We start from the raw sequence: 72,089 nt of genomic DNA, 5'->3' as shown, positions 1-72,089 counted from the left end.
TCCTTGCTCGTTCTGATTCATGTTCAGATTTCTGCGCATTTTCCTCAAAATCGGCAAGATTTGGCCAAAGTTCTGTAAATGATCGAGTTTCACTAATGCTTTTGTAAGGACTTTGGCGAGGATGGTGGCGCTGTCAATATCTGGATAATGTGACTGCACAGTGTGACATGGTCACTGGCACTGTATGTGAGGGGAGATATATGTCACGAAGACTGATTTCTTCTGTGCTCTAGAAACCCATAAGTTTCTCACCAGCATGCTATGTGCTGAAGGGGTTTTTTAGGTGAGTAGATCAGAGATTGACAGGACACCTACTCAACATATCTCCACCTCAAGGCAGTGGCTGGGGAGTTAAGGCCCTGTCACACATAAAGATGCACCAGCAATCCCGACAATGATGCGACCTTGTCAGGATCCCTGGTGCATCGCTACACTATCGCTGGAGAGCTGCCAAACAAGCAGCTTCATCAGCAATCAGCATCAGCGAGGACGCTGGTCTCTAAGGTAGATATCAGGTAACTAAGCGGCGAGCGTCACTTAGTTACTCGATGTGTACCTTAGAAACCTGCATGCTCCCGCTGGGAGCTGCCAGCACGCAGGTTTCTAAGGTACACATCGGGTAACTAAGTGACGCGCGCCGCTTAGCAACCCGATATTTATCTTAGAGACCAGCTCCCAGCGCCTGCTTAGGATGCTGGGAGCCTCGCTGATCGTTGGCTCCCACTGCTACACGCAGCGATGCGCGCTTTCCAGCGGGAGAGCAACGATGAAAAAATGGCCCAGGACAATGCTGCACGATCAGCGTTACCCGGCGGGGGGGGCGGTCGCTGATCCCCGTCACACACAGCAATCTCGCTGGCGAGATCGCTGTGGCGTCACAAAATCTGTGATCTCGCTAGTGAGATCACTGTGTGTGATGGGGCCTTTAACTGGTGAGCCATTTTTTTTGACAGTTGTGTGTTTGGAGAAGAAAGTCTCCAGATGTGGCTCGAGGAAGAACTGAGGACTTTGGGTGTTACCTGCGGGTGAATCCTGCTGGAAAAAGGACTCTATTTATCTTTGTTTTGTTCAACCCTGCTATGGTTTATGCTGTAGTTTAAGAAACCAGCAGTTGATTTACCACAAAGAGTTGTTCATGTGTTTATCTCTGCAAGCAACAGAGTGAGTCAACCCCTCACAACAGATATTTTGTAATGGTTTGTAATCTTTAGTGCTTTGATTTTGTATCATGTGATAAGATAACTAGCCGATTGCTGCTGGCGCCATTACTGCAACTTCAATAATATTGGAGTGGAGTGGTGGATGAAACTCCTGAGGCAATATTTTTCTCAAGTTAAGTGACCACTAATTTTACGGCAACTAGGCACATGCGTTAAGGATGTAAATGCCCAACTTTGACCACAGCCAAGATGGAAGATACTAAGCATTAGAGAGGAGTGTATCGATTCAAAATGAGTTCACTTTGAATTTCACAAAATCATTCAGATTCACCAGAATTCTATTTTTTTTTAAATCAGGTTCTAGCAAAATAGCTGTTGGCTGCCATTTTGAAGAACACTTTTTAGGGAAGGGAATGCATTATAAAAATAATAAATTATACTTACCTCACCCCTCAATTTCCTGCTGCCACATCTCCCCCTGCTGCCTCTACTAGCTCTCTATGCTCATGCATTGCTAACTCTTAAGGGCCCATCACACTAAGCGATATCGCTAGCAATATCGCTATAATGTCACTGGTTTTGTGACGCAGAAGCGATATTGCTAGCGATATCACTATGTGTGATACTTACCTCCGACCGACTCCCCCGCTGGTTATCGCTGATTGCGCGAGAATGGCCTGGGCCGTTTCTCATCGTCAGCTTCCTGCTGTGGCGACGAGCGAACGCGGGTGGAAGGACGTCTTCATCGCCTCGTCTGACAGGTAAGTAGCGACCGCCAACCGCTGCTATGTCGCTGGTGAGATCTGCCTGTTTGGCAGCTTACTAGCGACCACTTAGCGATGCACCAGCGATCCTGACCGGGTCATATCGCTGTCGGGATTGCTGGTGCATCGCTAAGTGTGACAGTACCTTTAGGCCTTCCATATGTGTACTCTAACTCTTAAACTTCCCTTCATGAGTACTACACTGACTAAGCTGAATGCATATACATATGGGACATGCCCGAAGACTCGAAATCAGCACCAGAAGATCGGTCGGAGCTGTGCCATTTTTTTAACCCCTTCAAAGCCCTCACTTTATTATGCTTTAGGTATCTGGAGAGACCTCGGTACAAAATAGGTATTCAGGGCACTTTAGTGAAGCATCAAATGTAATCAATGCAAATTGAATTTTCCAGAATTAACATTTTGGGAGATTCACTTTACTCTTCCGAGCATGTGCCCACAGTAAGGGCCCATTACAGAGAAATGTAATCAGCATGCCTGGTATAGCTTTTTTTGAGTGACTCAATATATGTGAAGGCACAGTCTGATGTCCTTCCTTGTATAATTAAATAAATGTTATGTAGACACATATCAATCTTACGCAAACTAAAATAATACACATATTGGCCTACATTTGATAAATGGGTTAAAATGATAATGATAAAATATACACCAGACAAAGCTCGCTGCATATACTTTCAGCTACAATAAATGTACAAACTAGTGTGCACTGAACCTAACATGATAGAAAGCCTTTATTTACTGTTAAAATTAAAACAGTGGTTGCTTGGCCAAAGTTGGCACAAAGTTTTATTTATTTATGTGTTAAACTGATTTGTATTCTGGTGTTGCCACATCTTACTGCCCAATACAGCACAAACATGAAATGGTCAATGATTATGAAACATTTTTTTGAAGTGTCCTAAAGACATTTTTATATCTTGTCAACATGTGTTCAATGGGTATCAGTTATCTGATTACTTAGAAAAGCAAGTGATAAGATTATATCTTTTGCGAAGCCTACTATGAAGCACATACACTGTTTCAGCCAATGACAGACCTATATACTAGACGCTACCACAATGTACTTTATATTCATTAATATCTTATGATATATATATATATATATATATATATATATATACACACACACTACCGTTCCAAATTTTGGTGTCACCCAGACAATTTTGTGTTTTCCATGAAAACTAATACTTTTACTAATCAAATGAGTTGCCAAATGAATTTAAAATCTAGTCCAGACATTGACAAGGTTCAAAAAAAAGATTTTTATTTGAAATAATAATTTTTTTCTTCAAACTTACCTTTCATCAAAGAATGCTCCCTTTGCAGCAATTACAGCATTGCAAGCCTTTGGCATTCTAGCAGTTAATTTGCTGAGGTACAGTCACGGTACGGTCACGCTGCTCCCACAACAGCTCAATGAGGTTGAGATCTGGTGACTGCGCTGGCCACTCCATTACAGACAGAGTACCAGCTACCTGCTTCTTCCCTAAATAGTTCTTGCACAATTTGGAGGTGTGCTTTGGGTCATTGTCCTGTTGTAGGATGAAACTGGCTCCAATCAAGTGCTGTCCACAGGGTATGGCATGGCATTGCAAAATGGAGTGACAGCCTTCCTTATTCAAAATCCCTTTTACCTTGTACAAATCTCCCACTTTACCAGCACCAAAGCAACCCCAGACCATCACATTACCTCCACCAAGCTTGACAGATGGCGTCAGGCACTCTTCCAGCATCTGTTCAGTTTTTCTGTGTCTCACAAATGTTCTTCTGTGTGATCCAAACACCTCAAACTTCGATTCGTCTGTCCATAACACTTTTTACCAATCTTCCTCTGTCCAATGTCTGTGTTCTTTTGCCAAAAAATCTTTTCTTTTATTAGCCAGTCTCAGATTTGGTTTTTTCTTTGCCCCTCTGCCCTGAAGGCCAGCATCCCGAAGTCGCCTCTTCACTATAGATGTTGACACTGGCATTTTGCATGTACTATTTAATGAAGCTGCCAGTTGAGGGCCTGTGAGGGATTGATTTTTCAAACTACAGACTCTAATGTACTTGTCTTGTTGCTCAGTTGTGCAGGGGGGCCTCCCACTTCTCTTTCTACTCTGGTTAGAGCCTGTTTGTGCTCTCCTCTGAAGGGAGTAGTACACACCGTTGTAGGAAATCTCCAGTTTCTTGGCAAGTTCTCGCATGGAATAGCCTTCATTTCTAAGAACAAGAATAGACAGTCGAGTTTCACATAAAAGTTCTTTTTTTCTGGCCATTTTGAGAGTTTAATGGAACCAACAAATGTAATGCTCCAGATTCTCTACTAGCTCAAAGAAAGGTCAGGTTTATAGCTTCTCTAATCAATCAAACTGTTTTCAGCTGTGCTAACATACTTGCACAACGGTTTTCAAGAGTATTCTAACCATCCGTTAGACTTCTTATACAGTTAGCAAACACAAAGTACCATAAGAACACTGGAGTGATGGTTGTTGGAAATGGGCCTCTATACACCTATGAACATATTGCATTACAAACCAGACGTTTGCAGCTAGAATAGTCATTTACCACATTAACAATGAATAGAGTGTATTTATGAATCATTTAATGTTAGCTTCATTGGAAAAAACTGTGCTTTTCTTTCAAAAATAAGAACATTTCTAAGTGACCCTAAACTTTTACACGGTAGTGTGTACAGTATGTATAGTGTGTACAGTATGTATATCTTGTGACAGAGTCACTGGCTTTATAGAGGAAGGGAGGTACGTGTCACTGAGCATGCAGCGGTCAGTGATGTGAAACCAAGTGTTTTGTGTTTCCAGTAGACTAGGTGCTGAGAGGTCATGTTACAGAGTTCAATGGGCTGGTTTGATGTGAGCACCCGCAGTGTGGGTGGGAGGGTGCTCCCCGTACCCCTTTTCCCTGCAGGACCTGCAGGTGTTTGAGGACCTCCAGTGATGTCATGATCACGTGACTAGTAGTGATGAGCGAGCACTAAAATGCTTTGGTGCTAGTTGCTCGGGTCGACCAAATTGAAATGCTCGGGTGCTCGACCCGAGCAACGAGCCCAATGTAAGTCTATGGGAAACCCGAGCATTTTTGCCATGACCCCCCCGGGGTCTTTTTAGGGCCTAAAAACATTGGAAATCGATGGGAATAGTGCTCAAGTGATATGGGAACATCATGGGGAAGACCCCTAGAAGCATTTCTGACTCCCAGGTCACTGCTGTGAACAATGTTGTCAGAGTCTTACTCCACTTTTCCAGGCGCACAATAGAACATACTAAAACGAAACCAAAATTGATTTTCCTGGGAAATATGTTAAGGAACATCCTTTCCAGGGTAATGATTTGTATGTAAGGCAAAATAAATAACCCCCAAAAAATGTTCTTCCACCTCTTAGGCTATGTTCATATGTAGCGTTTTTTATGTGTTTTTCAACTTTAGCATTGCTTTCAACTAAGACAAATGCATTCACTGGGAAATGTTATTTTAACTTTTTACAACCTTAGCTGGACATGTGGTGTGTGACATATCATCAGACACACCCTGTTTCATTTATAATGGAGGGACTGTTAAAGTTGGTCCTCACTATTCTTAGAGAGCCATCAGCCGGCCATGCTTTGTTGTTTCCATAATTAAACAGTGCATCTCCTATACTGTTATTGCCTAGTTATTGAATGCAAGGCCTGCCCCAAATTTGGACGCACCCCAATAACCTATTGAACAGATGTCCTGTATAGCCACATGAAACCAAAGTTCCCATAATTATGATTTTTTTTTACGCCCATAAAGTTTGCAAATGAAGTGAATGCAAAGCCTGCTCCAAATTTGGAAGCATCCCAATTACACAAAAAACAGACATCCGTTATGCCCACATGAAACCTAAGTTCCCATTATTATAAATTTGGTATTCCCATACTGTTTGCCAGTGCATTTAATGCAAGGCCTGGCCTGCCCCAAAAACGGAAATATGGCAAAAATTTCTAATATGTTGCAATTTTCAAACTTTTAATTTTTATGCCGTTAAATAAGAGAGATATAATAATATTTCCCATATGTCTACTTTACATCAGCACAATTTTGGAAACAATTTTTTTTTTTTAGGAAGTTATAAGGGTTAAAATTTGACCAGCGATTTCTCATCTTTTTCAACAAAATTTACAAAACCATTTTTTTAGGGACCACATCACATTTGAAGTCACTTTGAGGAGTCAATACGATAAAAAATGCCCAAATGTGACACCATTCTAAAAACTGCAACCCCCAAGGTGCTCAAAACCACATTCAAAAAGTGCATTAACCCTTCAGGTGCTTCACAAGTATTGAAGCATTGTGGAAGAAAAAAAATGAACAATAACCTTTTTCACAAAAATTTTAATTCGGACAAATTTTTTTTAAAGTTTTTCAAGGGTGTCAGGAGAAAGTGAACCACAATATTTGTTGTGCAGTTTCTCCCAAGTACACTGATACCCCATGTGTGGAGGCAGACCACTCTTTATGCACATAGCAGGGCTCGGAAGAGAAGGAGCGCCGCTTGAGGTTTTGAACATAAAATTGGACGGTATCAAGAGCAGACGCCATGTCACGTTTGGAGAGCCCCTAATGTACCTAAACAGTGGAAACCCCCCATAAGTGACCCCGTTTTGGAATCTAGACCCCCAAGTAAATTATCTTGCTGTGTAGTGAGCACTTTGAACCCCCAAGTGTTTCACAGAAGTTTATAACGTAGAGCCGTGAAAATAAAAAAATCATATTTTTTCCGTGAAAATGATCTTTTTGCCCCAAAATTTTTATCTTCCCAAGGGTAACAGGAGAAATTGGACCCCAAAAGTTGTGCAATTTCTTCTGAGTATGCTGATACCCTATATGTGGGGGGTGACTACTGTTTGGGCGTATGTCAGAGCTTGGAAGGGAAGGAGCGCCGTTTGACTTTTTAATGCAAAATTGGCTGGAAATGAGATCAGATGCCATGTCATGTTTGGAGAGCCCCTAAAGTGGCTAAACAGTGGAAACCCCCAAATTCTAGCTCCAACCCTAACCCCAACACTAACCATAACCCTAACCACAAACCTAACCCTAACACACCCCTAACCATAATCCCAACCCTAACCCTATCCCTAACCTCAGCCCCAACACTAACCCTATCCCTTAACCCAGCCCCGAAACTAACCCTAACCCCTGTTACACCCGGTCCCCATCCTGGCGCTGCGCCCAGGTCTGCCGCTGTTACACCTGGCCCCGTCCTGGTGCTGTGTCCAGGCCTGCCGCTGCTCTCCATTCTAGGTACTCACCTCGAGCCTCTCATGCTGCTGCTCAGCATTCTGTTTTCCCTCCTGCCTCCTCCTCCTGGCGTCCTGTGAGGAGATCTGTAGCTAAGGCTATTAGGGCACGCCTGCCCGCTCTCTTGCCTTCTTAAAGGGGCGGCGTGCATTATTCAAAAAATGCAATCAACCAATGGCAGCGCACTGACTGCTATCTCTGGCCTCTCCTCCATAGGGAGAGCGCCGGAGCAACGAGTATCTATCATTGCTACATCCGGTTCTCATGCTAACCTGTCTGCGCTGCATCTGCAGTCTCTGTGCATTGACTAATGCTCTCTGTTTCCACAGCATATCAGTATCCTGTGTTACCTGGTTATATCAGCAACCATCTGGGCCTAAGCAATCCCATTCCGCCTACAGCCATCCACGTCCAAGGACTGTGTGAAGGTCACTGGAACTGACTCCTTACCAACTAACCGGATCCAGGACCCAGCGCATTATGGACTCTGCTGTAACCTTTGTTATCCCTTTTGGTCCCGCTGGGACAGCTGCCTTGTGTTCGGGGTCTAACTGGAGGTAGCACCTGTGTCCTCCAGGTATTCCATTCTGGCCCTGCCTGAGGGGCTTTACTATGGGTGCCCGGGGCTCACTAGTCACGCCTCCTTCGCAGCCCCCCGGACCATGGTCCCGAGGTTCCACTTAAAAAATAAAAACGAATGTGAACTTCATCATCTCTGCCTCTGCTTCCATTCGTTACAGATTGCTCCGGCCATGGAATCCGCTGGACCCCAGAGGCCTCCGATGTTGGAGTTGGGCCAAGAGGTGACCTGTTTAAGACATCAACAGGATAAGATCACGACGCATCTACGTAACCTGTCCACCCGCATGGATTCTCTGCAGAACCCGGCTGCTCCTGATTCACCTAGCAACACCCAGGTACCTGCTGTCATGAAAAGCAAGGGCCCCCGCCTGGCGGCTCCTACCCGCTTCCTTGGTGATCCCACTCAGTGTCGGGGTTTTCTCAATCAGTGTACCCTACACTTTGAAATCTTGGGGGACATATGTTTGCTTCTGACCGTGCCAAAGTGGGCTTCATTATGTCACATCTAGCAGGAGAGGCTCTCACCTGGCTGAATCCGTTATGGGAGAGAGGAGACCCGCTGGTTAATGATCTTCAATCTTTCCTAGAAACTTTTCTCAGGACTTTTGATGAACCTTGCCTGGTCACGTCAACCGCTTCTGCCCTGCTTCGCTTACGCCAAGGAACCCTCACGGTGGCTCAGTTTGCTGTTCAGTTCCCCACCCTCTCGTCTGAGTTATCCTGGAACAATAAGGCCTTGCTGGCTACCTTCTGGGAGGGCCTATCTGGAAAAATTAAGGATGAGCTGGTGGGACGGGACAGGCCTACCATCTTGGATGACCTGATTTCCTTGGCGACCCGGATTGACCTGCGTTTTCAGGAGCGTTCCATGGAGATTAAGCATGACAGGAGGTCCTACCACCTGGACTCTAATTCTTCCAAGACGTCTACCTCATTCTCTTCTCCCGAAGCTATGGAAGTAGATCGAGTAAGTCTGGCCAGCCGCCGCCATGGGGCGCGTCTCAAAAACGGAAGCTGTCTGTACTGTGGTAGTTCCGAACACCTGATCCGCTCCTGCCCAAAGAAGTCGGAAAACTCCTGTGCCTAGGCTTGGTAGGAGAGGCCACCCTAGGTAGAGAATGTTCCTCTCCTTCGTTGCAGATCTCAGTCTCCGTGACCTGCGGAGCAATAACATTTTCTGGACTCTGTCTGTTGGACTCCGGAGCCGCCGGAAGCTTTATCCAGCAAATGTTGTGGATCGCTACCACTTACCAGTTCAGGCTCTTCCCAATCCGTTGCGGGTAACCGCTGTCGATGGCCAGCCTCTGACCGAACTTGTCCAGTTCCAGACTGAGCCAGTGGAACTCCGGGTTGGTCATATGCATTCTGAAAGAATTCGTTTTTATGTGTACCCTGGTTTGTCTCACCCATTGCTTCTAGGTTTGCATTTGTTTCAGAAACATGAACCAGTCCTTAATTGGAGAACAGGTGAAATTCTACGTTGGGGAGATTCCTGCTTAGACCGTTGTTTAACCCGGATTGAACCAGCTTCACCTCCGGTCCAACCTGCTACCCTGCCTGGATTACCATCCGCTTACTGGTCCTTCTCGGATGTCTTTGGGAAAAAGGAGGCTGAAAAACTTCCTCCCCACAGGTCATATGACTGTCCAATAGACCTTCTTCCTGGAACATCTCCTCCCCGTGGGAGAGTTTACCCTCTTTCCCAGGCAGAGACTCAGGCTATGTCACACTAGATCCAGGAGAACTTTGCCAGAGAGTTTATCCAAAAATCATCGTCACCGGCAGGAACAGGCTTCTTCTTCGTGAAGAAAAAGGACGGATCCCTGCGGCCCTGTATCGACTATCGAGGACTGAACCAGATCACGGTAAAAAACAGGTACCCTTTGCCTCTAATTTCAGAATTGTTTGACCATCTCCGAGGGGCCAGGATCTTCACCAAGCTGGATCTCAGAGGGGCTTAAAATTTGATCCGAATCAGAGATGGAGACGAATGGAAAACAGCCTTCCATACCCGTGATGGCCACTACGAGTACCTGGTAATGCGTTTGGTCTAAGCAATGCTCCTGCTGTTTTCCAAGAGTTCGTCAATGACATTTTCAGGGATCTGCTTTACACCTGTGTTGTTGTCTACCTAGACAACATTTTGATTTTTTCTACTGACTTGGTCTCGCATCGCAGACATGTGCACCTGGTCTTACAGAGGCTCAGGGGGAACAGACTGCATGCCAATTTTGAAAAATGCCTCTTTGAACAATCCTCTTTGCTTTTCCTCGGTTACATTGTTTCCTCCACAGGATTAAAAATGGATCCAGAGAAGTTATCGACTGTACTCAAGTGGCCTCGTCCGTCTGGGTTGAAGGCCATACAGCGATTCCTGGGCTTCGCCAACTACTACAGGCAATTCATTACTAACTTCTCCACCCGAGTGGCGCCCATCTCAGCTCCAACCCAGAAAGGTACAAATCTGAAGGATTGGCCTCCTGAGGCTAAGGAGGCCTTTGTTTCTCTCAAAAAGGCCTTTGCTGTCGCACCCGTTCTTAATCGTCCTAACTCCAATGAACAATTTTTTCTTGAGGTCGATGCCTCTTCAGTAGGTGCGGGAGCTGTACTAACCCAGAAATCGTCCTTTGGGCGAATGCATTCCTGTGTTTTTTTTCCAAGGTTTTTTCTTCCGCAGAGAGGAATTATTCTGTTGGAGATCGGGAATTGTTGGCTATCAAATTGGCTCTGCAGGAGTGGAGGCATCATCTAGAAGGAGCTCTTCATCAGGTAGTCGTATACACCGATCACAAAAACCTTGCTTACCTCCAAACTGCACAAAGGCTGAATCCTCGTCAAGCCCGCTGGGCTTTGTTTTATGCTCGTTTTAACTTTGGTCTTCATTTTCACCCAGCTGACAAAAATGTCAAAGCAGACAAACTTTCCAGAGCCTTTCTACCTCCTGATCAAGAAGAAGAACCACAGCACATCACTGAATCCTCAAGGTTAGTCACGGTCGCTTCTACTGATCTTGCCCGGCTGCCTCCCGGGAAGACTTTTGTGTCAGCTTCTGAGCGTACTCGTGTCCTTCGGTGGGGTCACTCGTCCAAGTTGGCTGGTCTCGCCGGCCAGAGAAAGACTCTGCAACTCATCTCCCGGTACTACTGGTGGCCTGCCATGGCTAAGGACATTCTGGAGTACGTCACAGCCTGTCCTTCCTGTGCTCGTAAAAAGACGGCCAAGCATCTACCCGCAGGTAGGCTTCAGCCTCTTCCAATTCCGTCTGCCCCCTGGCAACATATCGCGATGGACTTCATCACAGATCTCCCGATCTCATCTGGCTGTTCTGTGGTGTGGGTAGTGGTGGATTGCTTCTCTAAAATGGCTCACTTCATTCCACTACCCGGTCTTCCAACTGCTCCTGAGTTGGTGGATCTGTTCATCTGGAACATCTTCCGTCTCCATGGTTTCCCTCTCCACATCGTGTCTGACAGAAGAGTCCAGTTCACCTCAAGATTCTGGAGAGCAGTTTGTAAACTGGCAAGAATTGAACTGGATTTTTCCTCAGCGTATCATCCCCAGTCCAAAGGACAAGTGGAGAGGACAAATCCTGGCTGGATTCCTGCGTCACTTTGTCAATGCCCATCATGACGACTGGGTACACTTACTGTCCTGGGCCGAATTTTCTTACAACAATCAAGTAAGTGAATCTTCTGGAAAGAATCCCTTTCAGATTGTCTTCAGATTGCTACCCGGAATACCTCTTCCCATCTCCGGATCATCAGGTGTTCCAGCTGCCGATACCTTCTCCGAAGATTTTTCTAAGGTCTGGAGGGATACCAAAACTGCTCTGGAGAAAGCCTCCCAGCGTATGAAAAGGCATGCGGACAAGAGACGTTTGGATGCACCTATCTTTCGTCCCGGAGACAAGGTATGGCTCTCTTCTAAGTACATCCGGTTAAAGATGCCATCCTACAAATTGAGTCCCCGGTTCATCGGACCATTTGAGATCTTGAGACAGATCAAGCCAGTCTCATACAAGCTGAAGTTGCCCACTTCCCTACATGTGCCTAACTCCTTTCATGTTTCTCTCCTCAAACCAGTAGTTTTGAGTCCCTTCTTTAAGGATCTGGGTACCACTCCTGACCCTGTCTCGGAGGATGATGTTTTTGAGGTAAAACATATCCTGGCCGTAAAAAAGTAAGGGGTAAGACCTACTACCTGGTGGACTGGAAGGGTTTTGGTCCTGAGGAGAGATCTTGGGAACCTAGGGAGAACATCCAGGCTCCTCTTCTCCTTAAATGGTTCTACGCAGGCTTGAAGAAGAGGGGGTGTAAAGAGGGGGATACTGTTACACCCGGTCCCCGCCCTGACGCTGCGCCCAGGTCTGCCGCTGTTACACCTGGCCCCCGTCCTGGCGCTGCGTCCAGGCCTCCCGCTGCTCTCCGTTCTAGGCACTCACCTCGAGCCTCTCATGCTGCTGCTCAGCATTCTGTTTTCCCTCCTGCCTCCTCCTCCTGGCGTCCTGTGAGGAGATCTGTAGCTAAGGCTATTAGGGCATGCCTGCCTGCTCTCTTGCCTTCTTAAAGGGGCAGCGTGCATTATTCAAAAAATGCAATCAACCAATGGCAGCACACTGGCTGCTATTTCTGGCCTCTCCTCCATAGGGAGAGCGCCGGAGCTATGAGTATCTATCATTGCTACATCCGGTTCTCATGCTAATCTGTCTGCGCTGCATCTGCAGTCTCTGTGCATTGTCTAATGCTCTCTGTTTCCACAGCATATCAGTATCCTGTGTTACCTGATTATATCAGCAGCCATCTGGGCCTAAGCCATCCCATTCCGCCTACAGCCATCCGAGTCCAAGGACTGTGTGAAGGTCACTGGAACCGACTCCTTACCAACTAACCGGATCCAGGACCCAGCACATTATGGACCCTGCTGTATCCTTTGTTATCCCTTTTGGTCCCACTGGGACAGCTGCCACATGTTCGGGGTCTAACTGGAGGTAGCACCTGTGTCCTCTGGGTATTCCATTCTGGCCCTGCCTGAGGGGCTTTAGTACGGGTGCCCGGGGCTCACTAGTCACGCCCCCTTCGGAGCCCCCCGGACCGTGGTCCCAAGGTTCCACTTAAAAAATAAAAACGAATGTGAACTTCACCATCTCTGCCTCCGCTTCCATTCGTTACAATCCCAACCCTAACCCAAATGGGAAAATGGAAATAAATAAAAATTTATTATTTTTCCCTAACTAGGGGCGTGATAAAGGGGACTTTGATTTACTGTTTATAGCGGGTTTTTATGTTTGGCAGCTTTCACACTTTCTTTCTAAGAAGTTTTTGCATCTCCGTATTTTGAGAGTTATAATTTTTCCATATTTCAGCTAACAGAGTCACGTGACGGCTTGTTTTCTGCAGGACAAAATGACGCTTTCAATGATACTATTTTTATTACCATAAGTTTTCTTGATCGCGCTTTATTCTACTTTTTCCAAGCAGTATGATGATACCGCTTGGAAAAAGTATAATTTGCTAGTTTTTTGTGTTTTTTTACGGCGTTCACTGAAGGGGTTAACTAGTGTGACACTTTTATAGATGGGATTTTTATGGACATGGCGATACCAAACATGTAAATTTTTCGTTCATTTAATTTTTTTAGATAAAAATATGTATTTATTAGTGGATTTTTTATTATTTTTATTATTTTTTAATTTTTTTTACATATTTTTTTTTCTCCTTTTTAACCTGGTCCCTTTATAGGACTTTCAATTTTTTTTACTTTGGTTGCAGGTATAATACATTGCAATGATCCAGCATTGCAGTGCATTATACCTATGGTGAAAGCTTCTGAGACCATGCTGTCATCATGGCAGAGATCGGGCCCCTCAATGACGTTGCGAGGGCGCTGATCAGAAGGCAGAGGAAGCTCTCGTCCCTCTGCCTCCCCCTAAATGCTGCGATCAAAACTAATTTGGGGGTTAATAGCCAGGGGCGGTGCACACGCCGCTTCTGGCTGCCAGTGCAGAAGCTCAGCCATTAGCAGCACTGAGCTTCTGCACTGATTTGTTACCTTCATGGAATTCTGACCCTGGACTGCACCTTTGCCTTACCCCCTTGTACAGTGGGTACGGAAAGTATTCAGACCCCTTTAAATTTTTCACTCTTTGTTTCATTGCATCCATTTGTTAAATCATTAATGTACACTCTGCACCCCATCTTGACTGAAAAAAAGTAGAGATTTTTGCAAAATTATTAAAAAAGAAAAACTGAAATATCACATTGTCATAAGTATTCAGACCCTTTGCTCAGACACTCACATTTAAGTCACATGCTGTCCATTTTCTTGTGATCCTCCTTGAGATTGTTCTACTCCTTCATTGGAGTCCAGCTGTATTCAATTAAACTGATAGGACTTGATTTGTAAAGACACACACAACTGTCTATATAAGACATCACAGCTCACAGTGCATGTCAGACCAAATGAGAATCATTAGGTCAAAGGAACTGGCCAAGGAGCTTAGGCTTCTTTCACACTTCAGTTTTTTGCATGAGAGAGAGAGAGAATATTTTTTTTTGTTGTTGTCCGGCACCCAGAAAGAATTTCGGGTTAAATCAGTGTCTGGAGGATCCGCCAGAGAAAAAAACGTTACAAGCTCCATTTTGAAATCTTTGAGGAAGGTGACGGACAGCAACTTTTGGCGGATCCTCAAAAAAAACGGATGCAACGGACGGCAATCCGTCACAATCCGCCATTAATGGAAGTCAATGGGGAAAAAAAACGGATCCTCAAAAGAAAATTGAGGATCCGTTTTTTTCAAAACCTGGCGGATTGTGACTGATTGTAAAAAACTGAAGTGTGAAAGAGGCCTTAGAGACAGAATTGTGGCAAAGCACACCTCTGGCCAAGGTTACAAAAGAATTTCTGTAGTACTCAAGATTTCTAAGAGCACAGTGGCCTCCTTAAATGGAAAAAGTCTGGGACCACCAGAAGTCTTCCTAGATCTGGCCATCCAGCCAAACTGAGCAATCATGGGAGAAGAGCCTTGGTGAGAGAGATAAAGAAAAACCCCAAGAACACTGTGGCCATGCGAACCTTTTATAGCCAGGACCTTCCGGAAGCTTCCAGATCCCTGAGATGGACCAATCAGATCTGGAGAAGGACCTGGGCATGTGACTCCCAATCTCCAATGGGAGATCGTCTCGTGAGCATGCCCAGTAGAGCAACGGAGGACTTAGCCTCTAGAGTGGCTTGCTGCAGAACAGCCTGCATTGCTATAGCTGACCCAAAGGTGGCAGCAACAGCCAGACCCACAGAGCAGGTCTGAGCAGAGCGTCTGAAACGGCGGGGCTGCTGAGCAATCTCCTCTGCGGTCGATAGATAATGGGAGACCGCAGAATGTGAGGCTCTGGATTCCTGCTGTGCCGCTGCAGGAACCCGACGCCTAACTTTACCCCCCCCCCCAGGGCCCCCTCCCCCTGAGCCCTTCAATCCACCAAAAAAAGTTTTTTGCCACGTACCACCCTGTGTCCCACAGTGGAATAGACCTCAGGCTCGTCCGAAGACAATATTAAATAAAGAGTGTCCTTATAAATACTAAACAAGGAGCTGGCACTTAAATACATAAATCAAAAACCCTTATTCGGAATAACACCAAAAAAGGTACCCGAAAATTAAGAGATCCAGCAATATTATAGAAAAATATTTTTATTATTACAATATTTTAATACATAATAAACAGCAATGCCCAATGGAAGACACAACAAAAAAACACTGATATCACCACTCTGATCTATAGCAAAAAATACCAATTTATACAAAATGGAAGTTTTATAGTTTATATTAATATATATTATAAAGAACAGTGTCTATACAAAACCTTTATTAATATGTCACATGTTCCCCTAATATAAGATGAAAAATATATCACTACCAAGGTAATACCTATTGTAGTAAAAAACAATCACTATGTCCATGGCGATGTTAAGCAAACAATTCGCAGCTATAAAATTGGAAAACGCTAATATAATTAGCCTAAGTGGTTCCAAAAGAACTTTATTAGTATGTCACATATTCCCCCGTGTAAACTGACAAATATATTACTGCCGAGATAATCCCTATTATAATAAAGGAGCAATAACTATGCCCATGGCGATATATAGCAAAAAAATCACGGCCATAAATTAAAGGGCGCTTATAATAATAGTCTGGATAATTCCAATAAAAGTATTGGACATGAGAGAAATATAAGATTACCTTTAAGTAGGTGGAACATTGGTGGCGCAGTGTGGCGTGTGACGTGTCCTCCCTCACCCCTACGCGCGTTTCGCACGGGCTTCTTCCGGGGGCGTGTCCAGGCAGTGGGCAGTGAATGTTAAATACCCCATAGCACCAATCAGGAACATGTACGTCACCGGGATGTGTGACTCATCGTATGTTAATCCTTAGATCAGGCAGCGCATGCGCAGATCTGGGCAACTGGATGAAAAAATACTTCTAGTGACGCGCTCACATTGAATCGCAAGCCGAAGCAAAACGATACAATAAAAGAGCGCTCACCGAAGTAAACAGAGCTACCAGTCTCCACACAGGCGCATAATCTAGAAATAACAGGTGGCCAATATTGTGCAAATGGATCGATAATAGCAAACTATTGTAAGAGGAAATTTACCTAAAGTAATAATAATTTTAAATTCTAAAGTGACCATATAAATACAATAATAAGTGTTTATAAACCACATATATTATATATAAAGAAAAATATATATATACACAGCCCATGTTAAATAAACGAATAATAAATAATAAATAAAATAACCACCATAATGAATATATCTCATATCTACAATATACATATAAAGTGCAAATGTGCTATACTAATTACTGATAAATATACGTAAACATATATGAGCCATTCCCCATTTATTTAAAGACAAAGCCAATTCTTCTAAATAATTGTCCAAAGATCTTTTGACCAATTTTCTAAGGATGCTTGAAGGCAAATTTCTAAGGATTCAACAGAACATCTTGTTGGCAGTCACAGGGATCCTGAAAATCCAAAAAAAGGTGCTATACCTAAATAAAATATAATAATAACAAAATAGTAATTAAAATACAACATTAAAAATAAATATATATAAACCCACCCACCCATAAAAAGGATGCTTAATAGGATCAATATTAAACTACAAAAAGGAGGCAAAGCCCAAACTTTCGTTTAAGCCTTGCGGGCTCATGGTACCCAAGCGATAAATCCATTGACTTTCTTTTTGGGCAAGGGCTCTACCAAGATCCCCGCCCCGATACCCAAAAAAATCAAGTCAATCCCCTTTATCTTCAAACCTTTGGCATTGCAATCATGATGTTGCTTAAAGTGTCTTGGTAGGGTTTTGAGCATGGTGTCATCTTTACTAGTTTTGGCCTTTTCGATGTCCCTCACATGTTCCCTAGTTCTAACTTTAAGTTCACGTGTGGTAAGACCTATATAGATCTTACCACACGGACATTGGGCGTGATAGACTACGCCTTGTGAAGAACAGTTAATATGTTTCCTAATTTTAAATATTCGTGAGCCATCTTGATTAGCAAAAGTGTAAGTTTTCACATGATTCAAACAACCCTTGCAAATGCCACATGGAAAAAAATCCCAATTTTCCGGTATTTTTATTAATTCTCTTTTTACTCTCTTCTGAAACGTAATGGCTGTGAACCAAGGAATCTTTCAAATTTGTAGCCCGTCTAGCCACAAACGAAGGGGCTGATGGTAAAATTTCCTTCAAAATGGGATCAACCCCAAGGACATGCCAATGCTTTTTTAGTATCCCAGTAAGACTCCGCCATTGTCGGTTGTAGGTGGAAATAAACCGTACCTTGTCAAGATCACCATCTTCCTTCTTATTTTTAGTTTGCCCAAATAGAAGTTGATTTCTGTCAGTTTTTAAAGCTCTAAAAAATCCACGTTTGATGGATCTCCCACTATATCCTCTTTCAAAAAATCTTCTAGTGAGGTCTTCGGATTGTTTTTCAAAGGCTTTAGAATCAGAGCATATTCTTTTAGCTCGTAGGAATTGTCCTATGGGTATTCCTTGGATCATAGACTTAGGATGTGACGATTGTGCCAATAGTAATGAATTGGTAGCTGTAGGTTTACGGTAGATATCTGTCTCTAGGTTACCATCCAGAGAAGCTGTAATAAAAATATCCAAAAATTCCAAACTTCTACCTGATTTATAGGTAAGTCTTATATTGATATCATTTTGATTAAGTCTATCAAAAAGGGCACTCAGACCATCACTAGTACCCTCCCAAATAAACAATATATCATCAGTGTACCTCATCCAGTTATGGACAAAGTCCATATCCTGGATGAGGTCATCATGCTCCGTTCCCATGCCCCCAAAAACAAATTAGCATAAGCCGGGGCACAAAAAGCCCCCATCGCTGTACCCTGCGTCTGCAAAAAAATCTCGCCATTGAATGTAAAAACATTATGATTCAATAAAAATTCCAAAAATCCTAAAACCAGGTCAGCGATGGGGGGATCAATATTACTAGAGCCCAAAAACCATTTAGTGGCCGCCAACCCGTCCTTATGTTTTATGGATGTGTATAGAGACTCCACATCCGCCGTGACAAGCATCATGTTAGGTTCCAACTGAATTTGATCAATCCGCTGCAAGGCGGATGTGGTGTCTCTCACAAATGACGGTAAGTCAGCAACCAAAGGTTTGAGAAAAAAATCCACAATATTTGAAATAATCTCACAAAGACCTGAATTACCTGCCACAATAGGGCGTCCAGGTGGAGCCAAAGGATTTTTATGGAGTTTCGGGATTAGATTGAAAGTTGCCAATCTGGGCTGTAGATTTCTGATATTGTCCAATAGTTTCTTAGAGATTAAACCCTGCAAAAAGGCACTGTCCAAGATACTGACCAATTTAGCCTGAAAGGAAGACATGGGATTAAATGTCAATTTTCGATAACAATTTGTATCGCTAAGGAGAATATTGGCCTGATTTTCATACATTTTAGTCGGCCAAATCACAAGATTACCTCCTTTATCCGCTTGTTTAAATACAACATCATCCCATGTCTTAAGCTCTTCCAAGGCTAGTCGTTCATTTCTGGTAAAGTTGGATCTTCCTCCTTTATCCTTAGCCAAACTTTACCCCCCCTCCTAGGGCCCCCTCCCCCTGAGCCTTCCAATCCACCAAAAAAAGTTTTTTGCCACGTACCACCCTGTGTCCCACAGTGGAATAGACCTCAGGCTCGTCCGAAGACAAGTCTGATGTCCCGGAAAACTGGGACATGTGTACAGGTTTGAGAAGGGACACGTGGAAGGCGTCAGAGATGGCCAAGTGTGGTGGAAGAGTCAGATGATAGACCACCGAGCTGATCCGCTCGAGGATTTTGAAGGGGCCAATGTTGTGAGTTCATTTTCCCCTTCATTACTGAGGCCCGAGGAACTCCCTCTTCTGATAAAGAAAGGTAGTGAGCCTGATTATCAAACACATGAGGCTGATGATGATGACTGGCTGAGTGGAGTTACTGACTGGATATAAGGCTGCCGATGCCCTTCTGCCCTGCGGGTGATTTCTCTGTGGGATCCTTGGAGACCAGTCTGAATTCCTGCTCCTCTAAAGCTAAGTTTGCTGCTCGGCCTTTTGCATTTGTGCTTTGACTTTGTTTTGCTTTGTTTTTCTGGATTTCTGCCATTCCCTGCTGGAGTGTGCTGAATTCCTTTAGCTCTGTCTTCTGAAAATACCTGAGTGCTGATTTAGTTTTTGAAGCCTAGCCGCTTCAGGGCCTTTTTCATATCAGCTTGTTGGCTTATGTCTTTGATAGGGTTTTGGCAGATTGCAGACAGCAGCCTTCCTGTCCTTTCCTATCTAGGTAGTTTTGGGCCCCGTCTTTGCTCAGTCTATCTTTCTGTCTGTGTTAGTGTTTTCATCTTGCTTCACCGTCATTATATGTTGGGGGCTGCCTATTGCTTTGGGGTCTGCTCTGGGGCAGTTTAGTTTTCCCCTTTCTTTCTTTAGGCCTAGATAATTCTCCGGCTGTGATCGGGGGGTCTAGGGCATCGTAGGAACCCCCCACGGCTACTGCTAGTTGATAGGTTCAGGGGTCTGCAATCTGATAGTTGCCAACTTCTCTGGTTTTCTGGACTTAGCTTGTATTTCTGCTTTTGCCTCCTACAGTGACTCATTCATAACAGGCCAATGTGTCGCGGCGCGAACTTGGTGGACTCGACCCGCAGCCTGATATCTCGGGCAGAGAGCCACACTAAATCGCCAGGGGCAAAAGTTGGAGCGGGGCGCTGATTCGTGTCGGTGGGCATCTTCATTCTCTCTTTAGAGGCAAGAATGACATGCGGGACGCGATCCAAACTGTCGCGAACCCCCATTGCCCGGTCTGCTACTGGCAAGGGATACAGTAACCCAGCCGACCTCTGCTTAGAGGACCTGTTCCGAGCACAAGAGGCGCATGTCTGAATGTATTCTTTAGTGTCCCGAGCCCTGTGCGGCCACCAATAAGACCTTGCCAGGAGTTCTGTGGTCTGCTTGTAGCCAAAGTGACCACCCACCCTGGACGCATGTGCCCATGCGAGAACCTTGGGCCGCAGGTGAGGCGGGACAAAGGTCTTGCCCGGCGGCACTGACTCGAGGGCGACTGGAGTCCCGGTCTTCAGATTCCCAGTAGGGGGCATGGAAAGATCCACAGGTACCTCCGCAGAGGCTACTGGGACGCTGCGCCCCCATGCACCGTCCCACACAGTCCTTGCTCCATCCCAGTATTCTCCCCGAGGACCAGACTATATGAGGGGAATGGCAACGGAGCCAGGGAACCCTGAGGAGCACCTGATCGATGCCCTCTGGCATAATGAGCAGGGACAACGTCTCCTGGTGAGATGGTGGAATTAAGAGCCTAAGGGGTGATGTTTGGTGGGTAATCTGGGATGATAAGGTTGACCCATTGACCACTCTGATGGGCATAGGGTGAGGAAGTGGCACCAACGGGATAGCGTGCTGTTGGGCAAAGGACGAGGACATAAAGTTCCCTTCTTCCCCGGAGTCCACCATGACCTGTACCTCCCAGGAGTAAGCACAGCTATCTAACGTCCCTTGGAACGCCGGTTTGGGGGAGAAGGTCTGCATAGCGAATAGACCCCCACCAATTACCACTGGACGCGATCATTTTTTTTGGCCGCTGCGGACACCTATTAGCCAGGTGACCAGACTGTCCTCACTGGTAACAGCGTGTGGAGCTTTGTGCCAGATGCGTCTTGAGACCGGCGCGGGACTCCTCCATGAGCTCTGGAGGTAAACTCTCCGGCTCGGGTGGTTCAAGAGGTTCAAAGAGGTTGATAGTCAAGCTAACCTTCCGTCTGGATTGATCACGCTCCAGCCCGCGCTCTGAAAAACGGAGATCGATGCTGGTGGAAATGGCAATCAGCTCTTCCAGACTTACGTGAACCTCCCTGGTAGATAGAGCATCCTTAACATGCTCCGCCAAACCTCTCCAGAACACAGGGATGAGGGTTTTATCAGGCCTTTCCAGCTCGGAAGCCAGTGTCCGGAAATGGACGGCGTACTGGCTGACCGAGAGGGATCCCTGTGTTAACGCTAGTAGCTGGAGAGAGGTGTCGTGAGTGACCCATGGCCCCAAAAAGACCTGCTTTAGGGATGTTAGGAACTGAGCAGCGGTTCGAACCACAGGGTCACCACGCTCCCACAGTGGCGTGGCCCACTCCAACGCCCTGCCCGACAGAAGGGAAACAATAAACCCCACCTTAGCCCACTCTGTAGGGAATCGCGCAGCCAGAAACTCAAGCTGGATAGAGCACTGGCTCACGAAACCCCTGCAGGAGGCGCTGTAACCAGAAAATTTATCGGGCAATGGGAGGCGGGATAATGTTGGCACAGGCGTGGACGTGGACACACGCGAGACAGCCTCTGCGACTGCGTGTGCGGCAGCCTCAGTGACCTTCACAGCTGAGGCGGAACTCTCGAGAGTCGCCAACCTGCCCTCCAGCTGCCGAATGTACTGCAATAGCTGCTGCTGCTGGTCCGCAATTACTAGCCAGAACCTGGCACTAGTATAATGTTAGGGACGGCGGAACGCACTAAATATTAAATAATGGAAAGTGCGTTCGCCGCCCGGGGTCCACCGTGCAGAGGTGTTAAACTGCTGCTATATAATGGCGAACACTAAATATGGCGGTATATCGCACGCGGGTTGCATGTCACCCGGAGTGCGCTGGGTGATCTCTGTTCCTTCACAGAGACGCCAAAGTGTTAAACACAAAGGCTGAGCTTGTTGATGTCACAGGGCTCAGAGAAATGCACGCACGGTATATGGTCACAGGACTTGGTCCAAGACACAGAGTCCACGACCGTCTAGACCTACCGTGCGTGCGGTGTCACAACTGCGGACGCTAAGAGGAGCTGCAGACTGCAGCGCGGCGACAGACACTGCCGCTATTTGACAATGTCCAGTAGCAGGCGCACTGTCAGATGCTAGCACTGTGGAGGTTGCTTATTGTGGCCTGTAGCTTGCCACTGGCTGACGCTGACTCTAAACCTAGTTCCCTATACACACTCGTAATATCAGAGGGAAGGGATCTTAATGAGTCATTTGCAGGTTCATGCATCCATCATCATTCACACAGTAGCAACTAGAGTCTATACTAGCGCATGGCCGAGCGGCCTTGCAAACCTTTTATAGCCGGGACCTTCCGGAAGCTTCCAGATATGGAGAAGGACCTGGGCATGTGACTCCCGATCTCCAATGGGAGATCGTCTCGTGAGCATGCCCAGTAGAGCGACGGAGGGACTTAGCCTCTGGAGTGGCTTGCTGCAGAGCAGCCTGCATTGCTATAGCTGACCCAAAGGTGGCAGCAACAGCCAGACCCACAGAGCAGGTTTGGGCAAAGCGTCTAGAACGACGGGGCTGCTGAGCAACCTCCTCTGCGGTCGATTGATAATGGGAGACCGCAGAATGTGAGGCTCTGGATTCCTGTTGTGCTGCTGCAGAGACCCAACACTAACCAAGCCAACCAGTTCTTCTTCATTGTATTTATGAGGCCCAAAACACATTTCTTTCAAAGTAATTTTTGGTTTTATTGCGTATCCTAAATCAATATTGATTTTAAGGATTTCTACTTCCAACAAGTGGCACCAGAGTCCCTGCTCTCTTCCTCTGTGCATAGGTCATTGGCCGTTGAAACATGGAATGTTCTCAGATCAGAAAACCAAGCCTTTTAAACTGTCTCATATAGGAGTGAGCTCAGGTCAGGAGACCTGGGGGTGAGGGAGGTTATTCTAATCCAAGCATGATCTGTTTTTCATAAATGTGTGAAACTGGCTTTAACAAACTACAAAAGCTGCAAAAACAGAAAAAAAGACAAAAACAGGTTCAATACCTGTGCACCAATAAATATTATTAACTATACCAGTTAAATCCACTAAATCCACAGAATTAATTAAACTATATTGAGCCCTTACATTTTTCCTACTTTCATCAATAATATATAGTATTTACATTCATATTTGAGTTTGAAAGCGAAGCACGTACAACTCATATCTTATCACCACAATTCAACCGTTACCAGTTATCAGGCTAATTAACGGACCAAACAGTGACTTTACTTATCATGTGAGACTGATAATGTCATTTTTCTGATGAGAAAATCGGATAGTGTATATATACTTGGTAAATATGTCACTGCTATCTTCCACACATCATTCAAGTGAGTGCTGCAATTAATTGGCATTAATATTTTATGTCTTCATGTTCACACATGTTCATGTTCAAATCAATATTGATTTTAAGGATTGCTACTTCCAACAGGTGGCACCAGAGTCCCTGCTCTCTTCTAGACATGATGAATATCGCCGGATCCCTCCTTATTAGGCTCAATAATAGAGCTTACAGAATAACTGCAGCGGGAACCCGAATACCTGCATCGCTCCCGATAATCAGGTGTCCAGCGCCGCTGCTACTTGTGTCGTGGCTGTGTGACAGTCAGAACACATGCATGGAGAGCTTATTTGCTGTGACTGTCACACAGCCGCGACACATGCAGCTGCAGCGCCGGACACATGATTATCGGGAGTGATCCAGGTGTCCGGGTTCCCGCTGCAGCTATTCGGTAAGTTCTATTAGCGTGCTGAATAAGGAAGGATCGGACGATATTCGCTCACGTCTACTTTCTTTCTCTGTGAATAGTTTATTGGCATATTCGGACTTGAAACATGGAATGTGCTCAGATCAGAATACCAAGCCTGTTAGACTGTCTCAAATAGCAATGATCTCAGGTCAGGAGACCTGGCAGTGAGGCTGGTTATTCTAATCCAAGCATGATCTGTTTTTCATAAATGTTTGAAACTGGCTTTAATAAATAGAAAAAAAACAACAATCCAGCTGCTTAAAAAATTCAAAATCCTTTATTGAAAAATATTCAGTATAAACATGATTGCTCTGGGACAGATCCAATGGCAAGAAGTGATGGCAAAGCGACGCGTTTCGATCACATACGTGATCTTTGTCCAAGCTTGAATATTTTTCAATAAAGGATTTTGAATTTTTTAAGGAGCTGGAACATTGTTGCTTTTTTCTATTGGATTTTCATGTCTGACCAGGACGGAGTTCCTTGCACCTGACATCAATTCATGGTGAGCTGGCTTTTCTCTTCTACTGGCTTTAACAAACTACAAAAGCTGCAAAAACAGAATAAAAAGACGAAAACAGGTTCAATATGTGTGCACCAATAAATATAATTATCTATACCAGTTAAATCCAAGGAATTACTGTAATTAAGCTATATTAAGCCCTTCCATTTTTCCTACTTCCATCAATAATATATGGTATTTACATTCATATTTGAGTTTGAAAGTGAAGCACGTACAACTCATATCTTATCACCACAATTCAACCGTTACCAGTTATCAGGCTAATTAACGGACTAAACAGTGACTTTACTTATCATGTGAGACTGATAATATCACCGATGAGAAAATCAGATAGTGTATATATACTTGGTAAATATGTCACTGCTATCTTCCACACATCATTCAAGTGAGTGCTGCAATGAATTGGCGTCTTCATGTTCACACTATGGGGGTGGGGGTGCGTGCTGGGGTGCTGAATGCCGGGGACTAGTTGGACAGGGTATTAATACAGAGGGTAATGCAGCAATCTAAATCTTTGCCTTGGTACCTGTCTGTAATTCTGCAATAAAATGTTTAATAAGCAATTGTACCATATAGAATGATTTACAATTTTGATATTATTTTTTTGCTTAATGGAAACAGTAATGTAGCAAATATTCTGGTATTATTTGACACTTCTTGCTTTGCCATTTTTTCAGAAAGCATAGACTAAAAATCAAGTATCATCATATTTTTTCATAACTCATAGGAATAGTATAGTGATAGTATAGGAGGTATTAAAAGTAATTATTATTACTACGTGATATTCAGATGTACATAGAGGATGGCCCAAAATTCGTTTTGGGGTTAAGGTTTCTGCTTCAGTGTTTTCAATGCTTTCCTAGATAGGAGTACCATTAATACAACATAATACAATAACATCATTATTGTGGTTTTGCAGCTCAGCTTCACCAGTTCTAGTCGTCTAGTAAGTTGTGCTGAGCGTTGGGGGTTACTTTTTTTTTAATTTATTGTTGCATTCCAGGAGACATTATATTAAAACTTTTTATAATCATAGCTGTATGAGGGCTTCTTTTTCTGTGGGATGAATTGTATTTGTCAGTGCCATCATTACTTGGTACCTATAATTTATTACATAATTTTAATTAAATCTTTATAGGGAGAAATATAAAAAATACAGCAATTGTTATTGACATTTTAAGTTTTACACTCTTCACAAGCTGCAGAAATGAAGAGTTAACTTTATTCGGTGTTACACTGCGATTATGGCTATAACAAATTTAGAGTTTTTATGTGCGTTTTTTTACGTTTGAACAAAAAATACATCGTTTGAAAAAACAATGAGTTGATTTTATGTCACCATTTTCTGAGAGCCATAAGTATTATATTTATCTATCAATGGAACTGTATCAGGTCTCATGTTTTGTGTGACAAGATGTAATTTTCAGTGGCACCACTTTTGTGGTAAATTATAATATTTTTCATCACATTTCATTAGACTTTTTGAGAAGTGGAATTAAAAAAAACAGCAATTCTGCAGCCCAACATGAGGACAATGGCACCAACATGTTTAACTTCCATGGTTGGTCTGGACATCTCTGTGAGATGATTGCAGTTTGTATTACTTTTGAAACAGTATCGTGACTGATATGTAACAATTTGCTGATCTTCTTGTAGCCTTCACATTTATTGTGTAAAGAAATTATTTTCTTTCTCATAGTTTGGGACATTTCTCTTCCATGTGGTGCCATATCTGACAGCATGAAGTGGGAAAGAGTTTTCTTTGCTGTGTATCACGGTTTTATAGCAAAGTGTCTGCTGCACACTTGTTTAATGAATAATTAGACTTACCTGCCGTGGAAATTTTGCTAAAATTTTGTAGTCAACTTTAGCTTTGCTCCCAAGGCTTTCATTGGGGTATTCTCATTTTTGCAATATGTTAGAAACCAAGAGAACACAAAATTGGAAAAACCCTTAAAAATTAACCTTTATTTGAATATCTTAAAAAGATTATTAGTATAAAAAACTACAATGCTGGGTGATTTCTGGTCTCCATCAGTGCCCAAAAATTGACACACAAAAGAGAATTTTTTATATATCAAGGGAAGGGGGGACTTCGCCTGAATAAACCCTAATGTGCCCCTTCCTAGCCGCGGAGGTTGGCACCCTAGTTGTTGACGATGTGGCGCCCCTGCTAAACGTCGGTAGCCCTAGATACCCTAAGTCACCCTAGCAAAACAAAAAAAGGGATACAGAGAAACCACACACATACAAATATACCCGGAAAAACAACCCCTAATGGGTAGACATAAATATGTCTTAGTAGGTGGAAAGTGCTGAAGTGCTGTAAACTTATCTCGTAGCCAAAAAGGCTCAAAAATAGAAAAAATATAGCAGCTAAATACCTTATCTCGTAATGAAAAATACAGATGCTGCAACAAAGATTACAATCCATGCAGTTCATAAATCTTATCTCGTAGTCAAAAATACATGCACTGCAAAAAGACAAATCATATATCAATAATGATGCCTAAAAAACATCTACAGTAATAGGTTAAATAAATCCCAGCATTAGCAGCAACATTTCCACCAGATAATTGCAAACCAACAGTGCACAGAAAAAATTAATCCATATACAAAGGACCTAATAATCCATCAGAGGCTCATTGCAAACACTGTCAATAATATTCCATGGCAAATCACAACACCGATAGGATGTACCTCAAAGACAATGGCCATAAAAAACAATGTGAGGCACATTTACAATGCAACGTTGGTCTGTCAATCAAAAGATTAGAAAAATGAATACTTATCAGCCATTGTTGTGCCGAGAACGCCCGACGCGTTTCCCCCCCTAATCATCAAGGGTTCATCAGGGGCAAGAATCATTGGGGTCTCATACCCCTACAGCCTAAAAGACAATGCAGAGTGCGGCGTGAACTGTGCCTGAGACGCCGTCATTTGAAGACTCCCGCGGCCTGTGTACAGTGTCATTTCCGGTCACATGATGCAAAGTGACTGGAGCGCAGAATGCGCTCCACATGGCGGAAATACATCAAAAGGGAGGCGTTTACTACACCAAATTACGCCGATCGCATGATGTAAGCTGAATGGAACGCAAAGTGCGTACCACCCGCGGAAGTTGGATTTTTTGGGGGATTTGATGTCTTTTGTTGTGGTATCTTTTGGGATTGGTTATACTTTAAATTGGGATATGATGATGTATGGGTTTACTTGGTATCTATTTTTTCCTCCCATTCATTCTTTTTGTTATTGACATCTTCACAAATACTCTTACATGAATGCCGCTCCAGCCTGAGCCGCTTCTGCCTTTGGAGCGTATTGTTGTTCCACTTAGGGCTTACATGTAATCTGGAGTAATGTGGCGCGGTGACTGCCTCTTTTGTTGACGGACTTCCGCCGGGTGGTACGCACTGTTAGGAGTGGCGGAAGGCACTAAAAAAATAAATAATTAAAGTGCCTTCGCCACTCGGGGTCCGCCGTGCGGCAGGTGATATGACCGGTGCTAGAGAGGCAGAGCACTGTAGTACTAATGTGCATGGGGTTAACTGCACCCAGAGTGCACTGAAGCAGACTCTGTTAAGAACACAGAGCTGCAAACTTAAAGCACATATACCGCTGAGTCTGTATAGCGTCACAGACTGCAGCGATGTGGACACAGAAATAGCCTTAAACCCCAGGACTATCCCCTCTAGACCTACCGTAAAAAATGAGGTATGAGGTGTCACAACTGCGAACACCCAGGAGGCTGCAAAGACGCTGGCGCGATGCAGGATGCTTAGCTGCTACAAAAGGTATGGCTGGTGCGCGCTGGCGCTAGCGCTGCTACTGGACGCTGTCCAATCACTCACACAAACGTAATATCAGAGGGAAGGGGTTTCATAATAAGTCATCCACCAGTCCAAGCATCCAATACCAAACATACAGCAGCAGTATGAAATACTAGCGCATGGCAGAACAGTCATGCACGCTTTTTATACCAAACGGGACCTTCCGGAGATCTCCCAAACTCCAGGAGGAGCCAATAGGATTACACACAGGACCTGAGCATGTGACTCCCAAACTCCAATGGGAGCTCGTCCCATGAGCATGCACAGTGGAGGGAACGGAGGACTTAGCCTCTGGAGAGAGTTGCCGCAAGGCACTCTCCTCTGCAATCTCCTTTACTGCAGATGAACTGCAGGAGACTGCAGCATGTAAGGATCTAGATTTCACCGTAGGGAAGGGAGAAATCAGACTCCTAACATGTGATCGGCGTATTTTGGCGTAGTAAACGCCTCCCTTTTGATGCATTTAAGCCGTGTGGAGCGCATTCTGTAGTAATTACAATAATAATAATAATCTTTATTTTTTTATATAGCGCTAACATATTCCGCAGCGCTTTACAGTTATTACAGCTATAAGTAAACTGCAAAATCCTGATATCCTAAGCACATATATTTCACTATGTAGTAAATTAAAAGGAAAAATTATCAATTGACAGCTGAGTATCTACCAGTGTTTCTTCATAATGGGCCAGATTCCAACAGGCTTATATGAGGCTGTCATGTTCGTGCCAGGAGATCCGTGCTATCACACGATACTCAGACTGTGAAATAACGATACATGAACCTGGTCTTAATTTCTAAAAATTTAGATTCCTGTCTTGCTTCGTATTATAATGGGTCATTCTTTAATTGGAAAGTGCCTCCTAGTGGCTACATACAATATTATAGCTCTAAAAACAATGTTCTTTTATTTTAAAAACAAAAAACTAACACATTCAGAATAGGATAGTAGTGACAAAAACAGGCCACAAAAACGTTCTCACCTAGAGCATAGCAATAAAAAAATCAGCTAAACTTCTCTTTTATATTAGTTTAGTATTGATTTTCATCAATTATATATGAAAGTATAAAAATGAAATAATTTCTATTATTAGGCTCTATTTAGTATGCAAGTTGTGAATGCAGCTAGTGAATTTTATGCCTTTTCTTTATGACAACCAGTACTTAGTCCTAATATATTGATACTTTAATTCTCAAGTGGACATGTCTTCTTAAACATTAATTTGATGTGAATCCTTTTTCCTAGGATGCAAGCAGATAAATTTCTGCTGGTTTTGTGTGCTGCCATCGCTTGTGTTTTTTCTTCAGAGTTTCTTGACCAGGAATGGAAAGAATGGAAAGCCAAACATGGTATGATATAATGCTTCCTATACAGGATCTGACTATAAGGAAGGTAAAAGACAATTGTTCTGCACCCCACCATTACCTATTGGCTTGAGCAAGTCTACACAAACACACATTTCTGCCTGTCATATCTTGAGGTTGGCCTGGCGATATGCTTGGGATCATTACCATGCTTTAAAACCCATCCTGTGACGATACATTTTTGGATCTGTGTCAGAGTCTGGATTCTCTTCTATAAACTTTTTTCCTTTCAGGCCCTCGGGGGTTAATATGGGTTTTTGCCCCCGGTGGCTGCTGGTGTTACTACAAGTTTAGTGAGTCTGCTTCTGGGGTTTTCCCCCCCGGTGGCCGCTGGTGTTACTACAAGTTTTGTGAGTCTGCTGCTGGGTTCCCCCCGATGGCCGCTGGTGTTACTACATGTTTAATTAGTCAGCAGGTGGTGACCCCCCCCTTCTATAAAGGGTCTTCAGGTGCTGTAGCTCACTGTTTGTAATACTGGTCATTTGCTAACCAACCTTGGTGAAGACTGGACATACCTGGTGCAGAGGGGGTTCAGCTTATCTGGAGCAGTGATGATGCTGCTGGATGCTGATCGGGTGCCTTACTCTGCTGCTGGGAGCATTGGCAGTTTTGGTTTTTAGTTGCTTTAACCCCGTGGTGTCTGATTTATATTTACTTTCATGTTATTGGTGCAGTTCACTTTATTCCCTGTCTCACATCCTGGGGAGGGGGTTGGGGGTTTAGCTCAGGGCTGAACAGGAGATAGGGACAGGTCGGGGACTCACTACCATCAAGTGTACCTCAAGTTAAGGAGAGTCAGGGCACCCCCTTTAGCCTGAGGGGAAGTTGAGGGGCCCTGGTTCCACATCTCCTGTTTCCCCGCAACTGTCCTGTGACACATCCACGTTTCATCTTCCATGCACTTGCTAATGCAAAGAGGTTTGCACAAAAAAATCTCATGATACATGGCCGCAATCATTCTTTCATATACATGGATCAGTCGTCCTGGTCCCTTTGCAGAGAAACAGCCCCTGAACATGATGTTGCCACCCCCATGCTTCACAGTAGGTATGGTGTTCTTTGGAGGCTACTCAGCATTCTGTCTTCTCCAAACACGACAAGCTTTGTTTCTACCAAACAGTCCTATTTTTGTTTCAACAGACCATATGACATTCTCCCAATATTCTTCTGGATAATCCAAATGCTCTCTGGCAAACTTCAGAAGTGCCCTGACATGTACTGGCTTAAGCAGGGGGACACGTCTGGCACTGTCGGATCTGAGTCCCTGGCAGCATAGTGTGTTATTGATGGTAGCCTTTGTTACGGTGGTCCCTGCTCTATGCAGGTCATTCACTAGGTCTCCCCTTGTGGTTCTGGGATTTTGGCTCACTGTTCTTGTGATCATTTTGACCTCACGGGTGAGATCTTGCATGGAGCCCCAGATCGAGGGAGATTATCAGTGGTCTTGTATGTCTTCCATTTTTGTAATATTACTCCCACAGCAGATTCAGTCTTCCCAGCCTGGTGCAGGGCTAGAATTTTGTTTCTGGTGTCCTTCAATAGCTCTTTGGTCTTCACCATAATGGAGTTTGGAGCATGTTAAAGAAGAATTAACAGGTCTGTGAGAGCCAGAAATCTTGCGTGTTTTGAGGTGACCAAATACTTATTTTCCACCATAATTTGAAAAATAAATCTTGCCAAATCAGACATGATGATTTTCTGGATTTGTTTTCTCATCTTGACTCTCATAGTTGTGGCCTACCTATGATGTCAATTACAGGACTCTCTCATCTTTATAAGTGCAAGAACTTGCACAATTGGTGACTTACTAAATACTTTTTTCTCACTGTATATATATACTGCTCAAAGAAATAAAGGGAATACAAACACCCTGTTGCAAATGGAATAGTGTTCCCTTAATTTTTTTGAGCAGTATATATATACATATATATGCACACAGTGGATAAACTGCGTGCAAAAATATATAAAGTATACATAAATGTTTAGCTGGGCTTCATTTAGCTGGAGGCATGCTTAGGGTCGTTGTCATAAAGTTCCTCTTTATTTGCAGCATTTTAGCAAAGGGATTGCAAATTGTCTCTTGAGAGAGGAAAAGGACTAGAATTCTAGTGCCACCTATAGGAAGTAGCAATCTTAAAAGTCAATGTCCACCCTTTAACAAGCCTTGCTACATGACTTAGGATAAAAGCCAAAAGCAATTTGCAGACACAGTGTTTTGGGCTACTACCCCTTGTCAGTGCAAAGTCTGAGATCTGGTTAGGCTGTGTGAGAGGCGTCTGGCCGGGATCCAAGGGATAACATTTTTCCTTGCGAAGAGTGACATGTTAAGCATACCAAGATGAGGAGACGTTTAAGCCGCAATGCTCCTCTGGGAAATATGCAAATTGTCTCTTCAGAAGGATCATTGTTTTATTGCGACATTGACAGATATTAAGAACCGTTCATATTGTTCTCCACCTTTACTAAAGCTCCAAGTTCAGCTGCCGAAGAAGAGCTCAAAAGCATAATGCTGTGTCCACCATGCTTCTCTGGGGGTATGGTGCTCTTTTGGTGATGTAGCACCTTGATTTTTCACCAAGCAAATTTTTGGGAATTATGACCAAAATATTTCAACTTTGAGTCTCATCAAACCATAACACATTTTCACACATGCTCTTGTCTGACTGGAACAAGGTTTTGTTAATACATAGCCAGGCATGGATGATTTCCTTAGTAGAAAAACTTATGTCTTGCCAGTCTTCCCCACTTGCCAGATTTACGAAAATTACAGTAAAATGTTACAATTAGTCAACTATTATTTCAGTTACTTCTCTATCGATTTATACAAATTATGGCAGACATTGAAGGTTTCACACATACGTTTTTTGCATCAGCTGCAATCTGCGAAAATGGCGGAACACGGATGTGCAACCGTTTTCAAAGCAACATGTGCTACCGGACCGTTGCTGTGACGGATCCAGGGAAGGCAGAAATTTAAAGGAACCGTGCCCGGGAGGAGAGAGAGAGATTTTCACCAGCCACCAGAACAGGATTTAGGGTTAAATTTCCAGCAAAGGCAATTCTTCTGGGCATGCGCAGTGAGAAATGCGGATCCGGCCAGCCTAAAAAACGTTTCATTGTCCGTCCTGTCATGTCAGCAGACGCCAAAATTTTGGTGGATCCGTAAAAAAACGGATCCAACGGATGACCATCTGTCAAGATCCGCCGATAATGCAAGTCAGTGGGGAAAAAACGGATCCGCCAAGAAAAATGTCGGATCCGGTTTTTTTGCAAATCGGCGAATTTTGACTGATGGAGACAAACGGATGTGTGAAAGAGGCCTTAGAGTAGGACCAGAGTGGCAACATTTTTTCTCGAACGTCAAGAGAAATTAAAAAAGTTTCTCCATCTTCTCCATACTGTCAGTCTGTGAAAACTGAACAGCACTCGGATGATATCTGGGTGCAGTCTGATTCTTTTCACAGACCCATAGACTTGACTTGCCAATTTTGATCCGACATTTCGATGAAAATCAGTCTCTGATTTTTCCCTTAAAACAGTTGGCCCCATAGAGTATCATAGTCAAACACCAAGGGAATGGGGAAGGAGAGTCAGTTCACCAATATAGTGTTCTCCTGAGCCTGTGGTTCAGAAGCATCGCACAGAGATGCTCTGGTCAGGAATGATGCAACTGAACAGCAAAGAAGAAATCCTCAAGCAATGATGGGTGGGTATAAAACTTGATGTTTATTCCAGTATGTTAAAAGCAGGGAAAAGCAGGCAAAGCCACAGGGATTGGTATAACCTATGCATATCGGCGTAATGTCTTATTCATGGTGTCAGGACGGAGGCATTACGCCGAAACGCGTAGGTTAAACTAATCCATCATTGCTGGAAGATTTTTCTTTGCTGTTCGATAAAAATCAGTCTTGTGCATGAGCCCTTACAGTGAGTGTTTAGTGTGAGCACAGTAGAGGGGGGATATCAGAGAACAAAAGGACTATCGGTAATAAGGGAAACAAAACACAATGCCAAGTCAGCAGACTATTGAACATAGCAAGTGATGGCTGATAACTGTTATAAATAAATCCAGATGTGATTACAGTCCAGCAACTTTTACTGTGTACCGTGCAGAAGCTAAGGTTCAAAGGTCCAGTGTGTAGGCGAATAAGTGATTGACAGTCTTCCCTATATGAGCACCCACACATAGATGGCTGTCATTCATAGATTTCTTTATATATAGTATTGCCCAGTTTTAATTGTAATGTTATGTTACATGTGCAACTTACAACTTGTATTAATCCATAAATTCACACAATAAATTATCTAATTACTGATTTTATTTCATAAACTCAAAATAGACAAGGAGTACAGTAATTTTCGAGATGAGATATTCCGGAGGAAAACGTGGGAGGCAACATGGCAGAAAGTACAGAAACACAATCAACTGGCCGACCAGGGATTATCCAGATACAGAATGGCCATGAATAAGTTTGCTGATATGGTAAGTTTATAAAAGTAGCCTAAAGCAATGTAAAACATATTAAACATTTTTTTTAGGTTGGTCATCAGTATCAGATCAGTAGCAGTTTGACATCTTATGCCTCCACAGATCAGCTTTATGCAGCTACTATGGCAGCTAGATATACAGTGAAGGAAATAAGTATTTGATCCTTTGCTGATTTTGTAAGTTTGCCCACTGACAAAGACACGAACAGTCTATAATTTTAAGGGTAGGTTATTTTTAACATTGAGAGATAGAATATAAAAAATAAAATCCAGAAAATCACATTGTATAAATTATATAAATTTATTTGCATTTTGCAGTGAGAAATAAGTATTTGATCCATCTGGCAAACAACATATAATATTTGGTGGCAAAACCCTTGTTGGCAAGCACAGCAGTCAGACTTTTTTGTAGTTGATGATGAGGTTTGTGCACATCTCAGGAGGAATTTTGATCCACTCCTCTTTGCAGACCATCTCTAAATCATTAAGATTTTGAGGCTGTCGCTTGGCAACTCAGAACTTCAACTCCCTCTGTAATTTTTCAATGGGATTAAGGTCAGGAGACTGGCTAGGCCGCTCCATGACCTTAATGTGTTTTTTTTAACCACTCCTTTGTTGCCTTGGCTGTATGTTTTGGGACATTGTCTTGCTGGAAGACCCAGCCACAACCCACTTTAGATTAGATTAGATTAGATTAGATTAGATAAACTTTATTGATCCCGGAGGAAATTACAGTATTACAGCAGCAGAACAAAGATCAAGAACATTACAAGAACAATACACACTTTACAAAATAAGTCTATATGGACAGCAGATGCGGATAGACTGGTACTTGTAACTCACCAATTCCCCCCCATACACTTTGAACTTCATTTAGTCTTGGGATGCTTTACACTTATACATTTGTTAAACATCCCCACAGCTGTCGGAACAAACGATTTTCTATATCTTTCCTTTTTACACATTAGTTGGAGTAGACGCTTGCTGAATGTGCTCTTTTGCTTCGCAAACAGTTCATAGAGCGGGTGTGTATTGTTGCTCATTATAGCCTTGCATTTCTTAGTAATTCTATCCTCTAATACCTCCTCGAAAGTCCTGAGTTGTAGACCCACCGCCGCACTAGCCTTCTTGATAAGTTTATTCAGCTTATTCGCGTCAGCTGTGCGCACACTACTACCCCAGCATATAATTGCATCAAAGATTGCACTCGCCACAATGGATTGGTAGAACATTTCAAGCATTTTGCTACACACATTAAACGACCTTAACTTCCTTAGGAAGTAAAGTCTACTCATCCCTTTCTTGCAAACCTTCTCCATATGGCACCTCCAATCAAGCTTGCTGTCCAGGTGAACCCCCAAATATTTGAAATTCTCCACCATCTCCACATCCTGACCATCAATAGTGATAGGTAAGCAATCCTTCATGCACCTTCCATAACTCAACACCAGCTCCCTGGTTTTCTTTACGTTGAGTTCTAAATGGTTAGCCTGGCACCAGTCAACAAAGTCCAAAACCACCCTTCTGTATTCCTCCTCCCCCCGGTCTCTCTCAATACCTCCGACTATCACTGAGTCATCAGAGTACTTCTGAAGGTGACAAAGGTCTGATTTATACTGAAAATCAGCTGTGTATAACGTAAAAAGGAATGGCGACAGCACCGTTCCCTGAGGGGCTCCAACACTACTCCGCACACTATCCGATACGGCCGCCCCCAACCTCACAAACTGTGGCCTGTCCGACAGATAATCAATGATCCAATTCACTAGTCCCTCATCAACCGCCATTTCAACCAGCTTTTTACGTAATAATAGTGGCTGTAAGGTGTTGAATGCACTGGAGAAATCGAAGAACATGGCACGCACAGTGGTTCTATCATTGTCCAAAAAGGAATGTACTGTTTGTAGTAGATACGCTACAGCATCGTCCACCCCCAGACTCTGCCGATACGCAAACTGAAGGGGGTCCGTAAAAGCAGACACCCTCGGACACAAGTAGGCAAGTACAATTCTCTCCAAGGACTTCATCACATGCGATGTTAAGGCCACCGGTCTATAGTCATTATGGGAGCTCGGGAAGGTAGTCTTGGGAACCGGCACCAGGCAAGAAGTCTTCCATAGAACTGGTACTCTCTGTGATTGTAAGCTCCAGTTAAACAGGTGCTGGAAGACAGTGCACAACTGATTCGCACACACTCTGAGGACACGTGGACAGATACCATCAGGCCCTGCTGCTTTACCCATGACCAGCTTACTAAACTGTTCCCTCACATCATTTTCGGAGATCAAGAAAGACTCCGACTTCCTCCCCCCAGTTGATATTGCTCGTCTCTCCCCGGCCCTCTCCTCTGTTGACATGGCACATTTATTGTTGAATCTGTTGAAAAAAACAGATTACTTTTAAGACACTTTTAATGTCCTGGTGAAGGGAAGGAGGTTGTCACTTAGGATTTTATGGTACATGGCTCCATCCGTTCCTCCATTGATGTGGTGAAGTAGTATTGTGCCCCTATCAGAGAAACACCCCCAAAGCATAATGTTTCAACCTCCATGCTTGACAGTGGGGATGGTGTTCTTTGGGTCATAGGCAGCATTTCTCTTCCTCCAAACATAGCAAGTTGAGTTAATGCCAAAGAACTCAATTTTTGTCTCATCTGACCACAGCACCTTCTCCCAATCACTCACAGAATCATCTAGGTGTTCATTTGCAAATTTCAGATGGGCCTGCACATGTGCCTTCTTGAGCAGGTTTAAAAATTATAGTGGTACACTCAGGAACCTCTTGTCTTGAGACAAATGAGGCGACAGAACCAGAGTACAATATCAAGTTTGTATTATGCAAACAAACGTAGGTGCAGTGCGTGAGCAACAGTTCAAGTAACCACAGCAAACAGGATGCTATTTGAAGAAGTTCATATGCAGCACTGCTGCAAGCAAAGTCTCATGCCAAGCACACACTGGGGAATGCTGATCAGAAGACACAGTTCACAACAGGGCTGGCAGTCTCAGAGTAAGAGTCTTGAAAACAGTGTAGAGCTGAGAGTCCAGAACAGTCAAATATACTGGCACTGAATGCCAATGAGATTAGCTGAAGCAGGCTGAGCTTACGTGTCCTAAGTAGGCAGGCTGAAGCAGATGCAGATAAACACAGACACACAGCTTGTAGCATGAGCACCACTGCGAGCTGGGAAGGTTTGCTGGAAAGGCTGAGCTGGATTCTCTGGAGAGGATCAGTCTCTTGCAACACAAAGCCAGGAATACAAGCAGAATACACAAGCATGGACTGGGAAGGTAACCAAGGTTATATAGACAGGGATGGCGGATCACATGAGCAGAAGTGAGGCAGCAGATGCCATCTTGTAAACGGGCAATAAAGCACCACAGATGAAACAGGGAATCCAGAGTACTAGAAAAAAAAAGTCTTCAGCTCACCCTTTGTACTTCCATGTTGTTTTCAAGCACGGGCCACAGCTCTGTCAGGCAATAGACAAAATATGGAAAAGACGGTCCAGCTCAAAAGGGTAAAATCCAAAATATTTTAATTAGATATCCATAAAATAGGTATACAAAATACAAAGAACGGATCCGCATGTCTGCCTTTTTGGCGGATTTGAACTGATGCAAAAAACTGAAGTGTGAAAGAGGCCTAAGGCCTCTTTCACACTTCAGTTTTTTGCATCAGTCGAAATCCGCGAAAAGGACGGATGCTGGATCCGTTTTAGAATTGATGACAACGGATGCCACCCATCCGTTTTTTTGACGGATCCGCAAAATGAAGAATTTTAAAGGAATCGCAGCCTGGAAAAAAAAAAAAGAGAGAGAGAGAGAGAGAGAGAGTTTTTTTTTTTTTTTTTTTTTTTTTTAATCCGGCACCCAGAAAGAATTTCGAGTTAAATTAGTGTCTGGAGGATCCGCCAGAGAAAAAAACGTTACAAGCTCCGTTTTGAAATCTTTGAGGATGGTGACGGACAGCAACTTTTGGCGGATCCTCAAAAAAAACGGATGCAACGGACAGCAATCCGTCACAATCCGCCATTAATGCAAGTCAATGGGGGAAAAAACGGATCCTCAAAAAAAATTGAGGATCTGTTTTTTTTCAAAACCTGGCGGATTGTGACTGATTGTAAAAAACTGAAGTGTGAAAGAGGCCTTAGACTCTGTGTCAGTAACCGTTCTACTAGTGGATCCTAAACCTAGTAGTCTAAATGGAGCCCGAGTCCATGTCCATAACACAACAGTTCTGCAGAGAATTGAGAACATAATAGACTGAATGATAGCCCAAGTCCTATCTGTGTCTGCATACCTGACCCGTGGGGTCAGCAGCTGCAGTACCAGGGACTGCCTAGGAGTGGTACCTGGCTGCTACCAGCAGTTCAAGCCTGACTCCACCAACAGGAGCTCCAATGAACACTAGGTAGCTTCTTAACTCCCCTGCTCTTAGTCAAGCCATGCTTTGTGGCACTGTGGGTCCATGAACTATGTGTGCCATCTGCATGCATAACAGTTTGCTTCGGCTATGGGCCCCACTGATTCCCAAACCCCTCTATGCAAAGAGCTGTATTGACAATTGATCCTCTAGCAAAAGAACCAGGATAAGTGTTATGAATGAGTCACCGTAGGAGGCAAAAGCAGAAATACTAGCTAAGTCCAGAAAACCAGAGAAGTTGGCAGCTATCAGATTGCAGACCCCTGAACCTAACAACAACAACTAGCAGTAGCCGTGGGGGGTTCCTACGGTGCCCTAGACCTCTCGATCACAGCCAGAGAACTATATAGCCTAAAGATAGAAAGGGAAATCTAAACTGCCCCAGAGCAGACCCCAAAGCAATAGGCAGCCCCCAACATATAATGACGGTGAAGCAAGATGAAAAAACATTCACACAGATAGAAAGATAGGCTGAGCAAATGATGGGGCCCAAGCTAACTAAATAGGACAGAATAGAAAAGCTGCTGTCTGCAATCCGCCAAAACCCTCTCAAAAACAAGAGCCAACAGACTGATAGGGAAAAAGCCCTGAAGACGCTAGGCTTCAAAAAGACTATATCAGTACTCAGGTATTATCTGAAGACAGAGAAAAAAGGAAATCAGCTCACCCAGCAGGGAAAGGCAGAAATCCAGAAAAACAAGGCAAAACAAAACCAAAACACAAATGCAAAAAGTAGAGCAGAAAACTTAGCTTTTGAGGAGCAGGAATCAGACTGGTCTCCAAGAATCCCTCAGAGTAATCACCCGCAAGGCAGAAGGGCATCGGCTGCCTTATATCCAGTCAGCAATCCCAGTCACCCAGTCATCATCATTCTGCACAGGTGCTTTGTAATCAGCCTCACTACCTTCCTTCACCAGAAGAGGGAGTTCATCAGACCTCAATGGTGAAGGGGAAAATGAACTCACAACAGTACCTCCCCCTTGAGGAGGGGTCACCAAACCCTCATCCACGCCACCAGGGCGATCAGGGTGAGCCCGATGAAAGGCACACACCAATCTTTTGGCATGAATATCAGAGGCAGAGACCCAGGAATTATCCTCCTGACCATAACCCTTCCACTTAACCAAATACTGGAGTCTCCGTCTAGCCAGACGGGAATCCAGTATCTTCTCTACCTCATATTCCATGTTACCTTCAACTAATACAGGGTCCGGATGTGCCACCACAGGAACAACTGGTTCAATAAACCTCTTCAACAAGGACTTATGAAACACATTATGAATTTTAAATGTGACAGGAAGAGCGAAACGAAAAGAGACCGGATTAATAATCTCCAAAATCTTGTAAGGTCCAATAAATCTAGGCTTAAACTTAGGAGAAGCCACCTTCATAGCGATATTTTGTGATGGTAACCAAACCATATCACCAACCTTAAACTGGGGACCAATGGTCCTATGTCGGTTGGAAAACCGTTGGGCCTTTTCCTGGGAGAGAGATAACTTATCCACCACTTGGTCCCAGATCTGGTGCATTCTCTCCACCACAGTGTCAACACCAGGGCAGGCAGAAGGCTCCACCTGCCCTGAAGAAAATCGAGGATGAAACCCAAAGTTACAAAAAAAAGGTGACATCAAAGTGGCAGAACTAGCTCTATTATTTAAAGCAAATTCGGCCAAGGGCAAAAATGAAACCCAATCATCCTGATCAGCGGAAATAAAACATCTCAAATACGACTCCAAGGTCTGGTTTGTTCTCTCCGTCTGCCCATTGGTCTGAGGGTGAAAAGCAGAGGAGAAGGACAACTGAATTCCCAGCTTGGAACAGAAAGTCCTCCAAAATCTAGACACAAATTGAACTCCTCTGTCAGATACAATGTTCTCAGGAATCCCGTGCAAGCGAACCACCTGTTGCAAAAACAGGGGCACCAACTCAGAGGAAGATGGCAACTTAGGGAGTGGTACAAGATGAACCATCTTAGAGAACCTATCACAAATCACCCAAATAACAGTCATTCTCTGAGAGACAGGCATATTAGAGGTGAAATCCATTGAAATATGGGTCCATGGCCTCCTGGGGACCGGCAAAGGCATCAACAACCCACTAGAGTGAGAGCAAGGTTTAGACCGGGAGCAAGTCCCACAGGACTGCACAAAATTCCTGACATCACGAGACAAGGAGGGCCACCAAAAAGACCGACTCACCAGATCTCTAGTATCAAAAATACCTGGATGACCAGCCAATGCAGGGCAATGAACTTCAGACATCACTCTCTTCTTCCACTGGTCAGGAACATACAACTTTCCACTGGGACAACGCTCAGGTTTGTCCTCCTGGAACTCTTCCAGAGCACGTCTCAAATAGGGCGAGATGGCAGAAAGAACTACCCCTTTGCCTAAGATGGTAGCAGGCTTGGTCACCACAGGAGAATCAGCAAGGAAGCTCCTAGAGAGGGCGTCTGCCTTGACATTCTTAGTGCCAGGAAGAAAAGAGACCACAAAATCAAAATGTGTAAAAACCAAGGCCCACCTAGCCTGAATAGGGTTCAAGCGTTTGGCCGACTCCAGGTAAATCAAATTCTTGTGGTCACTGAGGACCACGACTTGGTGTTTAGCTCCCTCCAACCAATGTCTCCACTCCTCAAATGCCCATTTCATGGCTAACAGTTCCCGATTCCCCACATCATAGTTACGTTCAGATGGAGAGAACTTTCCGGAATAGAAAGCACAGGGATTCATTTTAGATGTTCCAGGATCCTTTTGTGACAAAACAGCTCCTGTACCAATCTCAGAAGCATCCACCTCTACCTGGAATGGGAGTGAGATATCAGGTTGCCGCAAAACCGGGGTAGAAGTGAATCTTCGCTTCAGCTCCTGAAAGGAAGAAACAGCCTCCGGAGACCAATTCAACACATCAGCACCCTTTTTAGTCAGATCAGTCAATGGCTTGGCAATACTAGAAAATTTTGCTATAAATTTCCGATAAAAATTAGCAAAACCCAAAAACTTCTGGAGGGCCTTCAAAGAAGTGGGCTGAACCCAATCATAAATGGCCTGTACCTTGGCCGGGTCCATTTCAATAGTTGACGGAGACAAAATAAATCCCAAAAATGAAATCCTCTGTACCCCAAAAAGGCATTTCGATCCTTTGACATACAGGGAATTCTCCCTCAAGATCTGGAACACAGTCCGAACATGTTCCACATGAGAATCCCAATCCTTGGAGAAGATCAAAATATCATCCAGATAGATAATCAAAAATTTATCTACAAAGTCTCGGAAAATGTCGTTCATGAAGCACTGGAAGACAGAAGGGGCATTAGTGAGCCCAAAAGGCATCACCAGGTACTCAAAATGTCCCTCCGGAGTATTAAACGCCGTCTTCCATTCATCCCCATGCTTAATGCGGATAAGATTATACGCCCCCCTGAGGTCAAGCTTGGTAAACCAGCAAGCACCTTTAACTCTGGAGAATAGATCCGAAATCAGGGGTAACGGATACTGATATTTAATAGTAATTTTGTTGAGGGCACGATAATCAATACAAGGCCTTAATGAACCATCCTTTTTGGCCACAAAAAAAAACCCGGCACCTAAGGGTGAAGAGGATGGTCTAATATGACCCTTCTCCAACGCCTCCTTAATATAGGATCGCATAGCCTCGTGCTCGGGTACAGATAAATTGAAGAGCCGACCCTTAGGAAATTTATACCCCGGGCTCAGTTCAATTGCACAGTCATAACTCCTATGAGGAGGCAAAGACGCAGACTCATTCTCACTAAATACATCATAAAAGTCCGCCAAATAGTCAGGAACATCATGCGACTGAGGAGAGGTGGAGAAAACCGGAGCCTCACTAAGGGCACACCGACAACCCCAACTCACCACAGACACAGATTTCCAATCCAAAACTGGATTATGAATTTGCAACCAGGGAAACCCCAGAACAATGGTATCATGCAAATTATGCAACACCAAAAATCTGCAATTTTCTTGATGCTCTGGGGCGACCCGCATTACCACCTGGGTCCAAAACTGAGGTTTATTTTTCACCAAAGGAGTTGCATCAATCCCCCTCAAAGGGATAGGCGTCCGCAGAGGTGTCATCGGAAATCCACAACGTTTAGAAAAATCCAAGTCCATTAGGTTTAGGGCTGCTCCCGAATCCACAAAAGCCTTGGCGGAAAATGTGGACAGGGAGCAGATCAGAGTAATAGCCAGAAGAAACTTAGGTTGAACACCCCCAACAGAAAACGTGTGTGCAAAGCGTTTCTCTCGTTTAGGACAGACAGAAATAATATGCGAGGCATCTCCACAGAAAAAACACAACTTATTACGCCTTCTGAACTCCTGACGCTGCTCTCTGGAAAAAACTCTATCACATTGCATAGGTTCAGACACTTGTTCAACAGGTGGCAACACCTCTCGTGCAGTCCTGCGTTCACGTAAACGCCGATCAACCTGAATGGCTAATGACATAGAATCATCAAGACCAGAGGGAACAGGAAATCCGACCATAGTATCTTTTACGGCTTCTGACAAACCCTTCTGAAAGAGAGCTGCCAAAGCATTATCATTCCAGGTAGTAAGGTCCACCCACTTTCGGAATTTTTGACAGTACAATTCTGCAGAATCTCGACCCTGGCTCAATGCCAACAGGGTCTTTTCAGCCTGATCAATAGCATTAGGTTCGTCATACAACAACCCCAAGGCTTGAAAAAATGCATTCACATTAGTCAGAATAGGATCATCTGGTTTCAAAGAAAACGCCCAATCCTGGGGATCGCCACGCAGCAAATAGATGACAATTTTAACCTGCTGCGCAGAGCTCCCTGACGAGTTAGGCTTCAAGGCAAAAATTAATTTACAATTATTTTTGAAATTCAAAAATTTAGACCGATCCCCAAAAACATCAGGAGTAGGGATCTTTGGTTCAGCAGCATGTGAATGAGCAAGGTAGGCGGAAATTCCCCGCACTTCCGCAGCGAGCTGCTCCACACGATCAGACAATTGCTTTATCTCCATTGAGAGAAAAAAAAATTCCCCCTACGGCCTCAGGGATATAGAGGAAAAATTATGCACACTTTTTTTTTTTTTTTTTTACAATTCTTTCCTGCTATTGAGTACCCTAGGATCTGCGGTATGGCGGGTGATTCTGTTATGAATGAGTCACCGTAGGAGGCAACAACAGAAATACTAGCTAAGTCCAGAAAACCAGAGAAGTTGGCAGCTATCGGATTGCAGACCCCTGAACCTAACAACAACAACAAGCAGTAGCCGTGGGGGGTTCCTACGGTGCCCTAGACCCTGATAGGGAAAAAAGCCCTGAAGACGCTAGGCTTCAAAAAGACTATATCAGTACTCAGGTATTATCTGAAGACAGAGAAAAAAAGGAAATCAGCTCACCCAGCAGGGAAAGGCAGAAATCCAGAAAAACAAGGCAAAACAAAACCAAAACACAAATGCAAAAAGTAGAGCAGAAAACTTAGCTTTAGAGGAGCAGGAATCAGACTGGTCTCCAAGAATCCCTCAGAGTAATCACCCGCAAGACAGAAGGGCGTCGGCTGCCTTATATCCAGTCAGCAATCCCAGTCACCCAGTCATCATCATTCTGCTCAGGTGCTTTGTAATCAGCCTCACTACCTTCCTTCACCAGAAGAGGGAGTTCATCAGACCTCAATGGTGAAGGGGAAAATGAACTCACAACAGATAAGATTTTGTTTCATCTGCAGACACTAGATGCCTGATTGGAAGCCCAGACGTCTGTTGTGCTAGCCCAAGTAGCATTACCTACAGCTGTGCCTATTCAATCTGAAGCTTATACCTCTGGAGTGGAACCCCTCCTGTCTGATCTGCCTCAGAACCATGGGGATGAAAAGCAGTGCTGTGGGTCCCTAGAGCAGTGCATGTGGCATTATGAAGTTTTGGGCCATCAGTTTTCTTCAGATCGAGTCAAGATGGGATTCCTAATGATCTACCTAGCAAGAAATGCCTTTGCCTGGATCAACCCCCTATGGGAGAGAGGGGATCCTGTCACGTCGGACCTGCAGGCATTCCTGGTGGTCTTCCGAAAGGTCTTTGATGAACTTAATCTAGTATCTTCTGTGACAAGTTCCCTTCCTATCTTCCTGGAACAGACCAGACAGGTAATGCGTGTGAGGAGACCATCACATCTGGATCTGTTTTTTCAGAAACAACCTGTTCCTCAGCCTGCAAAGGCAGACTCCCGTTTGGAATCCATGAAGGTTTACAGTACTTATATGGCTGAGCAGCAGCTGAAACCCAGTTGTGAGAAGAGATTGTGATATCACTGCGGTTGTGTAAAACATCCCGACAGTCTTTGTACTAAGAAGTCTAAAAAATTCCGAAGCCTTGGGCCAGTAGGAGAGACTGTTCCTGGCAGGACTATTCCCTCTCCACCTGTGACTGTGACTGTATTTGTGGCAAGTGGAGGCTTTGTTTCACTGGGACAGTTGTTGCCACAAGCTGTGAAGAGTCGGTGTCAGATTCTTGTCTTATAGCTCCAGAATCTGGTGAGGGTGTTGTCAGGTGAAGGATGAGCCCTACCAAAAAACAGTCAAGTTATTTGTAAACAACTTGAGCTCCAGATAGAAACATTACATATAGAGAAGATCACCTTCAATGTGCTGTCTGGTTTATTCCATCCACTTTACTTAGGTTGTCCGGAGCCAAGAACTTGAATGCCTTTTCTAGTCTGGAGATCCCAAGAAGTGACACATTGGGAACAGTGGAGTTATAAAAAGTGTCTGGTCCCGAAACTTCCAGGTCAACCACCAGTTTTGTCATCTTCTTGGCTAGGTCTGCTAGTCTCCAACTCACTATGTGCTGATGTTTTTGAAGGAAGGGAAGTGGAGGCGATGTCCCCACACAGTCTTGATGATTGTTCCAATGATCTGCTATCAGGAACCTCTCCGCCTCGATGATGTGTTGTCTTGCAGACCAGGCTCACGATGAACCTGGAGAAGGTATATTCAGTTCCTAGGTGGTAGGTTAATGAGAACGTTAAGGTGGTGGCATCTTCCAAGTATTTGTGAGCCAACAACCAGGCGGAGAAACTCCCGTTGATGCTTGAATCCTCCAGGGTGGTAGCTGATCTACCACCTGCATACGTGACACTTGTTTTTAGTGATTTTGTTCCTACTGTATAGAATAATTTTGGTACAGTCATATAATTTTTTTCTCATTTCAGACACCAGAAGAACGGTCTTCCAGGAAATGTTTTCTTTCAAATGAAAAGCCCCAGAACTATGTCCCTGTGCAGGATTATTCCAGAAAACTCAACATACCAGATTCAGTTGACTGGAGAGATTCAAATTGTGTGGGTCGTGTAAAAAATCAAGGTCTTTGTGGATCCTGCTGGGCATTTGCCACTGTAAGAAAACTTATTAATGTACTATCAGACTATAGCTTAACGTAACATGATATATTTTTTTACACAGTGTAAATCCCTTCTTGGCCTTGGGATTTTTTGTTTTTCCATAATTTTTTGGCTTCCCCTCTTCTCAGAGACATAACTTTTTTTTATTTTTCTGTCAATTTGGCCATGTGAGGGTTTGTTTTTTGGTGGACGAGTTATACTTTTGACACCATTGATTTTACCATATAGAGTACTGGAAAATGGGAAAAAATTCCAAATGTGGTGAACTGTAAAAAAAACTGCAATTCCACAATTTTTTTTTGCATTTTTTCAACCATGTCTACTAAATGCTTATTAGTTTGCAATACCAAACACGTATAGGTTCTTTTTCATTGAAGTGATGAAAAAAAATCCAAAGTTTGTAAAAAAATTTAAAAAAGGCGCCATTTTCCAAGACCCATAGCGTCTCCATTTTTCATGATCTGGGGATGGTGAGGGCTTATTTTTTGTGTGCCGAGCTGACATTTCTATTGATACCATTTTTTTATTGATACAATGTTTTCATAGTTACTGCATTTTATTGCAATGTTGCGGTGACCAAAAAAAAGTGATTCTGGTATTTTGATTTCTTTCTTGTTACGCCGTTTAGGCTGGTTTCACACTTGCATTGAGGAGGGCTGCAGATGGCAACCTCCTTCCTCCTTTCTTCCTCCGTGAAGCTCAGCCTATGCTCCGCCTACTGCTGCATGCGTCCTGCATTTCCCTGCGTACCTATCTTTAACATTGGGTACGCAGGGACTTGCGTTGTATACAGATGCGTCCGCATGTGGCGATTTGACGTGTGCGGCGACTGCACGGAAAACCAAAGCTGGAGAGGTGACCTATGACATACCTATAAGTCATACGTTGTAAAGGGGTTAATAACCTAAATGTGACAGATTTATGTGCCAAAAACGTGTGTGAATATTTTGGACAAGAGTTATTGTGTATATTAAAGACACTTGACAAAGGGCTAGTCTATAAAAAAGTAAGCATGGTTAAAAAGTGACAACATGTCCTAGAATATGTGCTTGGCTAGCACGGTACCAAACCACTTTTTTCGTTTTTTGAAAAAAAATACACAAAAATAGCTCAATTCCTAAAAAGTTGGGATGTTGTGTAAGATGTAAAGAAAACATCAATGCAATGATTTGGAAATCTCATATAGCAATATTTTATACAGAAAATAGATCACGAATCAGAAGTTGAACCCTAGACATTTTTCCATTTCATTTATTAAAATTAGCTAATTCAGAAATTGACATCAACAACAAATCTCAATAAGGTTGGGACACGGTGAACCAAAGGTTGGAAAAGTAAGTGATATCAATGAAAAACAGCTAGAGGTTCAAATTTCTATTAAGTCACGTGATTGTGTATAAAAACAGCATGTTAGAGAGGAGGCAGAGTCTCTCATAAGCAAAGATGGGCAGAGGTTCACCAATCTGAGAACAATTGTGCTTAAAACTTGTGAAACATTTAAAAAAATGTTCTAATAACTAAAATTGGAAAGATTTTGAATATCCCACCGACTATAGTACATAACATCAAAAGATTCAGCGAAATCCACAAGTACAAGAGACAAGACCGAATGTCAATATTGGATGCTTGTGAGTTATGGGCAATCTGCAGAAAAACAGGCATAATTTGGTAGGGCAAATCACTTCCTGGACTCAGGAACGCTTCCAGAAATCTCTAGCATGCAATTGAGTAGCCATTTACCAAAACAATCCAGAAAAGCTGCCATCTTATTTGGGCCAAATCTCATATAAAATGCATTGGGTTAGGCCGGCGTCACACTAGCGAGAAATACGGACGAGTGCTATGCTCAAAAACAATGCATTGCACTCGGACCAATGTTAATCTATGGGGCAACTCCTATCAGCCTATTTTTTTTCGGCCGTTTTTTGGGGGCTGAGAAAATCGCAACATGCTGCGATTGTCAGCGTAATACGCCCGTAATACGCCAATTCAAGTCTATGAGGGCTATAAGATGCGCCTTTTCTGGTACTTAGCCTCTCTATTCCCATTGCCTTTAGTGGTGGCTCATGGGTTAATTATAATGGGTTAATGTCACCTTGCTATTGAAAGGTGACATTAAGCTGGGTTAATAATGGAGAGGTGTAAATAAGACACCTAGGCATTTTTAATCCTATAATAGTAAAAGGTTGAAAAAAGACACACACACATTAATTAAAATTTCTTTTAATGAAATAATCACACAAAGTTTTTGACAATATTTATTATTCTGCTAGTCCAACAGAATCCATTGTTGTCCTGTAAAAAAACAAAAAATAAAAAAACAACAATATCCTTGCATCTCCACAGTTCAGTCAGGTCCCCTGCTGCAATCCATCACAAGGGGTTAACTAGTTTACAACAGGGACCGGTGCTAATGCTACAGGCCCCCCTGTAAACCACTGCAGAATTAATGAATTCATCTCGGTGCAGGCGCCCCGGCTGACCGGAGATGAACTAATAAGTGTGGGAAAGTTTCTGAACTTTTTCTCACGCTATCAGTTCACCTCCGGTCAGGTGTGGACTCAGCGCAGCCTCACTGACTACTGCTGATGTCACTGAGGCTGTGGTAATCTAATTATTAGTCAAAGACATATAAAATACTAAATGAAATGAAATGGTTTACTGTATACAAACCATGTGTCATTTCATGTCAGGTTTTGTAATGATATTACAGAAGCCGGCAATTTATTTATTGGCTATTCTGCTATGTAGAACTCTATGAAATATATATATATATATATATATATATATATATATATATATATATATTTGTATTCTATGCATCTATATCTATTCTTTTGTTTGTGTTTTAACCTGTCATTGGGATGCATTATATGTCCATTTTGCAAGCCGGCGAGAAAATCTTGGCATACGGATGCAATACAGATGTCATATAGATGCTTACATGCACAAAAATAGCATCCTAGCTTTGCCAACGGATGACATACAGATCACTGTTCAGGGAACGCTTCTGCGTATTACGACCGTAAAATACGGACTGTATTTTTATACGTTGTGTCTGACTCCGGCCTTAACAATGAAAAACTGCAGTCAGATGAATCAAAATTTGAAATTATTTATGCAAATCATGGATACCGTGTACTGCAGACTCAAGAGAAGAGGAATCATCCAGCTTGTTATCAGCGCACAGATCAAAAACCTGCATCTCTGATGGTATGTGGTTGCATAAGTGCCTATGGCATGAGCAGCTTAAACATCTTGTAGTGATTACAATATGGCTATAGGAGATTTTCAAATTATTACATTCTTATACATTTTCTTTACATTTTTCACGGGTTCCCAACTATTTTGGAATTGGTGTTCTAATAAACGTACAAATTTTTAATGATGATAGGGCTATTATTTATGCTAATGTGCTGTACATCAATAGCACATCCGCAGTAGAAATCTGAGTATCAGTCTACAAATTGTACCAAAGAGCTTTTAAAATAAATAAAAATGAAAAAAATAGTTACTAAAATACACATTGGAACTGCCATAAGGCAACATAACCTTAGATATTACTTTTTATGTTTAAGGTGGGAGTATTTGAGTCACATCATTGTATCAAGACCAAAGAGTTGGTTGAATTCAGTGAGCAGCAGCTTGTAGACTGTGACAACGGAGATAGAGGCTGCTGTGGAGGATTTCCAGAGAGAGCAATGGCATATATTACAAGTCATGGCGTCATGCAAGCCAAAGAGTATGAATATTTAGGGAAGGTAAGCTTTTTCTATATTTTATAGATTCTTGTTAAAGATACAAAGATTGTTAATTATGTAAAGCAAAGGGTCTACTGTTTGAACATACTGTAGGTGGATGTAGACACTGGAGACCACACAGCTAAGAAAATCCATGGAGCCCCTGTTCTGAGAAGTCAGGAGAATTGATATCTGTTCATTCCCACAATTTAAAGGGGATTTCGAGGCCAGGGTTAATCTCGCACATGCAATGTCCACCGTAAACATTGGATGGCTGTCGGCCAGATGATGGTTCGACGGATTATTCAGCCAGCAAAAGTGTCGTCTGTCTCTCTCATACACTGAAGCACTTGTTGAGCTGATTTTCTGTGTTCTCTATGAGAGAAATATAGAGGTAACCTCAGCACAAAAGAATATATCTGTACTAGATCAAGTGTGGGCAATTCATTTTCCTGAGTGCCACGCGATAGACTTTGACTGTTGAGGAGGGCCGAACCAATATGTTGAAATATACTCTGTTTAATATTATCATTAACATATTATTATATATTCATTTTACTGCTACTTATTGATCAGATCAAAATCATAGAATTAACTTATTTTAGAAAGTTTATAAAAAGCAGCAAAACGTACTGCTCATGTTATTCAGCCTTTGTAACTTGATGAACATCACTCTTCAAAATAGTATGATGCCCTCCAAGACCCCACACAGAATGATGGTCCCACAGCTCCACCCAGTATACAGGACCCCACAGCGCCAATACACAATATGAAGCACCTACTGCTCACCTACACAGTTTGATGGTTCCCACAGCCCCGCACACAGTATGAGCACCTACAACATCTCAAAAAGTATGGTACCACAGTATGATGGTCCTTACAAAATAGGAATGCCCACACAGTCTCCAACACAGTTTAAACCCCCACCACAGTCTGATCCCTGACAACCCCCAACATGGTATGATGACTCTCACAGCTCTCCATAAAGTATAATGGCCTCCACAGTCCCCCAAAAGTATAATCCCAGACACAGAATGATGACAGCCATGCAATATGGTCCCCTATATTTCCACATATACAGAATGATTATCCTCACTGTATGATCTCCTATAGCCCATAACATATTAGGATGGTCACCACATCCCCCAACAGTATGATAGCTCCCACCATTCTCTATATACAGTGTGATTGCCCTATTGTCCCAGAATAATTTCCAAGAGTCCTCAAACACACTGACGACCCCCACAGCCACAAAACACAGAATGACGCCCAAAGTATCATCTCCAACAGCGCCAATATACAAAATGATGACCCCCACAGTCCCACAAATACAGAATGATGATCTCCATAGTCTTCCAAACACAAAATAATCACCCCCACGTTATGATCTCCCACGTTGCCCAACACAGTATGGTTACCCCACAGTATGATCCCCATAGCTCACCAACACAGAATGGGGCCCCACAGTATTATCTCCACAGGCCACTAACACATGATAGCCCCCACAGTGTCCCACTCTACTACTTCTGTACCCCAACTTCTTCTGTAACTTCTTCACTACGTTGCTGCAGATACTGTGCTCTTTACACTTCTCTTCTTCCTTAATACTCCCACTTTTTCCTTGGATGGCTGGGCTACTACTTGCACAATAGCTGAGCAGCTCAGGCCAGAGGCCACCTGAGCGGCATCCAGGGGTCTGCCCCTGATTGACTATAACCAGGAAATGTCACTACCTTATTCCCCAGCTATCCCTTCTAGAATTAATCTCTAAGTGTCCTACAACTAAACCTTTCTATGCAGTGTACTCAGTGTCCCCATCTAGTGGCCCTTTTCCTATCTGCACTGTCACTAGCTTACATATAGTACAAAAATACGAAAATACGGCACAATTAAATATATTGCAATTATATACACGACTCATACAAATATGTTAATTATGTACATGTAAACAGTAGCATCAACATTTAAAGGGGCAAAACTCTGACCCCCTTAGGCCAGGTTCACATTGCGTTAACACAGCTCTTTCCAAGCATAGTGTTTACGGGCTGCGTTAATGCTATAGCAAAATGCAATATGCGTTATGCTATACGGCTAGCGCTGATGACTCATCAGCGCTAGCGGTGACGGAGCCTCAGATGCTGCAGCCCGCGTCCGAGGCTCCATCAGTGAATTACGGCACATCGCGAACGCATGCCGCTTTCTGGCATGTGTCGCGATGCGACACATAATGGGGGTCAATGGCAGCGTTAACAGACTGTGTTACTCAGCGTTATACCGCGGTGTAACGCAGTCGGTTAAAAGGACTGTATAACGCATTGTGACCCCACCCTTACACAAGGACATCAATAGTACTAAAAAAATTACATTATAAGCGAATCAATAGGTTAAGTATAAGGGAGAGAAGGGAAGTAAAAGGGTAGAAGTAGAGGGCTAGATCAAATGAATGGCTTTATAGCCAATAGAAAAACATCAGTATGTGGTGCAATAATGCACATGGCATAATAGGTAATGGTATAGATAATTTATGATAATCTCCTAGGAGGATAACAACATCATCATCATAATGTAGGTATCATGAATCTCAGAAGATACTTGTATATTTATATTCTGAGATGAAAACAAGTAGATAAGTATCAAATAGTAAAAATAGGAAGTAATATCTGTCTATGCATGGAAACAGAGACTGGAATGGGAAAGAGCAACCTGGGAAAAAAGATACAGACAGAGAGGGAAAGTAGAATGATATATATTTTTAAAGGGAATCTGTCAGAAGGTTTTTGCTATATAATCTGACTGCAGCAGAAAACAGGGCAAGAAAAGCCTGATTCAGACTATGTATCACTTACTGGGCTGTTTGGTGTAGTTTTCATAGAATACCTGATTTGTCTGATGTAAGAGAGCAAAGTCTTCTGCCCACACCCCTAACTGGCAGCTTCCCCCGTGCATCATCAGTACAAAGCAACTAATCTCATTTTAAAATTTTCAGAGGAACATTACTTGGCCTTTAAATCTCTTTACACCATCAACATCATCAATATTCCCCCTTTCCTATCAGTGGCTTCACATCTAGCAAATCTAATCTCCTGTTTCACACTGATGAGGGGCAAAGAACCCTAAATGTGTCTGCGAATTGAGTGTGTGATATGGCTTCTAAAGGCCCCGTCTCACATAGCGAGATCGCTGAAATGTCACAGATTTTGTGATGCAACAGTGACCTCACCAGCGATCTCGCTATGTGTAACACGCAGCGGCGACCGGCCCCCCGCTGCAATGTCTCTGATCGTGCTCGAATGTCCCAGGCCATTTTTTCATCATTGGTGTCCCGGATCGCTGCTGCATAGTTGAGTAGATCTGTCTGTTTGACTAGCGATCATGTAGAGATGTACTAGCGATCCTTACCAGGTCGTATCGTTGTCGGGATCGCTGGAGCGTCGCTATGTGTAACAGTATCTTTATTCTAAGCCATGTTTCAAAGTTGCTTCAAGGGGCTATATTGACTTTTAGGATTGCTACCTTCAGTAGGTGGCACTAGAATTCAAGTCCTCTTCTTCTCTGGAAAAGCTATTTAGATAATATCTGTACAGTCCTTCTTGCTGGATTTATTAAAATACCGAATTTAAGCATAATCTATGGCATTTATTCTCTTTAGTGCTGAGCTTCCCTATTAACTTAATCGACAATTGTCTGTGGCCCCAAAAATATTAGTGTGTCTGTTGAACATGATAATATTGATGGGTTCAACCAACATTAATCTAATGTGAATTGGTGGGGGCTTACAATGCCGATTCTGTAAATGCGCAGTATGCACAATGCCAAGATTTCTCTCTGCTTGCCGCATCTAGTGGTTGCCATGTGACCACTCATATGCGATCACACCTACTTACTAATCTCTTTTTTGGTCTTAGGTCTTGTTCCCATCTCCCTTGTTTCCTAACATTACATTATCCGTGTTGAAACCTTACAGCTTTTCGGGAGAGGGAGATGATGGCAGTCCTTGTTTAGAATGATCTAGCAAAGTAGAAAAGAAGCCTGTATGTCTAAGAGAACAGAGTATTCCAAAAGTTCATTGTGTTAAACGAATCACATCTATAACCAACCAATCAAATGTGTTTCTATATTATCCAGCAAAATCAATGTTTATACAAGCCTGATAATGCTGTCAACCTCAATGTGACCAAATATTACTTGCTGCCTGGAGAAGACAATATGGCGCTGACCGTGGCAGTTAATGGACCAATAGCAGTTGGAATTGATGCAAGTCATGACTTTCAGCTATATTGTAATGGTAAGTTATAGCTGGTAAAATCATATACATCCGCCTTGAACAACTTATAATTACTAGTTTAGAAACGCACAAATATTTTTAGAAAATCTGCAAACCTTCAGTTTGTACCAAGCTTTTCACATCATAAATTGATGATATATACTTAGGAGTTTTTTTCTGTGAGTGTAAACTATTCTGTATATCAATAGCATAATACTTGTGAAACAAACTATACTGTATATTATAATTTTAGGCATTTTTGAAGGTGATTGTAGTCCATATCCAAATCATGCCGTTGTTATTGTGGGATATGGTACAGAACATGATCAGCAGTCCGATGAAGATATAGATTACTGGATAGTAAGGAACAGGTAAATGCTTTCACAGTGGCCATACAGAATCAAGCAGTGTCTTTAATACATTTTAAGAATTATGATGATATGTAAGATTAAAATGGAAATTACGGCAATGGAAGAGCAAACTAATTTATTCATAAAGCTTTCAGGGTAAATGTATATGTGTAGCTTGAAGTACCTTGTTTCCAATGTAAATTCTGTGCTCTAAAGCTACTTTCAGACTTGCGTTACCAATCACAGCGCTTGGCTGCCGCTAAGCTCGACCCCTGGCCACGCCTCCTCCGCTCAGCTCCTCCTATGGTCGTATGACGCTGCATGCGATCAGCGTACCCTATATTTAGCATTGAGTATGCTGGCCGTGCGCTGGTATGCTTTTGCCACTGCATACGCCCATTTTGCACTGCGCCAACATGCGCCAAACGCACCATGTTGCATTTTTGTGCACTCGGCGCAGCGCAAAAAGGGTGCATGCGCTGGCAAAAACATACTAGCGCATGGCCAGCATACCCAACAATAAATTTAGGGTACGCTGATCGCATGCAGCTTCATGCAACCATAGGAGGAGCTGACCGGAGGGGGCGCAGCCAGGGGCGGAGCTTAGTGGCGGCCGAGCGCTGCGACTGGTAACGCAAGTCTGAAAGTAGCCTAAGCAGACCATACATAATAGTTTTTATGAGAATACATTGAAGAGTCACCAAATTATTGCACAGCATGAAGTTGCCTATAATTTGTCTACTTTTGGTGTTTCAGTGAATTTCCCAGCCAGCGCCGATAAAATGAGCGGTGCTGGCTTAGCAATGCCCACCATCTAATTCATTAGCAGATGTGACCTACTTTACATGAGAAATATTACTCCGGTCTTTGATTGGTGTGAGATTTCTGGCAAGGTGGAGGTGGAGGAGCACGCTTCACAAGTGACTTGTGCTTCTTAATGAATTAGGCCCCTTCATTAACACTGGCATTCAGATCTCCGTACTGACTTGGGGCCACAGAATATGTTCAAATATTAGCCTGGATTCATCAAGACCACCAGTTTTCTCACCAGTCTTGATGTTCTGCGTTTAAAGAATCAGCAGCATATGACAATTGGCATGCACCTTCATGCGCCACACTATAAATCTTACTTCAGTCACCGACTGGAGTAAGATTTCTGTAGTAAGTAACAGCAGAACTTGTCATGAATTAGATGAGCTATGGCATCATGTACCTGCCGCACCAATGGTCCCACCCAAGCTCTACCAAAATGGGTGGAACTGGTGTGAGAACACCAAAAGTTGCAAAACTTTTCAAAGCAATTTACATTAGAAATCTGCCAAAATTCCTTTGATGAATCAAGGCCATTGAATATTTACTGGAGAATGTGTTGCAGAAAGTTCTGCATTCATCTGAAGCAACCCTATTCTGATGAGAGGAACAATTTTTAGTTGCAGACATTTCTTCAACAATATCTACAGTGTACGAATTCACTATAAGGCTATATGCTCATGCTGCGGATTTGCTTGAGGAAATTTCTGCACGGTCTCTACTTCTCTTGGCAGAAAACGGAGTTGAAATTCCACGCGGATTTGATGCGGATTTTCATGCGTTTTTGTAAACTAAATAAAGATATATTATTTAAAGGGAATCTGTCACCCATTTTTAGTGATATCATGTAAAGATAACATTCAATTGTGTGTCACATAAGGATTCTATTAGGACTTTTGATTCCCACTGACCCCACACCTTTGATGCATAAATACCTTTTTTATCTTGGTTGAGATGTATGTAAATTGCCGCGGTCCAATGGGCGGGGCTCATTCGCCTTCTCCCCCCCTCCTCGGCTTGCTAAACGTAACTTCATCTGTGAATATCACAGATGTGGTAGTTTTTCTGGGCTTGCGCATTGAAAAGGCCCCTGACGCTTGCGCAGTATGCTTTGCCCAAACGTGGGCAAAGCATATAATCGGTGCTGCGCATGCGCCATTATATTTCAGTGCGATCTATGCCCCGGAAGTCTTCACATGCAGGACACTCTTCCAGGATGCCGGATGCTGAAAAATACCAGCGCATGCGCAATAGCAATCATATGCTTTGCCCACAGTTGGGCAAAGCATACTGCGTAAGCACCGGAGGCCTTTTCAATGCGCAAGCACGGAAACACTACGTGAACGCAGGAAGAAGAGCGAAGAAATGCGTAGAGCAAGACAGGGAGGGGGAGAAGGCAAATAAGCCCTGCCAATAGGACAGGACCGCACCTCACGTTGGCGATTTACATGCATCTCAACCAAATAAAAAAAAATATTTATGCATCAAAGGTGCGGGGTCAGGGGGAATCAAAAGTCCTTATAGAATTCTTATGTGACACACAATTGAATGATATCTTTACATGATATCACTAAACATGAATGACAGATTCCCTTTAATAAAAAAAAGAATTGTGATGTAATTTCCTTGTTCAACCTCTTCCTTTTCATTCTCCATTGAAGACCATAATATCATCACATACCATGTTCAAATATAATGTTTACACAAACAAAACAAATATAAGTGAAGATACATATATATATATATATATATATATATATATGTATATATATAAAAATGTGTAATACTAAGTCCGAGGTTTAGTAATGAACAGGTGTCAGCCAGACACCGTCATTAATAAAATGGTACATAAAGAGTTAAATAAAGACACACACACACACACAAAATCTGCATAAAACTGAATATCTGTTTATTTTTAAAAAATATAAAAAAAAGATTGCATTGGCTACCGCATAATTTTCATAACCAGCAGAGGAGAAAGCTGATGGCTGAGGGCTGATGTTCATATTCTGTGAAGGAGCCAATAGCCATAAAGGTTCCCAGACTATTATTCTCAGCTCAAAGATGTTTGCTTAGCCTTTACTAGCTAGTTTCAGAAGAAACCCCCCAAAAAAATTAACATGGGGTCACACTATAAAATTGAATCAGCAAAGGCTAGGCAGACAGCTATGGGCTGATATTAATAGCCTTGGATGGGGCCATGGATATTGGCACCCCTTCATTCTAAAAACATCAGCTCTCAGCCACCCTAGAAATGGCACATCTTATAGATGCACCAGTTCTAGCCTCGCTCTTCCCACTTGCCCTGTATCAGTGGCAAGTGAGGTTCATATTTGTAGGGTTGATGTCACCTCTGTATTGTCAGGTGACATCAAGTCCACGGCTTAGTAATGGAGACACCTATCCATTATTAATCCTATAGTTATATGGTACATAAAAACACAGCCAGAATAAAGTCATTTATTTGAAATAATGACACAGACTCCTTTATTGAATCTTAATTAACCATACTTACTGAATGCCTAATCCCCGATTCCCCCTTGTCCTGCAACAAAAATAAAATAATAAACCAATATATAATACTCCCTGGTCTACGTAGTCTATTTAATACCGAGTGTCCCACAATGATCTCACATGTAGAACAGTCACATCGGGAGATGTGACCGCTCTACCCAACCTCCAGTGATACTCTGACAGGAGGTAATGTCTGCCACAGTGTATCACTGCAGTGCCGTGAGAGTTCACCTGAGTTCATCAGCTCCAATGCTTTCACTTACAACACTACCTCTGTGTGAGAACTTTTCCACGCAGTGGTGCCGTAAGTGACAGCACCAGAGCTGATACACTGCGGGATGAATACCTCCTGTCAGTATATCGCAGGCCATAGGCTAGAGCAGTCACATCTCCTGATGTGCCTGTTATACACATGAGATCGCTATGGGACAGTCGGATTACCTGGACTATGGCGGACAGGAAGTATATGTTGGTTTATTATTTTACCTTACTTCTAGGAGACGGCACACACACGTAGATACCCAGTCACCCGCACACACAGGCACGCACACAAACACAGACACCAGCAGACAGTCGCGCACATATTCTCCGCCCACACATATTCTCCGCCCACACACATATTCTCTGCCCACACACTCTTCCTCCTTCTGACATTTCCTTTTCTGCAGCATTTCTGACAGCACATCCGCAGCAAATCCGCAAAGCTTTTACAGTAACACCTGCGGTTTTGCTGCAGATTTGACTGATTCAATGGAAGTCAATGGGTGCAGAAACGCTGCAGATTCGCAAAAAGAATTGACATGCTGCGGAAAATAAAATACTGCAAGTAAGGACAGAAAATTCCACAGCATGTGCACAATAATTCAGGAATGTCATTGATTAACATTTGTTTACTAATCACTTGCAGATTTATAGCATTTGAGCGTGAAAAAATGCTGCAAATCCGCAACATGTGCACATAGCCTAAAACTTCCAAGTTCTAAGATATTGTGCATTATCTGCCATCTTTCCAAACCTCCAGACATAGGGTAGCGTTACACCTAGCGATGCACCAGCGATCCTGACTAGTGATATGACACGGTCAGGATTGCTGGTGCATCGCTAGGTGGTCGCTAGTGAGCTGTTAACAGGCAGATCTCACCAGCGACATCGCTGGGGACGGAGATCGCTACTTACCTGTCAGACGCGGCGACCCTGCGTCCTCCCGCCCGGCTCCACGCCTCGCTCGTCGGCGCCACAGGAAGCGCCGCAGGAAGTGGTCGACGAGGAATGGTCCAGGATGTTCTCGCGCGATCAGCAATAACCAGTGGGGGAGCCGGTTGGAGGTAAGTATCAGACACAGCGATGTCGCTAGCAATATCGCTGCAACGTCACAAAATCGGTGACTTTACAGCGATATTGGTAGCGATATCGCAGTGTGTAACGGGGGCTTTAGACAGGTAGTGCTTTCTAGCAATTATTATTCAGCGCTATGTTTAGATAATTGTGTTATCAGCAGGGACTGAAGATTTGGATTAGTTTGTGTGTCTAAATGTAGGCTTTTTTCTAATATCTTCCTTTCATTGTTTTTCATACAGCTGGGGTGAAGACTGGGGTGATCATGGTTACGTGAAGATGAGGCGCAATGTGAATGTGTGTGGTATAGCGTCACATGCTTCCTCTGTGGACTTGACACGCTAATGTCTAAAGAAAAAACTCAATAAGATCTATTTGACATATCATAAATCAAATCCTTGTGATCACAGATGTAGTATCTGCAACTGAATCTTCCTTAGCGCATTTACATACACGGCTACATTTATTTTTTGTATAATTGTGATGAATAAAAAAAAGATGCATGAGCAAACTTCATGTGGTCTCTTTTTTATCAGAAACCATGGGGATTCCAGTGATAGGACCCCAAACAATCCTAAATTGATGGCATATCAAACCAATACATCCTTATTTTATAATATGGGGATACCCCTTTAAGGTATGGAGACACGTCAGGGGGTTTGTATTGCTATTAAGCAGTGATCCTTAAAGGGGTTGTCTCGTGTAAATAGTGTTCAAAACTCAATAAATCATGTGAAAAGAAGTAGCAATATATTGTACATAAATTAAAAATATTATATGGTTTTGTACATATGTTACATTTTCATCTGTAGTAGTGCCCATGTTGATCTTGTGGTTAAAATGATAGTTCACTTTCAGTGGTGGACCAACATGTCCAATAGATTCCGGGCATTGTGCCTGGTCATACTGCATAGTGATCTGACACTGAAGAGGCTGATACCATGTGGTTAGAGTCTGGGGCTGGGTGTGAAATTTTAGCCTAGAGCAGACAGCACTGACCCATGGGTCATGGCCCCATTTACATTTGCCTGACAAAATGGTGCCTAGATAGAATATGTACTCATTATAGTTTTTTGGGGGATGTCCTCATTTTTTTTTCTGGACAGACTTTCCTCAATCAAAAACATTGGAGTGTCTCATTATTATCCAGGTCAATGATTAAATCTGCCTATTTGAAATTAATGAGATCTATGGGGTTGAGATGCAACCCATATGTCAACTAAGTGCAGCCTGATTTTTGCATAAAAAATGAACACAAGGACCAAAAATGGATGATAACCGGATCAAGCACACAGACGTAATATAGTCCATTTGTTTTTTTGCATGCCAAGAAAGGGCGTCTAAACAAGCCCTCAATACTTTTGTAATGAAATCTTTTGCAACATTATTTATAAGCCAAAATCAGGAGTGGAATCTGCACAGAGAGAAATTATCATTGAAAGATTCACATTGAATCTCCATGTTTTAGCTTAGAATTAGTGATTAAATAGTGGCCACTATAGTAGCAAGAAAAATCATCCTTTAAATTGTCAGGGGCTCTTTGTGGGAGGGGATGCAGCCATGTTCTGTGAATGGGTTTGAAAAGATACAAAAGGGTCAGCTCTGTCAATTCCGTGTAAGGTCACTATCAAAATATTGCAGCTGTCCTGTGTAGTCAGTTCGGTCCCTAGGATGAAATATTACTATTCATTATTGATATTATTATATATTATTATTATTTGCTAATGGGATACTCAGGAGACATAACTTTTTAAGGGCACTCAAAAATAATATCAAATAAGAGAAAAGGAAGGATTCCAGCTTCGATTTCCAAAGTTTATTCCAAATAAAGTAGTTCAAATTGATCCATGATCTTGAAAAAACACAGCAATGCATTATGAATGCTCACACTGCGTCTTTATCAGAGCTGTACAAAATCTGAGTACAAACCTATTTATAGAGCTAAATGCCAGTGAAAATACAAAAGGTAGTCACATTTAAAAAAAACGCACAATTAATAATAAATTCAGTAATAGAGCAAAAGAGAGGAAAAAAAAACAAACGTCTATGTGAACAAAAATAACCCCAGACTTGGACTTGACATATATTAACCCCTTCACCCCTAAGGGTGGTTTGCACGTTCATGACCAGGCCAATTTTTACAATTCTGACCACTGTCCCTTTATGAGGTAATAACTCTGAAACGCTTCCATGGATCCCGGTGATTCTGACATTGTTTTCTCGTGACATATTGTACTTCATGTGAGTGGTAAAATTTCATTAATATAACTTGCGTTTATTTGTGTAAGAAACGGAAATTTGGCGAAAATTTCGCAATTTTCCAACTTTGAATTTTTATGCCCTTAAATCACAGAGATATGGCACACAAAAAACTTGATATGTAACATTTTCCACATGTTTACTTTACATCAGCACAATTTTGGAACCAAAATTTTTTTTTGTTAGGAAGTTATAAGGGTTAAAAATTGACCAGCGATTTCTCATTTTTGCAACACCATTTTATTTTTACGGACCACATCACATTTGAAGCCACTTTGAGGGGTCTATATGATAGAAAATACCCAAAAGTGACACCATTCTAAAAACTTCACTCCTTAAGGTGCTCAAAACCACATTCAAGAACTTTATTAACCCTTTAGGTGCGTCACAGGAATTTTTTGAATATTTATAAAAAATGAACATCTAACTTTTTTTCACAAAAAAAATATTTCAGGTTCAATTTTTTTTATTTTACCAAGGGTAACAGGAGAAATTGGACTGCAAAAGTTATTGTGCAATTTGTCCTGAGTACGCTGATACCTGATATGTGGGGGGGAACCACTGTTTCGGCGCATGACAGAGCTCAGAAGGGAAGGAGCGCCGTTTGACTTTTTCAATGCAAAATTGGCTGGAATTCAGATCGGATGCCATGTCGCGATTGGAAAACCCCTGTTGTACCAAAACAGTGGAAAGCCCCCACAAATGACACCATTTTGGAAACTAGACCCCCCCCAAGGAACTTATCTAGATGTGTGGTGAGAACTTTGAACCCCCAAGGGCTTCACAGAAGTTTATAACATACAGCCGTACAATTAAAAAATCTTATTTTTTCCACAAAAATGATCTTTTCACCCTCAATTCTTATTTTTCCAAGGGTAACAGAACCCTAAAAGTTATTGTGCAATTTGTCCTGAGTATGCTGATACCCCACATGTGGGGGTGAACCACTATTTGGGAGCATGGCAGAGCTCGGAAGGGAAGCAGCGCCATTTGACGTTTTTGGCTGGAATTTAGATCTGACACCATGTCACGTTTGGAAAGCCCCTGATGTACCAAAACAGTGGAAACCCCCCACAAATGACACCATTTTGGAACTTATCTAGATGTGTGGTGAGCACTTTGATCCCTCCAGTGCTTCACAGAAGTTTATAATGCCCAGGCGTGAAAATAAAAAATTCTTATTTTTTCCACAAACATGATCTTTTAGTCACCAATTTTTTTATTTTCCCATGGGTACCAGGAGAAATTGGACCCCAAAAGTTGTTGTCCAATTTGTCCTGAGTAGGCTGATACCTCATATATGGGAGAAAACTACTGTATGGGCACATGTCGGGGCTCGGAAGGGAAATAGTGACGTTTTGGAATGCAGACTTTGATGGAATGGTCTGCGGGTGTCATGTTGCCTTTGGAGAGCCCCTAATGTACCTAAACAGTGGAAACCCCCCACAAATGACCCCATTTTGGAAACTATACCCCCTAAGGAACTTATCTAGATGTGTGGTGAGCACTTTGAACCCCCAAGTGCTTCACAGAAGTTTATAACGCTCGGACGTGAAAATAAAAAAATCATTTTTTTCCACAAAAATGATATTTGTGCCCCCAATTTTTTATTTTCATAAGGGTAACAGGAGAAATTGGACCACAAAAGTTGCTTTGCAATTTGTCCTGAGTAGGCTGATACCCTACATGTGGGGGTAAAACACTGTTTGGGCGCATGGTGGAGCTTGGAAGGGAAGGAGCACCATTTGACTTTTTCAACTCAGGATTGGCTGGAATTGAGATCAGACGCCATGTTGCATTTGGAGAGCACCTGATGTGCCCAAACAGTGGAAACCCCCAATTCTGACTCCAACCCTAACCCCAACACACCCCTAACCCTAATCTCAGCCCTAACCCTAGCCCTAACCCTAACCCTAACCCTAGCCCTGGCCCTAACCCTAGCCCTGGCCCTAACCCTAACCCTAATGGGAAAATGGAAATAAATACATTTTCTTTTAATTTTATTATTTTTCCCTTACTAAGGGGGTGATAAAGGGGGTTTGATTTACTATTTATGGCGGGTTTTTATGTTTGGCAGCTGTCATATGCTAAAAAACACTTTCTATTGTAAAAATAGTTTTTGCATCACCACATATTGAGAGCTATCACTTTTCCGTATTTTGACCCACAGAGTAATGTGAGGTCTTATTTTTTGCGGAACGAGATGACGTTTTTATTGGTACCATTTTCGGGCATGCGACATTTTTTGATTGCTTTTTATTCCGATCTTTGGGATGCAGAATGACCAAAAACCAGCGTTTCATGAATTTCTTTTGGGGGGGTGCGTTTACACCGTTCCGCGTGTGATAAAATTGATAAAGTGGTTTTATTCTTCGGGTCAGTACGGTTACAGCGATACCTCATTTATGTCATTTTTTTTGTTTTGTCGGTTTTATGCAATGAAAACTATTTTATATAAAAAATTATTATTTTTGCATCGCTTAATTCTGCGAACTATAACTTTTTTATGTTTTTGCTGATTATGCTGGGTGTTGGCTCGTTTTTTGCGGGACAAGATGACGTTTTCAGCGGTACCATGGATATTTATATGCGTCTTTTTGATCGCGCATTATTGCACTTTTTGCTCGGCGGTATGATAATAAATCATTATTTTTTGCTTCGTTTTTTATTTTTATTTTTTAAGGGGTTTGCTAAAGGGGTTAACTAATGGGACTGTTTTATAGGGCAGGTCGTTACGGATGCGGCGATACCTAATATGTGTACTTTTATTGTTTTTTTTTTATTTCCAAAAAATAGATTTATTGGGGGAATATTTTTTTTCTCTAATTCATTTGGCGATTTTTTAAAAATTATTTTAACACTTTTTTTTTTTAAAGTTTATTACATAGTCCCAGGTGGGACATCACTGTCCTGTGACAGATCGCTGATCTGTCACATCACAGATCACTGTGACAGATCAGCGATCTGTCACAGGCACTGCTGCAGACTTCCTCATGCCTGCGCTTTGCAGGCACTGAGGAAGCCAGCTCCCTGCAGGCCCCCGAAGGCCCCCGTCGCCATCTTGGATTCAGGGGCCTACAGAGAAGGAGCCCCCCGCAGCAGCGCTGCACATCGCGCTGCCGTGGAGGGCTCAGGGAAGCACGGAGGGAGCCCCCTCCCTGCCGATGCTTCCCTTTAACCCCGGGTACACCGCGATCATGTTTGATCGCGGTGTGCAAGGGGTTAACGTGTAGGGGCACACACTGTGCCGGGTGTCAGCTGTGATAATTAGCTGACACCCGGCCGCGATCAGCGGCGCTCACCACGTGGGCGCCGCTGATCGCTGAGACGTACTATCCCGTCCATGGGCATAGGGGCCCAGGTCCCATGGACGGGATAGTACATCTCATGTCAGGAAGGGGTTAATAATGGAACATCAATTGTCGGCAGATGTTTAGTCCATTTGGATGGCATGTATTTAGGTTGTCTGAGATGTGTGTGGGCTCACCAGGGCGGTATAATTGAGGATTCTTGTACTCACGCCTGAATAATCTCTGAACTTGTTGTAAATACTGTAGATTTATTTCTTTATAGTTAATGTTGGTAACTGGCCACAAGATGTTGCTGTTGTTTGAACATGGTTAAAAGACTGTGACATGTCTATAAAATGTGAGAGGAGGGACTACAAAAAGTGCAATACAGGAGGAGGAAGCATGACCATCTTGGGCAATGTCTGCAGGAGTGAGGGAAGATGTATATCTTTGCACGGTGTTAGCCAGTAGATAGAAAAATACTCAGGATTGAGAGTCCTCAGTAGTTGATACCTTTTAATGGCTAACTGAAAAGATGGTAACACATTGCAAGCTTTCGAGACTACTCAGGTCTCTTCATCAGGCTAGACTAATACAAAATCTGAAGAGTCACATATTTATGCACAATACAGCCTAGAAAAAATGCAATAGATAAGACAAGTGACGTGAAGCAGAACTATCAATATGGGAGAGGGAGAAACATAAATATAAACATTGGACCAGTTCATAGATAAGGAGTCCGGATGTTTTATGGTCCTCTGATTGGGGTCTAGTTCTGTGTTGTGATGCCCCCACACGGTTTTAAAAGGAAATTCCTTATTGATGTAAAAAGACATAAATCCATGCGACACATTCATTCCAGCACTGAGAGTGTCAAAGTTCGTCATAAATTTGTACTCCCAAACTCGTCTCTCTCTCTGAGAATTGAAGTTACCTTTCAATACCAGTAATTTCATATCCACGCTGCTGTGATCAGGGATACAGAAATGTTTTGCCACAGGTAGATCCATTCTTTTTTCTCTTATTGTGTGACGATGAGCATTCATCCTTGTTCTAAGCTTTTGCCCTGTCTCCCCCACATACATACCCCCAGTTGGACATTTAGTACAAATAATTAAGTACACCACATTAGATGTAATGCAGCTGATGTACCTGCGATCTTGTAGTCCTGATGTGAGTTGGGGATCTTTATCTTGTCCGTGGTCATTATAAATGGACAGGTTTTACATTTTTTCTGGTTGCAAGGAAAGGTTCCTGCAGTTGTTGTAGAGGACAGGGAGCTTCTGACAATGATGCTTCTTAAATTTGGGGGCTGCCTAAAACACAGCAGTGGGGGGTCTGGAAAAATGGATTTCAATCGGGCATCTTTTTGTAGTAAAGGTTGTAATTTCCGTGCAGCTCCCCTTAGCACCTCCAGATTTGGGTTGTAGGTGACTACTAGAGGCACTCGGTTATTTTCTTCTTTAGCTTTGTAATTTAGCAGGTGATTCCTTGACAATCTGGTGGCTCTTGTAATTTGGTTTTCAATTGTTCTTGGATGGTAACCTTGATTCAAAAAGGTCTTTTTGAGGCGACCAAGGTGTTTGTCTCTGTCCATGGGGTTGGAACATATACGATTGTATCTGATGGCTTGGCTATAGATAATAGAGTTCTTTATGTGTTTTGGATGGAAACTGTCCCATTTAAGGTATGTTGGACGGTCGATTGGCTTCTGATACAGGGATGTCTCTATTTCATTGTTTTTTAGCTTAATGATGGTGTCCAAAAAATTAATCTCAGTACTGGAGTAGTTGAGTGTTAAATTGATGGTGGGATGAAATTGATTAAACTGTTCGTGGAACGTCTTTAGCTGTTGAGCAACAGCTAAAGACGTTCCACGAACAGTTTAATCAATTTCATCCCACCATCAATTTAACACTCAACTACTCCAGTACTGAGATTAATTTTTTGGACACCATCATTAAGCTAAAAAACAATGAAATAGAGACATCCCTGTATCAGAAGCCAATCGACCGTCCAACATACCTTAAATGGGACAGTTTCCATCCAAAACACATAAAGAACTCTATTATCTATAGCCAAGCCATCAGATACAATCGTATATGTTCCAACCCCATGGACAGAGACAAACACCTTGGTCGCCTCAAAAAGACCTTTTTGAATCAAGGTTACCATCCAAGAACAATTGAAAACCAAATTACAAGAGCCACCAGATTGTCAAGGAATCACCTGCTAAATTACAAAGCTAAAGAAGAAAATAACCGAGTGCCTCTAGTAGTCACCTACAACCCAAATCTGGAGGTGCTAAGGGGAGCTGCACGGAAATTACAACCTTTACTACAAAAAGATGCCCGATTGAAATCCATTTTTCCAGACCCCCCACTGCTGTGTTTTAGGCAGCCCCCAAATTTAAGAAGCATCATTGTCAGAAGCTCCCTGTCCTCTACAACAACTGCAGGAACCTTTCCTTGCAACCAGAAAAAATGTAAAACCTGTCCATTTATAATGACCACGGACAAGATAAAGATCCCCAACTCACATCAGGACTACAAGATCGCAGGTACTTTCAGCTGCATTACATCTAATGTGGTGTACTTAATTATTTGTACTAAATGTCCAACTGGGGGTCTGTATGTGGGGGATACAGGGCAAAAGCTTAGAACAAGGATGAATGCTCATCGTCACACAATAAGAGAAAAAAGAATGGATCTACCTGTGGCAAAACATTTCTGTATCCCTGATCACAGCAGCGTGGATATGAAATTACTGGTATTGAAAGGTAACTTCAATTCTCAGAGAGAGAGACGAGTTTGGGAGTACAAATTTATGATGAACTTTGACACTCTCAGTGCTGGAATGAATGTGTCGCATGGATTTATGTCTTTTTACATCAATTAAGGAATTTCCTTTTAAAACCGTGTGGGGGCATCACAACACAGAACTAGACCCCAATCAGAGGACCATAAAACATCCGGACTCCTTATCTATGAACTGGTCCAATGTTTATATTTATGTTTCTCCCTCTCCCATATTGATAGTTCTGCTTCACGTCACTTGTCTTATCTATTGCATTTTTTCTAGGCTGTATTGTGCATAAATATGTGACTCTTCAGATTTTGTATTAGTCTAGCCTGATGAAGAGACCTGAGTAGTCTCAAAAGCTTGCAATGTGTTACCATCTTTTCAGTTAGCCATTAAAAGGTATCAACCACTGAGGACTCTCAATCCTGAATATTTTGCAGGAGTGAGGGTGAGTGAGGCTGTGCTGGAGAGGGATCCGATGAAATATTCTTATAACAGCACCCCGCTGAGTTGCGGAAGAGTCGAGCTGAACTTGTCTGGGATTTCAACCTGTCAGGACTCGAGAGAGTTCTTGCCATAAAAGCTCTTCTCCCACTCTTGACACACTGATAGCAACACTGCAGAAGAAATGCTAGCACAGGCTTCCAGTATCCGTTGTTTCAGATGCTGCTCAACTCGTAGTTTCACAGCGTAGACAATTGCCTTCAGATGACCCCAAAGATTAAAGTCTAAGGAGGTCAGATCGGGAGACCTTGGTGGCCATTCAACTGGCCCTCGACCACCAATCCACTTTCCAGAAAACTGTTCATGTAGGAATGCTCAGACCTGACACTCATAATTGACTTTATGGTGTAGTATTTGGAGTACAAAGATAGTGGGGCCATTCTTCATCAATGGAAACCTCAATGCCACTGGATATCTGAAATTGCTACATTCTGATGTGTTTTCCCTCTTTATGCACTAAAGATGGCACGTTCCCTAAGTTTTTTAAAGCAAGATGGTGCACCACCACATTATGGGTGTCAGGTCCAAGCATTCCTACAAGGAATCTGACCCCCTTCGACAAGCATTTCTTCTGTGGTGTTGCTATCAGTGTGTCAAGAGTGGGAGAAGAGGGTTGCATTGACAATCTAACACAATGGGCTCTTTGAACACATTTTATAAGTGGTCATAAACTTGTAAATAACTCATGAAAGAATAAAGTTATCTTAAAACCAAGCACACCGTTATCTTTCTTGTGAAATTTTCAATAAGTGTGATGTGTCACATGACCCTCTTCCCATTGGGAAAAATAAAGATGGATCCAAAATGGCCGACTTCAAAATGGCCACTATGGTCACCACCCATCTTGAAAATGTTCCCCCCTCCCATATACTAATATGCCACAAACAGGAAGTTGATACCACCAAGCATTCCCATTTTATTTAGGTGTATCCATATAAATGGCCCACCCTGTATATATATATATACAGTGGGGAAAAAAAGTATTTAGTCAGTCAGCAATAGTGCAAGTTCCACCACTTAAAAAGATGAGAGGCGTCTGTAATTTACATCATAGGTAGACCTCAACTATGGGAGACAAACTGAGAAAAAAAAATCCAGAAAATCACACTGTCTGTTTTTTTTTCATTTTATTTGCATATTATGGTGGAAAATAAGTATTTGGTCAGAAACAAGCAATCAAGATTTCTGGCTCTCACAGACCTGTAACTTCTTCTTTAAGAGTCTCCTCTTTCCTCCACTCATTACCTGTAGTAATGGCACCTGTTTAAACTTGTTATCAGTATAAAAAGACACCTGTGCACACCCTCAAACAGTCTGACTCCAAACTCCACTATGGTGAACACCAAAGAGCTGTCAAAGGACACCAGAAACAAAATTGTAGCCCTGCACCAGGCTGGGAAGACTGAATCTGCAATAGCCAACCAGCTTGGAGTGAAGAAATCAACTGTGGGAGCAATAATTAGAAAATGGAAGACATACAAGACCACTGATAATCTCCCTCGATCTGGTGCTCCACGCAAAATCCCACCCCGTGGGGTCAGAATGATCACAAGAACGGTGAGCAAAAATCCCAGAACCATGCGGGGGGACCTAGTGAATGAACTGCAGAGAGCTGGGACCAATGTAACAAGGCCTACCGTAAGTAACACACTACGCCACCATGGACTCAGATCCTGCAGTGCCAGACGTGTCCCACTGCTTAAGCCTGTACATGTCCGGGCCCGTCTGAAGTTTGCTAGAGAGCATTTGGATGATCCAGAGGAGTTTAGGGAGAATATCCTATGGTCTGATGAAACCAAACTGGAACTGTTTGGTAGAAACACAACTTGTCGTGTTTGGAGGAAAAAGAATACTGAGTTGCATCCATCAAACACCATACCTACTGTAAAGCATGGTGGTGGAAACATCATGCTTTGGGGCTGTTTCTCTGCAAAGGGGCCAGGACGACTGATCCGGGTACATGAAAGAATGAATGGGGCCATGTATCGTGAGATTTTGAGTGCAAACCTCCTTCCATCAGCAAGGGCATTGAAGATGAAACGTGGCTGGGTCTTTCAACATGACAATGATCCAAAGCACACCGCCAGGGCAACGATGGAGTGGCTTCGTAAGAAGCATTTCAAGGTCCTGGAGTGGCCTAGCCAGTCTCCAGATCTCAACCCTATAGAAAACCTTTGGAGGGAGTTGAAAGTCCGTGTTGCCAAGCGAAAAGCCAAAAACATCACTGCTCTAGAGGAGATCTGCATGGAGGAATGGGCCAACATACCAACAACAGTGTGTGGCAACCTTGTGAAGACTTACAGAAAACGTTTGACCTCTGTCATTGCCAACAAAGGATATATCACAAAGCATTGAGGTGAAATTTTGTTTCTGACCAAATACTTATTTTCCACCATAATATGCAAATAAAATGAAAAAAAAAACAGACAATGTGATTTTCTGGATTTTTTTTTTTCAGTTTGTCTCCCATAGTTGAGGTCTACCTATGATGTAAATTACAGACGCCTCTCATCTTTTTAAGTGGTGGAACTTGCACTATTGCTGACTGACTAAATACTTTTTTTCCCCACTGTATATATATATATATATATATATATATATCCATACTTCCAAAGGAAAAAAGAGGACAGCACCGTTAATACCACTATCAAACTGCAATTTAGATGTGAATTAATAACTACAGACTTTACCTTCAAGACTTCGGGTGCACACCAGAAAACCAAAGCTTGACAAATTCAATCGACCCGTAGAAGCACCACTAGCACGAAACGGCCATCGTCAACATCTGCACACTCCTTTCCTCACACTCCCGGCCATGATGTTTTAATATTACCAATAAAGTATGGAACTTTCACAAGATTGGTGAGTGCTACCTATCTTCTGTGTTCAAGTTGGATAAATATCTATTCGTGGTCAGACTTTTCCTCTAGTTTCTTGAGATTATACTGGGACAGGAGGGGAATATTTGGTTGGGAAATGGGAATAGAAGTATATATTCTTATGATTGTGAACCACTGTGCTGAACCACAGGTGAGCCCATGCTTTGCATTCATTTAATTAATCCAGTTATTATCAGGGTGTAACTGGTTCAGACAGGCACACCAACAGGTAAATTTATGTAAAGAATATAGCAGAAACAGTTCTTTTGGATGCCGAGTTGTTCAGCATCGGGGATATAGCCTTCTAGCCAAATGTTTGTTTGGTGTGGTTTTTTGTGTGTTTATCCAAACAGTGTAGAAGGGAATATCTTAATTCCTAAGTAAAATAGTTAGAGAAAGTGGACTGTGTGGAAAATAATCCTTTTCTCACCTTTGACTCCACTGCATCTTCAACAACACCCTAAGTGCATGATTTACATCTGTAAATCCAGAATGCCTCCAGATCAAGTAGACGCCTTCTAATGTCTCCAGTCCTCAGGCTGGCCAACAGTCTTACTATGTCAAACACCTGCAAGGAGAAAGTGTCTCTGTTGCATGGATAAAGTGCCTAGATGCATAATCTGATACTATTGTTACTATCAGATTATAGACATTAGATAATGCTCCGAAATGTGAATTTTAAGCTTTAGAATTGCTCACCCCACATACAACTTGTCACATGTAATACCTTTAATGACATACACCACGGCTTATATTCGAGTCATATACACCAGGGGGTCAGAGGGGGAGGGGGGGCAGGGGGTGTCAGGTCATACTTACCGGTCCTGGCGCTGTCTCTTCAGCCCCCAGCTTCTCCACGCTCTTCCTTCCTTCCTTCAGCGGTCACATGGTATCGCTCATTAAACTCATGAATATGCGCATATTCATGAGTTTTAATGAGCGGTACCATGTCACCGCTGAAGGCAGTAAGGGAGAGCACAGTAAAGCTGGGGGCTGAAGAGACAGCGCCAGGATGGGTAAGTATAATGATACTCACTTGGCCTGCGTCCACGGCTGCTTGCTGCTGTCTGGCACGTCATCTGTCAGTGATGTTCAGACAGTGGAGGGCACGGTGACGTGGTTAGTGCATGCCGCGCCCCCTGCAGTCTGAACGTCACTGACCGATGACGTGCCAGACAGCAGCAAGCAGCCATGGACGCAGGACAGGTGAGTTTCTCAGGTGCCAGCAGTGACACCGGCACCTGACACCCAGCAACAGAGAGGTGAGTATGTCATTTTTTTATTTTTAAATGCAGCACCGGTGGCAGCACATGGGGCCATAATCTATGGAGCATCTTATGGGGGCAGCATATGGGGGAATAATCTACGGAGCATTTTATGGGG

At 42.9% G+C, this 72,089-nt stretch overlaps 1 protein-coding gene across 1 annotated transcript; it reads left to right on the top strand.

The window, feature by feature from the left end:
- The first annotated feature begins 29,533 nt into the window (after positions 1-29,533).
- LOC141098888 (cathepsin L-like proteinase) lies at positions 29,534-59,483 on the top strand. Its single transcript, XM_073586853.1, has 7 exons — positions 29,534-29,636; positions 33,992-34,134; positions 45,771-45,953; positions 49,538-49,720; positions 53,825-53,984; positions 54,217-54,334; positions 59,215-59,483. Exons 1-7 carry the CDS (start codon positions 29,534-29,536, stop codon positions 59,315-59,317), a joined length of 993 nt encoding a protein of 330 aa, XP_073442954.1. The 3' UTR covers positions 59,318-59,483.
- The last annotated feature ends 12,606 nt before the right edge of the window (positions 59,484-72,089 follow it).

The sequence above is a fragment of the Dendrobates tinctorius genome, unplaced genomic scaffold (genome assembly GCF_039654945.1).
Source record: "Dendrobates tinctorius isolate UK_male_01 unplaced genomic scaffold, ASM3965494v1 ptg000097l, whole genome shotgun sequence".
NCBI classification, from domain to species: Eukaryota; Metazoa; Chordata; class Amphibia; order Anura; family Dendrobatidae; genus Dendrobates; species Dendrobates tinctorius.
This window is presented reverse-complemented; position numbering and strand designations above follow the sequence as displayed.

Excerpts from the sequence above, each read along its gene's own strand:
- LOC141098888 (XM_073586853.1), top strand. The coding sequence starts at position 29,534 with ATGCAAGCAGATAAATTTCTGCTGGTTTTGTGTGCTGCCATCGCTTGT. Across the intron at positions 29,637-33,991 it reads AGAATGGAAAGCCAAACATG|ACAAGGAGTACAGTAATTTT; the intron begins GTATGATATAAT and ends AACTCAAAATAG. Across the intron at positions 53,985-54,216 it reads CTTTCAGCTATATTGTAATG|GCATTTTTGAAGGTGATTGT; the intron begins GTAAGTTATAGC and ends TTATAATTTTAG.